Source organism: Thermobia domestica, chromosome 13, assembly GCF_964235325.1.
Source record: "Thermobia domestica chromosome 13, izTheDome1.hap1.1, whole genome shotgun sequence".
In the NCBI taxonomy this organism is placed as follows: Eukaryota; Metazoa; Arthropoda; class Insecta; order Zygentoma; family Lepismatidae; genus Thermobia; species Thermobia domestica.
This window is the reverse complement of record NC_137466.1, coordinates 104,393,350-104,465,438: the sequence shown is the minus strand read 5'-3', so window position 1 is coordinate 104,465,438 and position 72,089 is coordinate 104,393,350. Positions and strand designations below refer to the sequence as shown.

Sequence of the window (72,089 nt, the reverse complement as noted above, 5' to 3'; positions counted from 1 at the left end):
GAAGCCATGGCTAAAAATAATATACATTTCCTTTCCCCCGACTTCGATCCGACATTTTGTTCTCGAGTTACGTCTGTTTTGGGCATTTTTCCGACTGGTTTTTGGCTGGTCATAGCGCCAAAAGGAAGCATTGTGCACCCAGGTTGTCTTATCACGGTGTCAGGAATGAGCTCTCAAACGTTGTAAGTGTTGTTTTGAAACACCCTCTATATTTCTATCCTGTTTCTGATTAGCTTCTCTTTGCCAATCAATTTCCAGTATTCCCAAAATAAACCAAAATTGAACTAAGTTCACTAAATCGGCTTCCCCCTATGTTTTCTTCTTGTATAGTACTTATTATATATTTATATTGTAATTGACAGAGATTGCCAATATTGATTGAAATATCTGGTTAAAATTCTATTAGAGGAATTCCCTCTTCAGTACAGAAATTCCCTCCTTGCATCCTACCGCCATTTTAGGCGAGATGGGATTAAGTAAGATGGAAATTCCCATCTCGCCTAAAATGGTAGACATTCTTATTTTGGAGATATAAGGGGCTGATAAATCGTTAGGCGAGGTGGGATTAGGCTAGATGGGATGGAATCATCTGAAAAGGTAGGGGTACGGTAGGTAGCGGCATGACGTCACGCCGTCCCCCATGCCTATCTTTGCCCATTGTAATTGCTTAGGAAGTGGGAGGACGCCATACACAGTTTTTTGGAGGTTGGGATAGGGTCCCCCGCGTTCCCACGCACTTTAACCCCTGCTGCTAAGTATTAATTGCTGTGAGGACTAACGAAAAATATTATGTGATAATAATAATAATAATAATAATAATAATAATAATAATAATAATAATAATAAAGTATCTGAATGATACAGATATTTTTTCAACTTTTATTACAATTGCTGTGGGTTCCCATGAATCTGGTTATATTGTTTTTGAAAGGAATAAATATCCTTTCAACACAATATGATTTGTATAAAAGAAAAAAAGCCTTATCAGTTGCAAGAACTGACAAGTGGCCTTGTGTCTGTTTCTTTAAACACAATGTTACGAGGCACAGAAGCCACCACGCCTGCGGTGTGCTTGCTTTTTTGCCTCAGGCAGCTTCAGTACTAAAATTAAGTCTTTGCTTCAGGCAGACAGTACTAAAATTCTGTCAATTTATGTGTAGCTATCAGCAACCACACAGGTTCTTTGAAACGCTGAATTTTACAAGAAAGGTTTTGTCCATCGGATAGGAAGCGAACGAAGCCCATCGTACGTTGTAATCCCTCCCCTCTTTTGCACACTGTGTGAAATTTAACTTGTATACTGTAGTAAGTTACAGAAAAGAGAATGCTATTTTTTTTTTAAATGACATTATCGAATAAGATTGACCATTATTACAATATATTCAAGATGAAAAATATTCTTTTAACAGTCGTCGTACTTAGTTGTCTGCACTGAAATTCCCATAATGTGCTTTCTTCTTTTCTAATATGAGCTCCGAGCTTCTTCGTGTCTAAGTGGTTAGCGTACGTGCCTTTGGCGTGAGAGACCCGGGTTCGATTCCGGTGAGAGCTCATGTAGTTCGGGTTTGTCAATTAATCAGTAGGTCCCGTCTTATATAGCCTCGCTGCTGAAAGGGACGACAAAATCAATTCAACTCATATTGAGCACCATAGGAGATATAACTCCGAGGTGAATTTTGTCCCTGGAAAACCTCCCAAAATCATCAACGGTACGAAATATGTCTGCAATGCAACATGTCCATCATTTCCAACTCTATGCTCTGTGATCTAGTTTGCTTTTCATGTTTCCAGTAAACTAGACAGACAAAAGGAAGAATAGAGGCTTTCTTCCAGAAAATTGTGTTCGAGGGTAGGGGGTCACACAGGCTCGTATCCACGGGGAGTCTAGGGGGCCGGGCTCACCAAAACTTTTTACATTAGAATGATTTATGAGCATTAAAGTAGTCAGCCATTAGGATTTTTTTGTTTTAGGATGATACCAGAATCGACTCCTGGTGTAAGCTCAACTTTCAGTATTGTGTCATTTGCAGGTCTCGTCTCATACAGATTCGTTGAAAAACCTCTAAACATGTGCTATGACTAGTATGCGAACTAAAGTTTTTTTTAGCAAAAGAGAGAGAAATTTCTTGCTTTAGACTCTGCCCTGTAATCCAGTTTTTCTGGAGGCGAGATAGTATGGTTGGGAACGACCTATCAGATTCAAGTTCCGAACCCACATATAAAAGACCTTCCTTTATAACCTTGGTGTTGTATAAAGACGAAAAACAAAAATATACTGATAGCTCCAGTAATAGATATTATAGCAAAGAGATTTAAAAAATAGGTGGTTTTGAAATAGAGAAAGGACAGTACCTGAGCTTTATTAGTATTACTAGCATATATTACCCGCTTTGGTAAGTTAAAATGAAAATTTTAAAGCACAACTCCGTATTTCATGTGTTTAGTACCCGTGAAATATGCTGTTTTCGTTTTTAATGGCATCGATTTAAACAGCATCGGAAAGATCATTGATCAACTCGGCGACCCCAAAAATCATGGATTCGACACCAATAATGGTCATTTTCGGTCATTTATATATATATTTCCTCCTCCCCTATGTTGCGGTCCATGGCAACGAAAGTGTCACTGTTCATCTCAGCGACCCCCCACAAATGTGGATTCAACACTAATTAACGGTCATTTTCCATTATCTTTAAATATCTCTTCCTCCCTTTCCCCCAAGTTGTGGGGTTGAATTTGAATTTAAACATTATCGAAAGTACCATTGCTCATCTAAGCGACCCAGAAAACTATAAATTTGACACTGATAGTGGCCATTATCGATCATTTTATATATCACTTTCTCCCCTTCCCGCAAGTGGCGGAGCTGATTTTGCATTTAAACCGGATCGAAGATGTCACAGTTCATCAGAATGATCCCGAAAACTATGGATTAGGCACTAATATTGGTTATTTTCGATTATTATTATTATATATAGCTCCCCCTCCCCCGTGCTCCGGGACACGAAATCAGAATTGTCACTGTTAATCTCAGCTACTCCTAAAACTATTGATTCGACACTAATATTACTCAGTTTCGATCATTTTTAAACGTTTATCCCCCTCTGCTCCATTGTACCCTCCACCTTCCCAACTATTAGGGCTGAACTTGGATTGAAACAGCATCAGAAGTGTTACTGTTTGTCTCATCGGGCCCGAAAACTATGGATTCAACATTAATATCGGTCATTTTTGATCATTTTTAAATTTCTCTCCCTCTCGCCCTCCCCTAAGCTGTTTCGTGAAAGTAAATAGCCCAAAGTAATCCCTGCCCCTATACTCATGTATATTGAAAATTTGATTTAGATCGGTCGGATGGTTCAAGAGTGATGAAGTCACAGAGACAGGCATTTTTATTTTGGGGTGGTTCAAAAGTTATTAGGTTTTATTAGTTTCTATTTATACGTTCCCCCCTCCCCCCTAGGATGTACCGTTAAAGTAAAATTACAAAAATGTTTCCAGATCCAAACCTCATACATCTTGAAAATTTGATTGCGATCGGTCGGATATTCAAGATATAGTTCAAGAGTTATTAAGTTACAAAAATAGTGGCTTTCAGTCTTATATAAATTGATTTTTATATATATATCTCCTCCTTCTCCGCCCCCACGTTGCTTCGTCAAATTTAAATAACACGATCCCAGTACTGAGCCTCATCTATGTTGATAATTTGATCAAGATTGGCCGAGTGGTTCAGGAATTATTAAATTTTATTTATTTTTACACCCCCCCCCTAAGTTGTACCATCAAAGTGAATAGTCTAAAACCAGCCCAGCCGTAAAACTCATCCATGTTTCAAATTTGATTAAGATCAGTGGGGCGGTTCGGGAGATTTATAGTCACAAACATAGTGTTTCTCAATTATATAGTAGTGTCGAATCTAGATTTTTTCCTATGGGGGCAACGTAAAATTTTACGGCACATTCCACCAGCCCCCCTTCCAACAGAACGGCGAATATGCATCGTTTTTACCACTACCACTCTACATTGAGACTTTTCCCAAATAGGCAGTACTGGCTTCGATAGAAGGAAAAAAAAGTTTGAAGGGCCGGATCGGGACAGTGAAGAGAAGAGTGGCAGTGTTGGGCAAATTTCAATTGAATTGACAATTAACAATTAATCTGTAAATTTAATTGTTAATTGCAATTGACAACGGAAGTAAGTAATGGTTAATTGTTAATTGCAGTTGCCCATTAATAAAGGAGAATCAATTGCAATTAATCAATCGATTGAAAGTAATTGCAATTGAAATTAATTAGCAATTAATTCAATTGCAATTTTTGATTTCCACAGCAATTACTTTCAATTGATTGATCAATTGCAATTGATTTTCACTGATTAATTTTCAACACTGTAGTTCAGAGATACCTCATACACAGTAGTTCAGAGAGAGTGTGGGGCAATGAAAACTTTAGCCACGACCAACTGACCCACCACCCATCGTGACCCATGACCCACCGTGACCCACTCTGTCCCACCATCCACCATGAACCACTGTCACACACTGTGACCCAAGACCCACCGAAACCCATTGTCATCAACTCTAACCCATGAATCATGCCCTCTTCTATACTGACTAAAGAGTTTAAACTTGTAATAAAACAAGGCTATGAAATTATCACTCATTGGATTTTAAATTTCTACGATCAATCACTCAAGCACCGCTCTATTACAATAACGGTGGATCTGACCTTTCTAATATAAATAAAATAGAGTTTGCTTGAGTGTCTGTCTCTCTATCTGTGTGCGGCCCGTGGACCAGACTAGTGGACGAAAGTTTTTAAAAATTTGGTCGCGGGTAGCTTGGTCTAGGCCACAGATCAAGACGAAGAGTTTTTTTTTTTTTTTTCAACCGGGACCGGCCTGGGAACCAGACAAGTTAGCAGAGAGTTGCCAAATTTTGGACACGGATACCTTGGTTCAGGTCCCAGACTAAGGTGAAGCGTTTTTGACTAAATTCGAACCAGGGGGTCTCAGGAGGGCGTTAACCCAGACATGTAAAGTAGTAGAAAATGACCGATATTAGTGTCGATTTCATAGTTTTCGCGGTCGCTGGGATCAATGGTGATACTTTCATTAGCGATGATTTTCTAATTCAGCCACCATTGTATGTGGGTCGGGAGTCACCGGGGTGGAGAATTGCGAGACATGTAAAAATAATGGAAAATGACCGATATTAGTCTCAAATCAATAGTTTTCACTGTCGCTGAGATGAATGGTGATACTCACACAGGCGTTGACTTCCAAATACTGCCCCCTTCGGCTGCTGGCCAGAGGCATGGTTTTTTTCAAAATTGGAACCAGAGGATCATAGGGGCTTTTATCGGAATATGTAAAAGTAGTAGAAAATGGCAGATTTTAGTGTCACATTCATAGTTTTCGCGGTATCGGCTGGAGGCCAGAGGCGATTTTTTCACAATTCGAACCAAGGGGGTCTCAGGGGGCGTTTACCGGGACATGTGAAAGTAGTAGAAAATGACCAATATTTGTGTCGAATCCATATTTATCGGGATTGCTCAGATGTATAGTGAAAACCCCGATAGTGTTTACGTTCAAATTCAGCCCCCATCGGCCTTCCCAATGAAAACACATGTATATATATTATTTTGTTTTCCATGTAGTTAACATTAATGTCATAGTAGATTAAATGATAAAATTCGAATTAGTAATTCTGTTTTACATTGCTCCATACATACACTGGAGCAAATCCCGGGGGGATGAAGGGGACATGTCCCCTCCAATCTTGGAACTGGGGAGATTGTCCTCCCCAATAATCCGATTTGAAATGTGTTTTTTTTTTGGGAGAGAAATTTGATTATTTGTGTCCGATCGCTAGAAAGGAAAGTGAGATGAAATTAATGTCCACTCAGAATAAGCCTCGAATCTGCCCGCCTCCCAATGTTGAAGACAATTCTGCTCCCCTGATCCTCTACAGCATTGTTTCTCGGCTACAGAAATATTTTGAACATCGCTATATATGTATATATATAATATGGGAACGATCTTACCCGTCCCCCCCCTCCCCTAATGTTGAAGACAGATTTGCGCTGTTGCATACATACCTGTCGTTTCTCGTTTCTTTTTGTCCATGAACTCAAAATCCTGGACAAGGCTTGCATAAATTTCTCGCCGTGCTTTTTGCTTTTCAATCCTGTCCTTGAAAGAGTCTGTTATCTTATCCCATATGCAAAGTCTACATTCCACAAGTTCAATAACGGTTAAAATATCGAATGGAAAAATTCCTGCCATCTCTAAAAATCTAAGCAAAACTAGAAAGGTAACAATGCAATAACACACAACCTTTTGATCCAGTCACTGTAGCTAAAATGCAGAACTCTATCAGGGGGTCGATCCCGGTACAAAGGGGAGAGGGAAAACTTGGATACATAGCTTTGGTCTTTGTTTTCAATTGCCATTCTACACATTATTTTTTAAAATGGGAGATTTGGGATAGTTTTGGAAGTGAGAGAAAAAATCTGTAACAAGTGAAGCATGAAGTCACATCCCTATTGTTGAGATCACAATCAAGAAAATGCCAAGTGAGTAACTTGTCCTTGGAGCTTGGGAAAGAGTGTTTGATTGTGTTGGTTTCGTTTCAAAATAATAATTCTACTTTGACTTGTCAAAAAATATTGTATTCAATCACTGCTTATTGAGTGGAACCGGGAAAAGTAATCTGCACACAATTCTAATGAAAATAAAAGGAAGTAATAATAATCAGGATTTTTTTCCATATGCTTATGTTCACAGTGTATCAAAATTTGAAAATTACGCTTAAATTAATTTCCAGAATGTATTGAAATTTAAATGCATAAATAGATTAAAAAATAAACCATCAAAGAGTGTGTGTGTGTGTTAGAGAGAGAGAGAGACAGAGAGAGAAAGAACAAAAATTAAAAATTAGTGGAAAATAATCAAGAACTTGGTTATCTAAATTTTCTATATTCTATTTGGTAATAGCTATTTAGAGGGAAACCAGTACTCTTCAAACTTCCCACATTTTATACTTATTTAATAAAGGGAATTAGCTACTCCAAAACAGAGACTGTAAAAAAATAATAAGCTGTTCCGAAGTTGTTTATAGGACAAGATAATAATAATATTATTATACAATTATAATAGAAAAAAATGGAAACAACAAAATTCCAAAGACAAGAAACGAAACAAAAATATACAGCGCCTTGTCACTCACTCTCTTCATCTAACCCACTGGCCGGCCGACATTATCGGCCACATGTGCATCCAATCATAAGAAAACATTGCCACCGACAAAATCGGTGTCGGCGATACCGCCGACATTATCTGGGGCTTGGCCGACAGCATCTGCGTGTCGGAGGATCGGCCGATAATATCGGTGGCGTGTGTAAGCTACGATTTGAGTACATTGAACTCGATTTCACCGCCGACATTATCGATGCTTCCACCGATATTATCGTTGCCGTGTGCAAACGCACTAAGACTTCTCTTTGATCTGTATGTAAATTTTGTCAGTTGATGCAAAAAATAAGTGAGTTTGTTCTACGCTCTACATTTCGAAACTGATTTTATAAGATGAACAGACTCCCCACACTTGAAAACAACATAGACAGATTTTCTGAAACTTTCGTATGTTGTTAGCTGCAATATTCCTGTACAGGTAATTATTCGCGGAGATGTTTACATAGAATCAAGGAAATCTTTACGATCTATGAGGAGAAAGAAAACAGACTTTGTTCTTATTTGCTGTCAATCTGCATTCCATCGGTTTCTTTTTCTCCGCGGACAATCCTAAGTTCACGCACGTGACCTAGCGAGGGAAGAAAGAGAAAGAAATCTACCTGGTTAGATTCCTATCTGCTGTTCTGCACTGTTGCAAAATGCAGTCAATATCTTAAACAGCTTTTAAATGGAAGAAAATTAATTTTTAATTAGCGCGCTATAATATTACCTTAGCACGAAAAAGTAAAAGTGAACATGCAATATTAATACTAATAAACATTTGGCCGAATTTTGAACTCTATAAAATAAATAGTTTTTATAAAATTTTGGAAAGAAATATGCTATGTTATTATATATATTAGGGATGGCAAAAATTTTCGGATCCGGATATCCCGGATCCAGTGAGATCCGGATCTCGGATCCGAATCTCAGATCCGGATCTCGGATCTGGGTCCGGATCTCGGATCTGGATCCGAAATTCGAATCTCAGATCTTGATTCGTATCCAAACCTACATCTGAAATTGTGATCTTATAAAATTGAATATCTAAAATTCGTTAAAACTTTTTTCGGATTCACTGATACAGTATAGTAGGTTGCTGTGCTTTTAAATGTTTCCGTAACACGTTTGTGCTACCTTTGTTCTTTATTTTATTTTAACCTTGCAATATTTACATGTTGCACTTTCTGTCGAAGTCGCTTTAGTAAAATGTTTCCAAGTTTGATTTCTTCCCATTTCAGAGTATAGTGAACTGTCTGAAAACTGATGTAAATGGTAACAAATTCTCCTGTTTAGCTCCTCTTCGAAACTTAATGTTAGCTTCACATTGATAATATTTATTTTATTCTTAGAAAAGAAACTTTCTCCTTTTCTCAGACACAAATGAAATATATTTTAGATAAGGCCCTTTTAATCGCAGGAATACTAGACAAAACAAACTCTTTATTAATAGTAGTTTCTGACTCACTAGAGTCCAACCATCAACAAATGTAATAATGAATATCTTTCACTTCGAAGGTATATACAACAAAAAATATAGACTGGTTGGCGTGAGAATTTCAGGAGAGCGATATGGTTGTGTTCGTTGTATGACTTTATTACCTAACATATGGCTTGCCCTTCTGAGGTCGGTCGTTTGTTGAAGGAGTAAATATAAAAGAGATTTCTATTATTTTTTCTTCACCCTCCATGTTTCTTTAAACATACATTGCAGGAGGTAACCAAAACATATCCATGCGTCGTATCATTGAAGCGTTTTGTGTTTTGTATATTAAAGTGTTCAAAAATATTTAACATATTCGCATTTGTTCATGTGATCTCAGGTTCAATTCTCGGTGGGAACATACATGAGAAAATTGAAAGCTGAAACAATATGAAAATAGTATTTAAAAGTCAGGAAATTGATATTAAAACTTTAGCTATATATTGGGACTGTAAGGCTGTAGTTAAATTAACCCACACGTTTCGTGAAGATATATTACGTCGTTATTGTTTTTTTACTATAAGCTACCAGATACATCCTCAGAGGCTACTTTACACTGTAGTAATCAACAGATGAAAACATTGGAAAAGGAATGGAAGGAAAATCTCCAGAGCCTTAGATCAAGGTACTAACCTAGCATTTGCCCAGTATAACTGAGAAACAAGCCTGGAAAATCCTCAGTCAGGAATGCTGGTCTCCGAATTCGAATCTGGTATTATCCAATTGCGAAGCAAGAATCATAACAAGTAGCCTGAGCTCGCTCCGTATTATTATTATTATTATTATTTAATTAATGTAATGTTTTAAAATTAGTGCAAATTAAACCGTACTTTATTTATTGCTGATGTTATAGTTAATACGTCTACATGAGACATCAGTCCGCTATCAAGAAAGAATACTAGAACTGGAATTCAGGAAGCGGAGGTAAAGAGATTAATGAGGATGAGGAAACTATGTACGATGCAAAAACTGAGTAATTATGACTTCGTCACAGATCTATTCACTTACATACGTCAATTAATATTTCTCTGATACAGTGCACTCTTACTTTCTATAGTGGCAGGAAAATGGCCCGCTTTTGTAAACGAACACACTAAGCACGTGGGTATAGGTGCAATGTCCGTGCAAAGAAATATAGGTAAAACTAGAAAAAAATAGGGAAAGCGAGGAGAAATGATAAACCGCCCTTCAACTTTAAAAAAAACTAAAAATAACTAAACTTAGAGTTACGAAAGACGCGAGACGAATTTTATTGAAAAGATTGTTTTTCCTTAGTGATTAGTTCTTCTAACTATGAACATGAATTAAAAAGAAAACAAGTAGCTAGCTCCGAGTTTCGCAAACTAGTTGAAAAGAAAATATTGGATAAAATTTAATAATAAGGAAGGCATTTATGATAATTAAAACAAACTAAATTCTTGGCACGACAGTCCTTTGGTTCCTACCAGCGGCCTTACGTTCAAAGTGGGGATGTGTAGTCAACGCATCGACACCCGAAGTCCTTATGCCGGCTTTCTAGACTGGAGTCCGCTACCTCTTACTTAATATAACTCCCCCACGATGCTGGGTCAACATCGAAATTGTTGAGTGCCTCTCCGGAAATTGAACCCATGACCACGGGCACCGAAGGCAGGCTTTCAGTCTTCTATAGATGAAAAGCTATAGTTACACACATTATCTAATACAGAAATAAGTTCTGATTCTCTAATAGCTGCTGATGGTGATAGTCAAGGTTCACCGAAGCATGAACCCAAACCCAAACTGATATATTGATGTCACTACAACGCCTGAAAAGTCATTGTGGGTAAGTGAATTGCCCGGATGTCCGGAATTGTCAGGATGAAGGGCGATGGTGATGTGAAATGCGGAGCTGTCAGAGGTACTACTTATGATAATTGGATTTATAATCTATGTTGCCATAAACCCTCTTCAAGAACATAACTGTTAATCTTAGCTTTGAAAATGTTACATAAGGAGTTTTATTGCTATTATTAGGTTGCATTAGGAATTATCGGATTTATTTTAACGCTTAATTTTTACATCTCTTCTAATTTACGAATATTTAAATCGCAATTATACCCTTAAGGTCAATTAGTGATATTTTAAATCATGAATTGAAATGAAATCTTTAAGTTTAACGTCCCGCGAATATGCCGGTTAGGCTAAAGGAGACGGTGACAATGAGAAATGAGTGAAATGGTGGAATGAAAGAAGTGGGAGGAAACGGGAGAACCCCGAGAATACCCACGAGCACGATGTTTGTCCACCACAAAGTCCACACGACGCGTGCTGTGATCGAACCAGGAACCCCAATCAGCGGAGGTGAACGCTCTACCACGAAGCCACCGCACCCTTCATTTTAAATCATTTCGAACCAACTTTATATACGGTTAGTCTTACTATATTTGAATAATTGAGACCAGAAGCAGTCTACACGCTAAGTCCGAAAGAATCTTGGCCGACCTTCTGATAAACCACGTCTTTCAGAAAGGTGAATTGTGGCAATTCGATACCCACATGAGGAAATCTTCGGTTCAGTGTGAAAGCTTCCATAAGAACCAGCACTCTCATCAGTGAAATGTGCTTTGGTAATTTTTATTCAATGTGAAAGTACCTAACTTTATTGCTTAAAAAATGGCATTTATTTCAAACAAGTCGCCATTACAGTTTTCGTATTTAAACACAACACTCATGAAAAGTCATGTTAAAGCGCGACTTGCCCCTGAAAAAATATATATATGTTTTTAGTTTCTCGTGTTCCCCAAAGTACACCCGGACTTAGTGCAAGTGCCTTCCGCTCGCACTACCTAGGTACAAACGGCTACGATCTTGGTACTAGCACTTGTTTCTGTTTCCAGATCTCAAATATTTATCTTTCAGCCTGATTCTATGTATGAATCCGAAATTTCAAATCTAGATAAGGGGCACCAAAATTCATAGTTTATTCTCGGTGCTCATATTGTGATTTATTAAATAATTATTAAATCTAATTGTAAGTTATACATTTGATATTTTGAGCAGACTGAGCAAGATAAATATAGGTAAAAACTAGTCAATACTTATCTTAACTGTTTATGTTTTCTTAACTGTCAATGAAATAGGTGTATTGAGGAATTTTAAATATTCGTGTTTTGTATTCCGGTTTCAAATATAAATATGTATGTATTTCATCTCGGTCCTGCAACCGGGTGGACTTAGATTCGACATTCGAACTCTCATCCGGATCAAATCAGATTATTTTTTAGTTAGGCAAGCATTTAATCGTTAGTGTAGATTGAAGGAGACAAATAGACTTGCCAGTATTCTTCTTAATTTTCTGTTTTCTTCTTCACTGTCAGGACTTCGTGAAATTTCTTTCGGCGAATTTTTGATATTCAAGTTTATCACAATTTGGGTGGGATGTGGGTTTGGATAAGAATCAAGATCTGAGATCCGAATTTCGAACCCAGATCCGAATTTCGAATCCAGATCCGAGATTCGAGATCCGGACCCAGATCCGAGATCCGGATCTTCGAATCCGACCAGATCCGGATCCGGCCATCCCTAATATATATAACGTTACCCTCGCGTTCCCCCTCAGTTTTACCCCTACTATATATGAGAATTAACATTTCCCTTTATACTTATTATGGACATAACAAAATGGATACTCAGAACAGTTTTGGTTTTCAAACACTAATGCCAAGAAGCAAGCATATCTCCATGAAACAAGCATATCGTTTTGTTTATTTCTTTCTTTCTTGACTCTTCGATCTAGTCGATCGAATGAAGGCAAAACATCGCACAGCAAACAAGCTGCTTCGACACGTGCCAACGACAGAACGAAAGTCTTGATTTTAGTACTGAAACTACACTCAGGCAAAAAAAAGCAAAATGCCCGCACGCTTCTGTGCCTTGTAACATTGTGTTAAAAAAACAAACACAAGGTCAGCTGTCAGACACCTGATAAGACTTTTATACAAATCGTCGTTGTTTGAAACCTCTTTATTCCTCATAAAAACAATATATCCAGATTCGCGAAAGCCCACAGAGATTGTATTAGAAAGTTAAAAAAATATCTTTATCATTTAGATCATTTATTATTATTATTATTATTATTATTATTATTATTATTATTATTAGTAGTAGTAGTAGTAGTAGTAGTACTAGTAGTAGTAGAATTACCACATAATATTTTTCGTTAGTCCTTACAGCAATTAATACTTAGCAGCAGAGGTAAAAGTGCTTGGGAATGCAGGGGACGCCGTCCCCCACCTCCAAAAAATGTGTACGGCGTCCCCCAGTTCCTAAGAAATTACAATGGGCAAAGATAGGCATGGGGGACGGCGTGATGTCATGCCGCTACCTACCGTTCCCCTACCTTTTCAGATTCATTTTATCTTTGCTTAGCAGGAAATCGACACAAGAGTTAGTAGGACAGCCACTCTTTATTGATAAAAATCGTAATTTGGCGTTATTAAAAACAAAATTTCTGTGTCTAGAGGTAGAAGAGAGGGGACCATGGAAGTTACTATTGCCACGTACAAAAATAAAACCTGTATTCAACACTGACTACGTATAATTCAAGGATTTTTTTTAAAGCAAAATGCTTACACCTTTTCAAAAGTAAACTTAAAATAATTACTAAGAAATACATTCATTGAAAAACTCAGGGGTGGCAAGTCCACCGTTTTAAATCTGCTGCAGAGCGTTCGAGTCCAAATTTAAGTAAAGTTAACGCATGGAAGACCCAGGTTCGATTCCCGGTGGGAGTTCATGTGATTCAGATTCGACGTTAATTAGTAGGTCCACGTTTTATATACCTTCGCTGCTGAAAGGGACGTTAAGTTCAAAATCAACTCAAGAAAAGTTAAAACAATGAGAATGTTTTCTACTGTTTTGTCGTATGCAATTCTATGTTAAATAAAACTACATACACTATTTGATAATGGAAGCATCGTCAGAAATACAGTATCCAATAAATAAAACTTTTCACGGAGGGTTTATCTGAAGATACATACAAATATTGAAAATAGTTTAGAAAGGTGCATAATGCGGAAATACTATTTTATCGCGTATGAACTTAAGGCTTCTAGAACAGCAAGTTCTGACCAGATATTAACACCACAGAACCAGAATATGATCAAGGGATGGACTAAACCAGCGTTTCCCAACCGGTGTGCCGCGAATGGGTCGCTGGTGTGCCGCGAGGAAATCGGAACAAAATTATTAATTCTATAGCAATCAAATTGCAAGACATACAGAAAAAGGTATATTTGTATTTCAAATTACTACTATGAATCTAAAATTTAAAGTTTCATACTGTGTTACTTTTCTGTAGAACATTTTTCTGTACATTTCTAATTTTGAAAAAAAAGTATTTGTTATCATTGTTATGACCATTATTGCTTCTTTATTGTTGCAGACTATTTCGTAACTTGAAATTTTAAAATATTATTCAATCCTTCCGGCAAAGTAAACATGCATACGAATTACCTATATTTGTGTTTTAAAAGTAAAAGAGATTCGTTTGTTCGTTCGTTATTTAGTGATCCTCCTTCTTAATGAAAGGTTGGATACAGTTTTCGAAAAAAAAAATTTTTAACAACTTGAGCCCTATATCTGATTGTAATTGTTTTCTATTTTTAAATTAAAATGGAAAATAAGCATAATGATTTACCACGGGGAAAAAACAGTGGTCTAGCTTTCTTCTCTGTGAAAAGGATGTCAGTAATCAGAAAAAAATACTACAGTATTTTATATTTTCAAATAATAATAATAATAATAATAATAATAATAATAATAATAATAATAATAATAATAATAATAATAATAATAATATGTGTGCCGCGAGAATTCAAGTTACCCTGAAGTGTGCCGCAAGTTGAATAAGGTTGGGAAACGCTGGACTAAACCACAGTTTCCAACTTTACCCAGTGTAAATAAAGTAGGATTGAAACCCACTCTATCCAGTGTACACCTGAGCGTCATGGGGGGGGGGGAAGCTGTATCCCTATCCCCTATGAAATTCCTCTTGGATCCGCGCCTGTTGAAACCAATTCATATTTCACAACTTCATACACGGCACGATCAAGCACTGAATCTATTGAAATCTTACTACATAAAATAATTATCGAGTGTCTACACTTTTTCTATTAAAGCTCATAGTATATTCTATCATAATATAAATTGTCACTCATGTAGTGTGTGCTAATATAACTAGGGATGCGCACGAGACAAGATTTGTGGCTGTCTCGTCTCGAAAATGTGCTGTAAAAGTGATGTCTCGACTCGAAAAATGTATATTTCTCTATTGGAAGTGCCATGTCTCGACTCGAATTTTGTCAGGAAAATCCTGTCTCGATTCGTCTCGTGCGCATTCCTAAATGTAATCATGACAAAAATGTTTTGTTTTAAAACAAAATTAAACGGTTGAAGTGGACTCTGCCGAGTAGGAGACATCCAATTTATTAAACCGCCTCGCAACTCACTTGGCAGCACACTTAGGTTACACTCTTCACCTTTTTCCCATGCTATCTAAAGTATCGGCTAATCTTAAATTCGCATTGCCGATTCGGGTTTTCTAACAAGAATTATTATGTTGCAACTTAATTTGGATGTGAAATCCTGACTTAATTAGCATTTAAGAACTTCTAAGTCTGCATTAAAATCATGACAGAAATATAGTTAAATCTCAGTTCTAAATTTTATGTCTACCTTGCATCTAAATACTTGTGCTGTCATTTCTTTCAATGTTGGTAGGAGCCGAAGTTCCAATTGATCCCAATTTTTCGCTTTAATTCCCTCTATTTGTTCATAAAATTTTAGAGAAATATTATTATTAACAAGCAACACTTCTGAAGTGTAACACTCCGATCTTGATAAAATTTGGAAGGTAGATACTATACATGAAATAAACGAATACGTGTTTCTTATTTTCTGCGGAGAAAAGGGTTTTAAGGGGCAAGATACCCCACCCACAATTTTGAAAGTTCACGCCCCAAAGGCAAAAACCAAGGAAACCGAAGTAAACGAAATTTTACACACATATTGCAGATATAAAATGAGGGAACACGTGTTTCGTATTTTCCTGGAAAAAACGGTTAGGTGGGGACCGGATCCCTCCAAAACTTTCATCACGAAATATCGAAAGTGATAATAGCAATATGACAAATGTGTGTAAAGGACACAAAGAATTGCAACGAAACTTTGTGTATGAACAACATGCCAAAAAATAAAGGCACACGGTTTTTTTTATTTTGTGCTGAGAAACGATTTCAGGGGGCAAAAGCTATCACCCAAAATTTTGAAAGTTAAGGCCCGGAAGGCCAGAGGAAGTGAACCGAACTGAATGAAATTGTGCACAGATATTGTCGACATAAAATGAGGGAATACGTTTTTCTCATTTTCCTGAGAAAAAAAAGAAAACCCTTTTGGTGGGACACACACACCTCCAGAACTTTGATCATGAAATATCAAAACTGCTAATAACAGAAGTGTTTGAAGGACATGACGAATTGGAACGACACATTGTGCAGGGACAATACGCAAAAAATAAACGAATACGGTTTTTCTTTTATTTTCTGCGGAAAAACGGTTTTAAGGGGCAAAAGCCCCTATCCCAAATTTTGAAATTTGAGGCCAAAAATGCAAGAAGAATTGCACCGAATTAAATGAAATTGTGCGCAGATATTGTAGACGAGAAACGATATAATTGGGTTTCGTATTTTCCTGGGAAAAGCGGTTGAATGAGGCACGGACCTTCTAAACCGTTGATTACGGAATATCAAAAGTGCAAATAAGCATACGCAAAAGTTCCTAAAGAATATGGAGAATTGGAACGAAACTTCGTAAAGGGACTATTTGCAAAACAGTATATGAAACGTGTTTTAATTTTTGCGGAAAAACAGTGTTGGGGCCTACGTCCCATCCCCCCCCCCCAAAAAGGAAATATTACCGTAATAGCTCAGAAAGGAGTGGACCCAAGCAAATCAAATTGTGTGTAGACATTATATGTAAAATAAGGGCTCTCGTGTTTCTCAAGTGTTCCTATCCGTTTTGCTTCAAATTTGGCATACCAATAGCAAACTGGAAATAAATCGACACGTGATTTTCTTTATGCTGAAAATACATTGCAAGGGTTAAAGGTGCCTCCTGAAATACTATAAAATACGCTATACTGTTTGTGTTTGCTGTTACTTGATCTGCCAAATTTGAAGAAATCGGATGGAGACACGACACTTGTGAAACACGAGAGGCCATATTTTACATATCCAATATCTACATACAATTGCTTTCGCTTCGGTCCACTTCTCCCGCGACTCAACGCCTCGGTTCACTCACAATTTTTTTTCTTTCAGGAAAATACGAAACACCTCTACAATATTAGTGGACATTTCATTCACTTCGGTCCACTTCTTCTTCTTGTCTTTTGGGGTCAAATTCCAAAATTGTAGACGGGGGCTTTTGCCAACCAAAACCGTTTTTAACCAAAATTAAAAAATGTATTCGTTTATTTTTTGCGTATTGCCCATACTCGCAGAGCTCCTCCGTGGCTAAGCGGTTAGCGTACGCGCCTTTGGCGTGGAAGACCCGGGTTCGATCCCCGGCGGGAGCTCATGTGGTTCGGATTCCACGTTAATCAGTAGGTCCACGTCACATATAGCCTCGCTGCTGAAAGGGACGCTAAACTAAAATCAACTCAACTCAATCCATACACGCAGTTTGATGCAATTCTTAATGTCCGTTACACGCATCTGATATACTGTTACTAGATATTTTGATATTTCGTGATGAAGGGTTTGGAGGGATTCATGCTCCAACTGGCCGTTTTTTCAAGGAAGATAAGGAAACTTATTCCCTAATTTTGTGTCTACAATATCTGTCCAAATTTCATTCACTTCAGTTCACTTCTTCTTACCTTTCGCGCGTCAACTTTCAAAATTTTGGTTTTGGGTTCTTTTGCCCCTAAAACCGTCTTTCCGCAAAAAAGAAAAACATATTCTTTATTTTTTGTCCACACAGAAAGTTTTGTTGCAATTCTTCATGTCTTTTACACACATCTAACATATTGTTACTAGCATTTTTCATTTTTTGTGATCAAAGCTTTGGAAGGGTCGGTGCCCCACCCAACCGATTTCTAAAGGAAAATACGAAACCCGTATTTACTCACTTTATGTCTACAATATCTGTGCACAAATTCACTCCCTTCGGTTCACTTCTTTTTGCCTTTCGGGAGTCAACATTCAAAATTTTGTTTGGGAGGTTTTGCCCCCCAAAAACCCTTTTCCCGCAGAACATATCAAAACTCGTATTCATTTACTTTCTGCGTATGCCCATACACAAAGTTATGTTGCAATTCTTTATTTCCTTTACACACATCTGACATACTGTTATTTTTACTTTTGATTTTTCGGAATCAAAGGTTTGGAGGGGTCTGTGCACCACCCTACTGTTTTTCCCAGGAAAGTACGAAACGCGTACCCTCATTTCACGTCTGCAATATCTGTGCACAATTTCATTCACTTTGACTCACTTCTTCTTGCCTTTCGGACGTCAACTTTCAAAATTTCGGGTGGTGGCTTTTGCCTCTGAAACCGATTTTCCGCAGAACAAAAAAAAAGTATTCATTTTTCTGCGTATTGTTAATACACAAAGTTATGTTGGAATTCTTCAAGTTGTTTGCACACATCTGACATACTGTTGGTAGCACTTTTAATATTTCGTGATCACAGGTTTGGAGGGGTCCATGCAGCACCCAACCCTGTTTTCCAGGAAAATAGAAAACCGTATTCCCTCATTTTACGTCTACAATATCTGTGTAGAAATTCATTCACTTCGGTTCACTTCTTTTTGCCTTTCGGGCGTCAATTTTTAAAATTTTGTGTGGGAGCGTTTGCCCCCTAATACCATTTTTCAATAGAACATAAAAGAACCCGTATTGCTTTATTTCTGGCGTATTATCCATACAAAAAGTTTCATTGCAATTCTTCATGTCCCTTATACACTTTCTACATACTGTTATTAGCATTTTAATTTTTTGTGATCAAAGGTTTGGAGGGGTCCGTGCCCCACACGACTATTTTCTCCACGAAAATATGAAACCCGTATCCTTATTTTATGTCTACAATATATGTTCACATTTGCACTCACTTCGATTCACTTCTTGGGTCCGCGGTGGCTCAGTGGTAGAGCGTTCACCTCTGGTGCTTGGAATCCCGGGTTCGATCCCAGCCCCCGCCAAGAAGTGAACTTTGTGGTGGACAAACACCGTGTGCGTGGGTTTTCTCTGGGTTCTCCCGTTTCCTCCCACTTTCTTCATTCCACCATTTCATTCATTACTCATCATCACCGTCTCCTTTAGCCTAACCGGCATAACCGTGGGACGTAAAACTTAAAGATTTCATTTCATTTTTTTTCGATTCACTTCTGTTTGCCTTTCGAGTTCAACTTTCAAAATTTAGGGTGGGAGCTTTTGCCCCCTAAAACCGTTTTCCCGCAGAACTTAGAAAAACCCGTATTCGTTTACTTTTTGCGTATTGTCCATACACAAAGTTATGTTGCAATTTTTCATGTCCTTGACACACATCTGACATACTAGCACTTTTGATATTTTGTGATCAAACGTTAGGGAGGGTCCGTGCCGCACCCACTTCTTTTTTCCAGGAAAATAGCAAACCCATATTCCCTCATTGTATGTCTACAATGTCCGTGCACAATTTGATTCACTTCGGTTCACTTCTTTTTGCCTTCCCGGCGTCAACTTTCATAATTTTGTGTGAGAGCTTTTGCCCCTAAAACCGTTTTTCCGCAAAAAAAAAACCCTTCTCCATTTTTTTTTGCGTATTGCCCGTACATAAAGTTTCATTGGAATTCTTCATGTCCTTTACACAAATCTGATATACTGTTACTAGCACTTTTGATATTTCCTGAGCAAATGTTTGGAGTGGTCCGTGCCCCACCTAACAGTTTTTTCAGGAAATACGGAACTAGAATTCCCACATTTTATTTTCACAATATGTGTGAAAAATTTCATTCACTTCGGTTCACTTCTTCTTGCTTTTTCGGCGTCAAATTTCAAACTTTTGGGGTGGGTTCATTTGCCCTCCTAAAACCGTTTTCCTGCAGAACGTTAAGAAAACGTATTTTTTCACTTTTTGCCTATTGTTCATACACAAAGTTTCGTTGCAATTCTTCATGTTCTATACACACATTTGACATATTGTTACAAGAACTTTTATTTTTCGTGGTCAAATGTTTGGAAGGGTCCGTGCCCCACGCGGCCATTTTTTCCAGGGAAATACGACATTCGTATCCTCATTTTACGTATTCAATATCTGTGAAAACTTTTATTCACTTCGGTTTACTTCTGCTTTTCAGGGGCCGTCGTGGCTCAGTGTTAGAGCATTCACCTCTGGTGCTTGGGGTCCTGGGTTCGATCCCAGCCCCCGCCAAGTGAACTTTGTGGTGGACAAACACCGTGTGCGTGGGTTTTCTAGGGGTTCTCCGTTTCCTCCCACTTTCTTCATTCCACGATTTCATTCATTACTCATCATCAACGTCTGTCTCCTTTAGCCTAACCAGCATAACCGTGAGACGTAAAACTGAAAGATTTCATTTTTTCTTCTGCCTTTCGGGCGTCAACTTCCAAAATTTTGTGTGGGAATTTTTCCCTCTAAAACCGTTTTTCCGCGGAAAATAAAAAAAACAATATTCATTTATTTTTTTGTCCACACATAAAGTTTCATTGCAATTCTTCATGTCCTTTACACACATCTCAGATACGGTTACCAGCACTTTTGATATTTCGTGATCAAAGGTTTGTAGGGGTTAGTGCCCCACCGAACCGTTACTTCCAGAAAAATAATAAAACCGTATTCCCCCATTTTATATCTACAATATCCGTGCACAATTTCATTCACTTCGGTTCACTTCCTTTTGCCTTTCGGGCATCAACTTTCAAAATTTTGGGTTTGAGCTTTTTTCCCTTAAAACTGTTTTTTTCACAGAAAATTTAAATAAATGTTTTCCTTTATTTTTTGCGTATTGTTCAGAGACGCAGTTTGATTAAATTCTTCATGTCCTTTACATACATCTGACATGCTGTTACCAGCACATTTGATTTTCCGTGCCATGTTCCGTGCCCCACCTAACCGTTTTTTCGAGGAAAATACGAAACTCGTATTCTCATGTTACGTTTGCAATATCTGCGCTTAATTTCATTCACTTCGGTTCACTTCTTGCCTTTCGGACATCAAGTTTCAAAATTTTGGGTGGGAGCTTTTGCCCCTAAATCCGTTTTTCCGCAGAAAATTTAAAAACGCCGTATTCCTTTAGTTTTTGCGTATTTTCAATACAAAATGTTCCGTTGCAATTATTCATGTCTTTTACACACTTCTGACATACTGTTACTAGCAGTTTTGATATTTCGTGATAAAAGGTTTGGAGGGGTCCGTGCCCCACCCAACCGTTTTTTTCAGGAAAATACGAAACTCGTATTCCCTCCTTTTACGTCTACAATATCTGTGCACAATTTTATTGACTTTGGTTCAGTTGTTCTTGCCTTTCGGGTGTCAACTTTCACAATATAGAGTGGGGCTTTTATATTAAAACTTACGTAACTTATGTAACTTTTTCTTTTTTATGAGATTCTTTTTTTGGGAGGTGAGGAGATAAATGTTTTCCTCTGATATGTGTCTTTTGCCATTCATCTTTTTTGAACTGCTTAAGTAAGATCATTTTGTAACTTTTGATGTCATCCATTTGCGTCGTGATAATATTATTGTCATTTTTAACAATTTGTTTTATTCCCTCATTTGCAGTCTGCCACACTGATATATTTATTACAAAATTGAGGTTTGGTCCAGCGCCTTTCGAATTCGGAACCAACACAACCGCCGAGCTTTTTGGGTTGCCTGCTATTGCAGGAAAACGAGAATTGCAGGTGGTAATGCACTTTTGGAGTCGTGTATACATTTTCTGCCTCGTGCATGGTGGCCATCGTGGGATGTAAAACTGAAAGATAAAAAAAAAAGTTAACTTTTCCTTTAGAAACGAATAAAGCAAATTATTGTCCAGTTCTTAAGGAACTACTACTTTTCTTCTTATTCAAATTCTTTACCATTGTAGAAAATGCATAAGATTTTTAACCAACAACTTTCTTACTTTCAACAAAAACCAATATCGAATTTGATGTCCCTAATTTTAAGAAAAAATCCAAGTTATGGACTCATCTCTGTCTCTTTTCCGCTCCACCCTATTCTCATCTTTTCTTGATCAAGTATGAGAAAACGCTGAAACCAACATCTCATTACTTTAAACGAGAAGTCCATATACCGAATTTCATGTCTCTAACCTTAAGAGATTTCAAGACATGGATATCTTATAGTAATTTTAATCCCACCTCTTTTTTCTTCCAATCCCTTTTCTTCTCTTGTAGATCATATATCAAAGAATGCTGAAACACATGTCTAATTATTGTAAATGAGAAGTCCATATACTAATTTTCATATGGTATAAAAAATTCCCTCCCTTACTATTCAACCCATGAGAACAAAATTTGGTACAGTTGTTTAGTATACTAAGTAGTATTTTTTTTAAATGTCTCTTGTGCGTAGACCCATGTGGGGCCCAGATGGTCCCAAACATCTTTTTTTTTAATCAAAAATCCAGATTTTCCCTCAAATATTTCCGCTCCGGGGCATCATAGGGACATGTAAGTGGTACTGTTTGAAAGGGTGTTCCATTCTAAAAAAATAAATAAATAAATAAATAAATAAATAAATAAATAAATATATGAACCATGATCCTAGGGTAAATAGGGATGATACTGTCGCTGTTTATCTGAGATTCAAGAAATACCAGAAAAGGACAGAATTTAAAAGGGTTAAAGTATTTAATTTCCAGAAACTTTATTGATCTCCCAACATGCTCAATAACATTTCTCTCAGCAATGTACATGAAAATTGATATATGTCAATACATTATCAGTGATAACACTTTCTTATAGTTAATTAAATACTTATGGATACACATCTTATTATAACAATTACAACCTCATCCTCTTTGCGCTCTTATAGGACAAATAGAAAAATAATGTGTTTAATTACTTTAAATCAGAAGTTAGTATTCGAAATTTAATGCCCCTAACCCACAGGAATTTGGAGATATGGACATTTTAATACATTACTTACCATCCCTGTTTCCACCTTTCAAAAAAAAAAAAAAAAAAAAAAAGCCTTCCTTAGTGGTTCGTACCTTACGTGACAAATTCTGTGCACTGTATAAATTTCAGCTTTCTATCTTAAGTGCTTTATTCTGGGCATTGATATCAATCAGTCAGTCATTTACTCAGAACTTCCTTTATCTAGCCTTCGCCTAGCTGCTGACCTCACCTCCAAACTCTCGCACTTCTCGTATCCCTAATGTTTCTATAATTTTAAAGGAATTTCGAGATATAACCATCTTATTGCAACAATTGCAATCCCCCGCCCATTCTGTTATCTTACCACTTTTCTCTTCCCTTCTAAGGAAAACATTAAAAAAGAACGCTGAAACACGTCTTAAATTAGAATAATAAGTGACTTAATGGATTTCGAAATATGGACACTTTTTTTTTGTGACAACTACAATCCCCTCCCTGTTTATTCTCTTGTAAAGGAAACATCAAGAAACGGTGAAACACGTCTTTAATTATTTTAAATTAAAGCCTAAACACTAATTTTCATCCGCCTAACCTTAAGGGATTTCGGGATATGGCCATCCTATTTTAACAATTGCAACCACGACTCTTTTTTGCTTCTCGCTTTTCTCTTTCCTTGTCGGGGAAATATTAGAAAACGCTGTAACATCTTTAATTATTTTAAACGAAAAGAATAACTACCAAATTTAATGTCTTTAACCTTAACAGATTTCGAGATATGGCCATCTTAATTTAACAACTGTAACCGCATCCGTTTTCTTACCACCTTTTCTCTTCCCTTCTAGGACAAATAATATTTTTAAAAAGTGTGAAACACGAGTCTAACAATTTTAAATGAGAAGTCCAAATATCAAATTTTGTCTCTGACCTTGAGATGAACATTTAACAATAATTTAAAATGTCACTCCTTTTTTTTCTCTTGTAGGTCAAATATCAAAATACGCTGAAACGTGTCTCTAATTATTTTAAATGAGAAGTCCATATACCAACTTTCAAGTCTCTAACATTCAGAAATTCCGAGATATGGACATTATAAGATAATCGATACTACTTTCCACCCTAACCGTCGAATTAAAAAAAAAAAAAAGCTTCTTTATTAGAATCTTACATCACAAATTCTTCCCCCGTCCAAATTTCAAGTTACCTTAAACAGTTTGGCCTGGGCGTTGATCAACCTGTCAGGAATTCATCTTTTGTAATACGTATATAGACTTAGGTCTCATTGTAATATTTCGATAAAAATGTTCTCTACTGTAAAACTGCTCCTCTTCACGTAGAAACTTTATTCTTTTCTTCTGCAGTTTTTTTCAAAGTGTTGTTATCGTTTGGAAACAAATGACAATCGTAGAAAGAATCGTGTACTGGAATTCCTTTCCTCCCTATTCAAAACTGTTTCAGTATGTTTGGTGTTGCTAGTGAAGAGCCTTGTTTCATTTATCAGTGCCCAATCCTTATTCTTATAATACTCACTTATCGTATATTACATTATTTTGAAACGTGCAATACAATCCATAATGAATTGAAAAAGAATATTAACTTTTAATTCTATTTGTAGAATTGTTTTTTATCACATGTGGGTAAATGGGCTTGTTTGTATACGTATGTGCCAAGGACAGTTTGCGGCTTGCGAGAAAGGAATTTCCGTTGTGGCCATCCCCATCGCTCCTAATGTGGTTGTTAGATCTCTCCTTCTGCCAACAGAGGGAAAATAAGTTTCGGTTCTAGTATGCTATTTACTACTAAAAACAGGGGCGGCGCGGAGAAAGGGGGAAAGCGAAGAGGAGAGGACTTAAGCGAAATATACCATCGTTTCTATCCGAGGCACGGCCACTCTTATGAGGCCATTGGGGATAAAAGCGCTTATATCTGCATCGCCATACTATTGGTCTGTCTCGATCTGGTAGAGGTCGTTAAGAAATTGACCGGAAACTAATGGGCGCTTCAGAGGTGGCGCTAGTGGGTTGTTCGCTAACTTCTACACTTTATCCTCGCTTGTGCTCCCTCATCACCGCAAGGCGTTTCTATCCTCTTTTAGGAAAATTGGAAAATAGGAAGCAGCACAAGACGAAGGAAAGACAGAAAGGAAGGAAGAGAAAGTAGAAAGAAGAAGATAAAACTGATACTGACCATCACTTAACTTTCTTTTTTTTTCAACTTCCTTACTGAACCTTTTTATCAGCTAGCTTCTAAGGAAATGAAAGGCTCTTGAACAACCTTGGAATTGGCGTTAAATTTCTAACAATTTTTAAAGTAATTTTTCATTAGATTGAACCCATTTCCTTCTTACAGCACTTCCTTGCCTTTTCCCCTTTTAACACCAGTGGGAATATAAAAATGTAATAGTACCAGTTAACATTCCATCAGAGATGGTTTATGTAAGAAGTCACACTGATAAAAAAATTAAATAATCGCTTCAGACTAAGAATAGAAAACCTACCTAATGTACTCGTTCTTGTATCAGGTAAGTTTGTAGCGAAAATTTAATTTTTATGGATGTGACTTCCCTCCAGAGCCGCCATTCTATTCTCTTTGTGAAAGTTCGAACTTACTACTCCATCATCACGAGTAATGTTGGATAGCCTAGGTAACGTTACCATAGGAGGCAAGTGAACATAGTTTGAGATCTCCTAGTTATGGTATGATTGATGTATGAAACAAATGAATGCTCGCTAGACCAGAGTTGAGGATGTCTCTCGTCTGGAAAATGTTTGATGATTGTGCCTCATGTCGAAAAATACATATGTTTATACTTACGTGTCTTTTCTCGAATCTCGTATCGTCTTCTGGGTAACCCTAATGACTCATCCATACACTTATGAGGAAAGACCAGAAACTTTCTATCCACACCATGATTGGGAGAAGCTAAGAATCTGCAATGGTCCACGAACACGTCTTTCTCTACATAGTCATATGGTTTTTCATCTGGTCCTGTTTTTGAAAAGGTGTGAATAATCGGGAAATTCAGTTTGTTGCCAATTTTCTTATACACAGAATGTCATGCAATATGGTGTGAATGAACTTCCTACTAATGTTCACCTTACTAGCTAAATAATTATTAGTGACACATCTAGCTTTAAGCATCAACTGCTCAACTTTTGCAAGTACGCTTTGCAAGTAATCACACCAGAGGAAACAAGTTCGAGATGAAAAAGCGCATGTCGCTGTAAATTAATTTGGTCGCAATTAACACTGGTAAGTAAAGATCACTTGAACCACACGGTTACTTCTTACACTAACAAGTAACACTTCCGAAATATAACACTCCGATTTTGATAACATTTGGCAGGTAGATACTATACATGAAATAAACGAATACGGTTTTTTCATATTTTCTGCGGAAAACGGTTTTAGGGGGCAAAAGTCCCCACCCACAATTTTGAAATTTGAGGCCCAAAAGACAAGAAGAACTGCACCGAGTTGAATGACATTGTGCACAGATATTGTAGTCGTAAAATGAGATAATTGGGATTGGTATTTTTCTGGAAGAAAGCGGTTGAGTGAGGCACAGACCTTCTAAACCGTTAATTACGAAATATCAAAAGTACAAATAAGCATATGTCAGAAGTTCCTAAAGGATATGGAGAATTGCAACGAAACTTCGTATAGGAACAATTTGCAAAACAATGAATGAAACTTGTTTTAATTTGTGCGGAAAAACAGTGTTGGGGCCTAGGCCCCATCCAAAAAAAAAAAAAAAGTAAATATTACCGTAATAGCGTAGGAAGGAGTGGACCGAAGCAAATGAAATTGTGTGTAGATATTATATAGATTCTACGTAAAATAAGGCCTCTCGTAATTCTCAAGTGTCCCTATTCTTTCTGCTTCAAATTTGGCACATCAACAGTAAACAGGAAATAAATCGACACGTGTTTTTCTTTATGCGGAAAAACATTGCAATGGTTAAAGGTACGTCTGTGAAGTTGTCCCGCCCACCTAACGAATTTTTCTTTTTCTTATCTACATCATTAGTTTACGTTAGTTTTGCTAAAACTATCGTTAGTTTCGAAAAAATAAAATTTTTATTCAACAAATAAATGGGCAGGCCAACTTCACGGTTCCCAACCCACAAACTAATTTCAAAAGTTTTTCATATCACATCGTTAGTTTATCGTTAGTTTACATTAGTTTTGCTAAAACTATCGTTAGTTTCGCAAAAATAACGATTTCATTCTAGAAATAAAGTTTCCCGCCAACTGTGAGATAGCACGCCCATATTGAATTCTCATAAAATTCCAACTCATATCGTTAGTTTATCGTTAGTTTACGTTAGTTTTGGTAAAACTATCATTAGTTTCGCAAAAATAACGATTTTATTCTAGATATAAAGTTTCCCGCTAACTGTGAATTAGCCCGCCCATACTTAATTCTCATAAAATTCCAACTCATATCGTTAGTTTATCGTTAGTTTACGTTAGTTTTGCTAAAATTATTATTAGTTTTGCAAAAATAACGATTTAATTATAGATATAAAGTTTCTCGCCAACCGTGAATTAGCCCGCCCATACTGAATTCTCATAAAATTCCAACTCTTATCGTTAGTTTATCGTTAGTTTACGTTAGTTTTGCTAAAACTATCATTAGTTTCGCAAAAATAACGATTTTATTCTACATATAAAGTTTCCCGGTAACTGTGAATTAGCCCGCCCATATTGAATTCTCATAAAATTCCAAGTCATATCGTTAGGTTATCGTTAGTTTACGTTAGTTTTGTTAAAACTATCATTAGTTTCGCAAAAATAACGATTTAATTCTAGATATAAAGTTTCCCGCCAACTGTGAATTAGCCCGCCCATATTGAATTCTCATAAAATTCCAACTCATATCGTTAGTTTATCCTTAGTTTAGGTTAGTTTTGTTAAAATTAAGTTTTGTTTTACAAAAACAACGATTTTGGGCTAATTCACAGTTGGCGGGAAACTTTATTTCAAGAATAAAATCGTTATTTTTGCGAAACTAACGATAGTTTTAACAAAACTAACGTAAACTAACGATAAGCTAACGATATGAGTTGGAGTTTTATGAAAATTCAATATGGGCGGGGTAATTCACAGTTGGTTGGAAATCTTATTTCCCGAATTAAATCGTTATTTTTGCAAAACGCACGTTAATTTTAGCAAAACTAAACTAACGATATGAGTTGGAATTTTATAAGAATTCAATATGGGCGGGCTAATTCACAGTTGGCGGGAATCTTTATTTCTAGAATAAAGTCGTTATTTTTGCGAAACTAATGATAGTTTTAGCAAAACTAACGTAAACTAACGATAAACTAACGATGTGATATAAAAAACTTTTGAAATTCGTTTGTGGCCGGGGAACCGTGAAGTTGGCCTCTCCATTTATTTCTCGAATAAAATCGAATTTTTTGCGAAATTAACGATAGTTTTAGTAAAACTAACGTAAACTAACGATAAACTAACGATATGAGTTGGAATTTTATGAAAATTCAATATAGGTGGGCTAACTCACAGTTGGCGGGAAACTTTATTTCTAGAATAAAATCGTTATTTTTGCGAAACTAACGATAGTTTTAGCAAACCTAACGTAAACTAACGATAAACTAACGATGTGATATGAAAAACTTTTGAAATTAGTTTGTGGGTGGGGAACCGTGAAGTTGGCCTGCCCATTTATTTGTTGAATAAAAATTTTATTTTTACGAAACTAACGATAATTTTAGCAAAACTAACGTAAACTAACGATAAACTAACGATGTAGATAAGAAAAAGAAAAATTCGTTAGGTGGGCGGGACAACTTCACAGACGTGATTGTCAGAGGTGTAGCGGTTTACGTTGAATATGCCAACACTTTATCAACTAAGTCGTCCTAAATTTTTCTCCAATCCCAAAAAGCGGGTGGTTTTTCGTGATTAAGATATGTTTAAGTGGGGGATGAATGTAGAACCTGAAAAGCGGGTTGTACCCGCCAAAATCGGGTAATATGGCAACCCTAAGCTAAATGGAAAATAAGGTAGAGATTTTGATCAGAAAAATGGAAACACCTGAACGAAATTGCAACTTACCAGATTAATATGGTGTCGGGCCATCTTTCGCCTTCAGAACAGCCTTGATGCGACGTGGGATGGAGGCATAGAGGTCGCGAATGGTAGCAAATGGAATTTTACACCATTCCAAGTGCAGGGCATCGGCCAGTTCTGTGAGAGAGGATGGAGGTGGAAATCGTCGCCGGAGTCGTGTTTCCAAGACGGACCACAGATGTTTAATTATGTTGAGATCTGGGGATTGGGCGGGCCAGGGGAGGTGTTGAACTTCATCCCGATGTTCCTCAAACCACGCTGCAACAACGCCAGCTGTGTGAATGGGTGCATTATCATCCTGGAAGATGGCGTCATTGTCCGGGAACAACATCCGGACCATAGGATGCAAGTGGATTCCTAAAATTGCGACATAATCGTTGGCAGTGATTCGTCCGCTAAGTGTGACCACAGGACCCAATGAAAACCATGATATGGCGGCTCACAGCATCACCGAGCCGCCGCCATGTTTCACAGTTGGACGGAGACACTGCAGATCATAAGCTTCTTTGGGCGTTCTCCATACATAAACACGGCCCGTGGTTGGGAATAGGGTGAAGGATGACTCATCCTACCATATCACACGTTTCCAGTCCTCAACGGTCCAAGTTGCATGGTCGCGGCACCATTTGCGGCGTGCGAAAGCTTTATGGTCCCTGATGAGCGGTTTGGCCCTTGCAACACGACCCCGTAAGTTCATGTCATGTAATTCGCGGCGGACTGTGATCGTCAAAACAGGGTGGGGGAGGTGCTGATTGAGATCCTCCGTCACTTGCTCCGCAGTGGCACGACGGTTCTGCGTGACAATGCGCTTTAATACCCGGCGTGACCTGTCACTCATGATTTTCTTCCGCCCACTGTTCCGCTTACCCGATGTGGTTATCCGGTGTGTTGTGTAGGCCGTCATCACCTTCGACACTGTCCCACGCAACACACCTAACACAGTAGCCACTGCCGTCACACTCACTCCACATAACCGCGCACCAACAATTTGCCCTCTTTGAAAATCTGAGGAGTCTCCCATTTTACACTACCTCCGTCTGCTGCAGCCACTGGACACTGCTGTTCCATTGTGCCTGACGTAGTATGGAGACCGACCTAACACACCACCACCAGCGGTCCGGCGCTGCGGGCGCCACGATACCACTGCCAACCCACACATCTGATGTGTTGCCAACTACAGGTGTTTCCATTTTTCTGTTCACCATCTGTATATCCCTATTTAAGGTTACTACACATACAACTCATGAAAATCAATTTGAAATCTCATCCACTTAGACTGAGATCATATATTATTATTACTCTTTCCCCTTGTTTTTAAAAATAGTACTGTCACTCTTTCTTTTGTTAACAAAAAAGCACCACTTCCCTTTCTTAAAAAAAAGAAAGAAAGAAAGAATGAAAGAAACTCTAGATGGCAATACACAATTTTATTGTTGATTTGTTGCCAGTCCGATAAATGTGAATGTTGTGGTTTTGCATGTGTTGACTGGTTTCTTATCGCAAATCCCAGACACCTGCAATAGTTTATACGTGAAGGAAACACCGATCATGTTTTATTCTGTATCTTTTTACTCCGATAACGATAGCCGTGCCTCTTTGTGAGAAATTGCAACTTATTTTCTTTTTATTCTGCCAATTGTATACTCAACAAGTATTTCCCTACACTTTAAAAGACATTTTAAGAAAAAATACCTTCTTTCCCCTCTGCAAATTTTGAGCATTTTTTCCGTACGTCGAGGGATATTTCCCTCCATCTGGCAAGTGTGAGCCCAAGTGGGGAAAGATTCTTTGCTGTTTTCTAGCCGTTACTTGATATTAGTGCTGTCGAATTTTTGTGACATTTGTGGTTTTCGGTTTTTGACAAAACCGATTTTCTGAAAACCGAACATCGCAAATACGGTTTTAAAAACCGATATTTTGGTTTTATGAAATTTCACTTTTTTCAAAAATCGTTTTTTTCAAAAATCGATTTCGACAGCACTATTCACAAATGAAAGAACTACCTCAATCTGCGAATGCACGATACTCAATAGAAGAGGAGCACTCCATACAATCTTTCTTCAGCTTCCCTAACGTAACGGGAGCAGAAGTACCATCCACGGGAGTTTTACGCGTTTAACAGAGCTTTGGAATTAAATTAGTTTTAGAAGTAAAATCAATTTTGTGAATAACGATAAAGAACAGTTATTTGTGCAACGAATGTATTGTATATGTTATCGATAAAGACCAGTAGTTGTGGCAAAATGCCACATTTCTCCATTTGAAAATAAATAGTAAAAAATGCCATTTATTGAAATTATTATTCGTATTTCTAACTTTATGGTTGCTTGTCCACCTTTCTCCGAAAAACATAGTCAAATTGTTTGACGTTATCGTTGAATGTTGTAGGGATGGACAGAAAATGTTGAATACTGGTTATTTGGTTCCAAAAATACCCAGTTCCGGATCCAGTGGGAATCAAGTACCCAATCCCAGAACAGAGTACCCGATTGCAGATACCAGAATCGGGTACCTGGTTCCAGAATCGAGAATCGCTACCCAGATCCAGAACCCAGTATTGAGTATCCAGCTCAAGAACCGAGAATTGGAAAGAAAATATTTTAAATATACTAATATAGACAGAGATCTTTACTTAAATTTAATATCTTTGTAGAACAAAATTGACATTTAAAGGGCTTACTGAATAAATGAGCTTAGGAAAAGGTATTAAGTAATTGAACTAAGTTTGTAGCAAACTAAGTTTGACTGTGTTATTCTCGTGATTTGTAATTAATTTCTAGGAGATAAAACTACTCATTTACTTCCAGCATATAATAAAATGATACTTTTACACAAATGAACATCCTGTATTTCTTATACGTATTTGAATACCGTGAGTGAAAAGAAAACTTGTTACTCAATTTTCTCTATTAATATTAAAGTAAAATTACGATAGCAACAAGGTATCTTTTGTGTGTAAATTTGATTACATTTAAGTCGTAATTCGTGTATTCTGTGAGCTAATAATAACATATACTACTTCTAACTACAAAAATGAATTTCTCATTATAGAATTGTAGCGTAAGAAGTGTTCTTAGTTGAGTAGACATTCGTTCCAAACAAGGATTTATGTACCGTACGAAATTTCGTAGTATCATATGCTTTAAAAACATATATAGCTTGAAGTCCGATAATCAACGAAAATTCTTGCTGAAACTATCTGAACAGGACGTTCTTTAAGGAGTGCCCATCTGTGAACAATCTGACTTTTATCAAAGATTATTTGCAGTGCAAGCGGTTCCGGGTCCGATTCCCAGTGAGGCCACTCGGTCGAAAAAGTGTAAAACGCTTTTTCAGGCCAGCCACCCTGAATGAGGTTTTCCTGGGTTTTTCTTATTCACACCAGGAAAATCCCGGGATGGTACCTAAATTATAGGTCCCAGGCCGCTTCCTTCCTTCCTCAATCCTTCCTTCCTTTCCTTTCCCCGGATAGTGTGCTCGCCGACGGACGTCATCCCTCAAAACGTAACGGGCTAAATGGCCTAGTTGCCGAAAGCCCAGAAATCTAAATCCTAAATCCTAAGACTATTTACAATATCCTTCTCAGTACACAGGACCATAAGGTAATTTTGTCTATTGGCGTCGTTATTATACCTATTTAATTTATAACTTGTTTAAATTTGGTGTATACTCTTTCATTAGATGCAACTAACACTAGGGCTGTAAGAGTAAGACGATAAACACTATTTGCCAGTGGTAGCCTAGTACATTTTTCTTATTTTGAACTTTATTCATTACACCTGACAATGACACAATGACACATCACTCACGCACTGGTCACTGTATATTCACAAATCCGATAGCACTGTAAAGTATCAAACTTTAAAGCTGTTGATATATATATATATATATATATATATATATATGATAGATAGATAGATAGATAGATAGATAGATATAGATAGATAGATAGATAGATAGATAGATAGATAGATAGATAGATAGATAGATAGATAGATAGATAGATAGATAGATAGATAGATAGATAGATAGATAGATAGATAGATAGATGGATATAGATATACACAGTGATTTATTTGTGGATTTTGTAGAAGGGGGGAATATTTATGAAAGATTGTGTTCCGTATAACAGAGCAGCTATAAAGTCAGGTTGGGACAACGTTATTAAACCTATATATTTCGAAATTATGGTACTAGTTTCATAGCCAGTTTGCAAGTTCGTAATTTTTTTTCATTAAAAAAACAATTTTATGATAAATATTGGTAGGGACGTTAGATAAAATTTGGTTAGGTAGATGAGATCACATTCGTTAATTGCCTTGCTACTTTTCATCCTACTGCTGAGAACAAGTGTGCAGCATCCAGCAAAAGTCCTATACTTACATTGCAACCTGCATAACTTGTCATAACAAGTGTCACACTCCTACGTAAAACTGTTTTGTTATGACAAGTATTTCATTAGTCCATTCTTATTAGGTATTTGAAGACGAAATTCATTGCCTGAACAATAAATACTACAAAAGTTAAGAGTTTACTTTTTGCATAACAGTGATAAGTGCACATACACTTGAATCTAATTTTATTAAATAGAAGGGGAAAGACAGTGCTAAATTTAATTCTTCATACCATAAATAAGTTTTAGTACCAGTAGAATTAATAGTAGTCACACCGTACCTCACTTTAGAATAGTGAAGCAATAGGAGATTGGTTTCAATCGGACACCGTCTTTTTTTTTTTTTTTTTAACAGATAAAGGGTTTCTAGCGTCAGTGTGCTGTAAGTTTAAGCTGGAAAAGCCTCTCCCAAAATATGTATGCAGAAGAAACAAGAAGAATAATGATTTCATGTAAAGATTTTGTAGATTTCGTCCAATATTAGGAGGTTCCCTCGGAATGCTGCAGAATTTTGGCTGTATTATCAGAGGAAAATTTTATTTTATTTTAATTTCCATTACTTCTTTGTCGCCGTATAACATTCTTGCAGACAATTCTTCTGACCACTTGGATTGTAGCAAAACCTCGACCCTACTGAACGTTTCGTTAGGAAAGCAAGACCGTATGTTATCTGCTAGACCCTGACAGAATTGCAATATGTTTTGCTGGTACTTCTCAAGAGACCTGTCTAAGGGTTTTGCAAGTGGGGCTCCACAAAACTGACCAGTTTCTTCAAACTGACGTTGTAATTCTTCCATGAACATGCCATCCTTTTCTTGCAACGCTTCCAGTACACGTACAGTTGTTTCAATTTTGTTTATTGCCTGTACAGTACAAGAGATGCTGACCTTTCTTGTAGAAACAGGCTAAGGACATCTAGAAGTTCCAGCACATCTCGGATCATGGACATTTCATAAACAAAATTCCACTTAGTGAAATTTTGCAGGCCCAAAAATATTGCACGCTGTTCAAAACTTCTCTGCAAATTTGTAGAAGCTTCTCGAAAGTGTTCCACTAGCGTAGGGTAGGACTTCCACAATGCTTCTACTGAACGAAATGAACAACCTCACCACGTACATCAAAAACTTTAGTAATACGTATTATAGAAGCGAATACTTAGTTCTTCTGATATTATTTCGATTTCTCGTGTTCTACGGAAATATTGAGTAGGACACCGTGTAATCGTTCTACAAAGTTTTGAAAATGAACCATATCTGAAACCGTATTAACAGCGTTGTGAACAACCAGTTCCATCTTCTGACTCATGTAGTAAAACCAGGTACGTCATTTACGGGGGCAGGGAGGGGCAATTGCCCCCCTCCCTGAGTTTGAGGTTTATATAGATTTTATCAATAGAATAGTAGAAAATCAGTGAAAAATGCAAAATTTTACTTATATCAAGGGAAATCTGAAATGACGCTCCTGAGTAAAACACGAGTAAATTGGTGTTTAATTCTCGCTGCAGTAAAGAGACAGCATCATTTATTCTGCTTTGCGTGTTACTGGCGCTCTCAGACAAACTGCCATAAGTCTTTCCCATAAAATCGTTTTGGAAAGATTCATACGGGTTTACATAATCACGGAATCACAAACTTCTCTGCCTGTATTGCCTGTAACTAAAAAAATCCAAAAATTATATTGATACATACGTGATTAACTACAGTACGGATATACACAATGAGAACTGGTTTATGAGACACAGTGGAGGATTCATCCACCATTAGCTCGAAGGATTCAACGGAATGCGCAAGGTATTCGGCCAGTTTGCCTTCATTTCTGTAGCTAAAAGTCAATAGTATTTGCACATGTAACATAGCAGTAAAGAACTTGTCCGAGGTCCATTAAATTTATTTCTTGTAATTTAATAAGATGGGGGAGCATCGTAAACGATAGACGATTTTGGACAATAACGTAGGCAGTCCTAAATATCGTAGCTGTGTTTTTAACACGAATTTCATTCACAATTTTCCACCTGTCTTCTGCATTTGCCATTGAAACCTATATTTCTTCCCTATCCCTTTGTTCACATATTGATATATGAACATTTTTTGTGTGCAATAGACTTTTCGTGGTAAAAATTTTATAAAAACGTTTCTTTGATGCTTTTGCAATAATATCGTTGCACCATACACTTTGTACATTTATTCTTCTTTCTGTATGAGTACCGAAATAAAATTAAATCTTCAAGTTTTACGTCCCACGTTTATGCCGGTTCGGCTAAAGGAGACGGTGATGATGAAAAATGAACGAAATGGTGGAATGAAGAAAGTGGAAGGAAACAGAAGAACCCCGAGAAAACTCACGCACTGTATCAATACCGAGTTTACGAACGGAAGCACATATAATACACACAACGCGAATGCCATTAGTATTTTGTTTAACACCTAGCCACGTCGTTTAATTTTCCAGCTTGCAAATTGTTTTTGATCACATATTGAAGAGAACAAGCCACTGGGGCTAGAAATAACCTTACCATTATTAACACTAGGTCCCGAATCATTTTCATTTTTTCTGATGAGATATCTCTAATGTGATTTCGGACGTTGCACTATCTTCAAAGCATCTTACTTTGTGTGCTGGAATTACTTGCCTCATCGTCAGGAGCTTTTCTTTTGTTAAAATATAGTCTAATATCCATTTCCTTTTGTTCTTTTTAACGTGCTTGTCAACGAAAAAGATACCAATTCACAACTGCTATGACTGCTCACTGATTACTGAAAACGTTTTATTATTATTATTATTATTATTATTATTATTATTATTATTATTATTATTATTATTATTATTATTATTACTGTGCTACTCAGATTAAGAATGATAAGTAGTGATGCCAGTTGAAAGAATTTTTCTTCGGGAAGCAATTCTATAAACAAGACCAACACAGCTCGCCTTAGAAAGGGGGAAAATATCTTCCCAGGCTGGGAAGACTGAATTAAATTTAGAGACAGGGAAGTCAAACTTAGAAGGGGGGAAATTCCCAGGCTTCCCTGGCTACAAATAAATCCCTGGATATACATATAGATAGATAGATATAGATATATAAACTACTCCTTCAACACGGCTAATACTAATATTTTCTTTCTTCATGGGTATATTGAAAACCGAGGAAGGAGGCAGGAATATGTTGTATTATCATTAGCATGTATGGTTTCAATAAGTAGTAATTTTTTTTATTTATTTACTGCTTTAAAGCAATGGTATTCAACCCATTTTTCGCGTACCTCTAACGATACCCTTATCACGTGTATACCCAACATGTATTCCCAAAGTTAGCCTACTCGTAATACAAATTATAAGTAGCTATAGCATAAATAAATTATAGCTAGAATTTATTACTTATTTATTAAATAAATCAGATTTACGATGAAGAGGAGAATCATGTTATGAATTTAATAAAACAATGTTTTCACAACTAAGTTTTATGTACTCCTGGCTATACGCGTAGCTCAGGTTCAATATCACTACCTTAAAGTACGAAAGTAAATCTAAACCGTTCAACGATAAACAAGAATTCTTTTTATATATTTCTATTGAAATATATAAACACCGTGTTAAATTACAAAATAAAATTCACTTTCCAAAGAAACAAATAAATACCGTAGACAAAATTTAAAGACAAATCAACTTGCATATAATTGCTTCAGCGAGAATAGAATATTTTTCGTGCTTGATTAAAGTTAAGAAGTAAATACCATTACGTCTATATAGCGCAGTCGTTCAATAAGAGAGAAAAAAAGAAAGAAATACAAAATAAACTTCTTAGGCCTTATGCAGAGTCATTTTGACATATGATTAGCGTCATACTAAAGGCCTGACTACTGCAGGCAACATATGTTTGTCGAACGCTTTAGCATTGCACTAATCACACGTCAGAATGACTCTGCATAAGGCCCTTTGTTTCTTATATTGAACAGTGTTTGTTCTTGAAACAAATCGTTTTTGTACAACGTTTAGAAATTTTGGAAGAAAGAAAAAAACTATGAAATTTTTACAAACTCATCCATCTTTTGTGGGTCTTTTCTTCCCTTTGTTTCTTTCTTTTCTTTCATTTTTTTTTTTTTTTTTTTTTTTTTTTGAAATAAAAGAACCTTTTTCTCTAGCATGACCTGTTATACGCAACATTTACTCTCGTCAATAGAATAGAATTCAATATAGCAACTTCGAAAGGTTATGATATGTCGCGTTTGCCAGAAAGATAGCACGATGGAAAACTTCTACACACACACACACACACACATACACAAGGTATATTTCAAAATATTGACAGTTTCCTGTTTTTTTCCGTGATGTAAATGGTTTGGTGGCGATGATGGAAGAAATATTTTATTTTCTTCATTCTTTCAAAAGAAAGAAAAAGAGAAACAATAATGGATCTTTCTTTTTGGCTTTTCGAATATCATGCAACATTAGAGAATTTATATATATATATATATATATATATATATATATATATATATATATATATATATATATATATATATATATATATATATATATATTGTTAACACCTTCTTTGTATTTAGTTTTTATGTATAAAATAAGAAGTACGTTTTTGTTTTATTCTTTCAAGGTGACCTATATAACAATAATAATATGAACATATTTTGTTCTTTTTTTAACCTCCAGATCGGTTTAATTCTGCTTTGCAATATTTTATAATATGTTTCTTTTCTTGTCCATATTCACTTGCCTTGTCGTCATTGGAAGGTGTTTTCTCTGTGTTTCCTCATTCTCTCTCTCGTAATGTAAAAAGTATGGGTAACAGAAGAAAACAGTGAATAGTAGGTAGAAAGTATACGTTCGGTAATGAGCTTATTTGGAAATCTCATGATTACAGAATTAAGCATGCCCTATCTGGCCCAAAAATGTAGGGGGGAGGGGCGATCCAACCAGTTCTTTTGCAAGCCTAACATGAAAAGTTTAGGAGAGCAGTGAAAATTTAGGAAATTTAAGGCGTGTTCGATACGGAAGCATTTTAAAGGAAATCTTCATTAAGGGAATGTTCTCGTCCATTAACGAACTCTTCTCGTGAAGTTATTAATGGATTGACTCCACTAAGGAACTTGACACGCCTCTCTTTCGTCACCACCACTGCGATATAGTCACATCTATTATCATTACAGAACGGACTTTCTTCAACGTAGCAGAAGACGAAGAGTGGGGTAAGTAGTCGAATCAACGTAACGGAAAAAATAGGACACGTCACACTGTGCGAACGCGATATCACTCACGATAGGCGGCGTGAACGGCTCAAGTCGCCAACTTAGGATAACCCTAAGCAAGAAATCACAAACAAACACTTCCAGATACGGAATGGGGAGAGTCTGTACCCAAGGAATCGAACATATAAAAATGAAATTACAATTACATATAACAGAAAATCAAAATTATCAAAACTTGAATTAATAGCACCTGCAATAAAATTGATTAACACAATAGGTACATATACAAATATAGACATACGAATCAGGAGGGCTGGAAAGAAAAAAGTGGCAACACTGTCCCATCCACAGGGAACTTTCAGCCAGTTGCAGTTGGCAACATTGTAGCGGGTGGGTGGAGCTATACAACGCAGGTGGTGGCGCTAGCGTAGGTGCGGCAGTGATCGTAGTGAAGTGTGTTGAATTCAGGTTGGCAAAGCACACCGGTCTAATGGTGATGTTTTCCAAGTTAAAACAACGTTCATGGATAAAGATCGAGCGGCCCGTGGTAAAAACGCCACGGAATGTCAATGCGGACTACGTGAAGCATACAGGAATGACGCATTGCCGTATCGGACTGCAGAACGTTGGGTAGCACCGTTTCGTGCAGGACGTGGCAGTGTGTAACAGGAACTAGGTGGATGACGCCATGCGGTCAACAACCGAGTCATTGAATTGATGCAATCGTTGCTGCATGTGGACAGGAGATGGACTGCGAGGGAATTGGCGAAGGAGGTAGGAACATCTCATACCACAGTGTTGAATGTGTTGCACAATGTCCTTGGGTACTGAAAAATTGCATCCCAGTGGTTACGCACCACCTTACTAGACGTTCAGAAATGGCTGAGATACGCCCTCGCAGGTGATCATTTGGCACGGTACAGACGGGAAGGTCGCGCGTTCCTGAACAGGATTATCTCCCCGGACGAAACATGGGCGCGCTTGTATGAACCAGAACTGAAGCGCCAATCAAATGAATGACACCACCTATCATCTCTCCGACCCAGAAAGCTGCATCAGGAACCTGGGAATGTGACGGTAATGTTGATAGTGGCAAACAATGTACAGGGTGTCATTTTACGGCATGCAGTTCCTCCGAACCAGACCGTCAATGCAGTGTACTACCGCAGGTTTCTGGAAGAACATCTTTGTCCTGCACTCTGCAGGAAACGACTCAACTTCATCAGGGATCCACCCATTGTTTTGCATGACAACGCCCGTTATTACAACGCAGGTGTTGTGAGGGACCTGTTTGCACGATGGGGGTGGGAGGTTCTAGAGCACCCACCCTATTCATCGGACATGAGTCCATGTGACTTTCATCTGTTCCCTTTAATGAAAGAACCCCTGCGAGGGATGCGTTTCCGCAGCAGAGATGCCATACTTCGAGGTATAGGGCACTCTCTTGCAGACATAAAAAAAGAGGGCTCCACATCTGGCAACGGGTGCAACATGCTGCAGGGACTTACATTGAAGGGCTGTACAAGTTTCATGATTGTCCAATAAAGGGTTCGTGAATGATTTTGTCAGTTGCCACTTATTTCTTTCCAGCCCTCGTAAATCATATTATCTGTACATGACATATTAATACTAATAATATCAACCTACTTCTTTGCAGATGGCAGCTCAATTCCATAATTTGTCCAAAGAATGAATAGATTTTATGATCATATTATGTATAACTTTGTATGTATTTACAAATAAACGTACTGTACTTAGGTATATGCTACCGTGTTGTTAGATTGTTTTGTTCCATTATTGTTTATTTTGTTTGCAGCTTATTGTTATTATACGTTGATCATACTTAAGTTTAATTAGCAATAGCGCTTAGTAAGTCCGGTTATGAGTAGTACTGTTTAAGTTTCGTAGAGGTTTCATTACCCCTTTATTCATAACTTTGTCTCATTATTTTTTATCTTTATAATTATATTCATTAAACGTATAATATTTTAGTTTCGTAGTACTTTTGTCGACAATATCAATAAAATTGTAATTAATTCTTTGACTATTTCTTCCATATTATTTGTGTTTTATTATTATTTGTAGTATTTTTCACTTTATTTTAATCAACAGTACACTCAAACACATCATATGGATTTCTAATAAGTATGATATTATTACAAAGTATATGCAGCATATCCTGGTAGAATACAGGCCCGTATCCACGGGTGGACAAGAGTTGGCCCCCCCTAAAATTTTCATGGAAGGCTTGCAAAAAAAAAAAAACTCGATGAATTCTATGCGTAAACACTAAGAATAAAATTCAATATAACAGAGATTATTCCAAGAATTTTTCCATTTTAACTATTTGATGAACACTTCTAAACATATTTTAAAGGAGTTAAAGTAAAGTTTATCAGTCTTCTCGAATCTCGATATGAAATGACACAATACATATTGAAGCAAGTTTTTACGAAAAGAAGGAATATGTTCATAATACTTCATGCCACAGTTGTAATAGCGATCTGGAAGGTAGGGGACGAAGTGTGAAGTGCTTGCTCCAAGCCAAATCATAAAAACAGGAGCAGGAACAAAGCGTTTATCCTTTGTCGATTGCAGTAACGGCGGTAGGTTATTGTTATTCTATTGTGTAGTTGTAGTACATACATGCATTGCAAAATCCTCGTCAACAGCAAACCTTAGATTAACTGTGGAACAATTAGTTGCGAATTGAATTAAGAGCTCCGAGTTCCGTTAAAGGCAATTGATTCTGATAGGATCCAAATTATTGTGGTGTGATATGTAAAACAAGAACTGTGGTGCAGCAAAAAAACGCGACCGACGACCAAAACGACGTTCGCGCGGACAGCGATCCTTTCTCAACCGCTGCTCGCAGCGCACTGGGTCAAGTTCCGCTTGAAAGAGGAAGGTCCCGCGCACATTTCCCCCCACCCCGAACCTTTTTCGAACGCCAGGGAGCCGCGCGGCGGGAAAAGTTCCGGTACTTTTCAATCACATCCTGTAGATCAGCGTTTCCCAACCGGTGTGCCGCGGCACAGTGGTGTGCCGCGAATGGGTCGCTGGTGTGCCGCGAGGAAATCGGAACAAAATTATTAATTCTATAGCAATCAAATTGCAAGACATACAGAAAAAGGTATATTTGTATTTCAAATTACTACTATGAATCTAAAATTTAAAGTTTCATACTGTGTTACTTTTCTGTAGAACATTTTTCAGTACATTTCTAATTTTGAAACAAAAGTATTTGTTATCATTGTTATGACCATTATTGCTTCTTTATTGTTGCAGACTATTTCGTAACTTGAAATTTTAAAATATTATTCAATCCTTCGGGCAAAGTAAACATGCATACGAATTACCTATATTTGTGTTTTAAAAGTAAAAGAGATTCGTTTGTTCGTTCGTTATTTAGTGATCCTCCTTCTTAATGAAAGGTTGGATACAGTTTTCGAAAAAAATAAGTGTATTTTTAACAACTTGAGCTCTATATCTGATTGTAATTGTTTTCTATTTTTAAATTAAAATGAAAAATAAGCATAATGATTTACCACGGGGAAAAAACAGTGGTCTAGCTTTCTTCTCTGTGAGAAGGATGTCAGTAATCAGAAAAAAATACTTCAGTATTTTATATTTTCAAATAATAATAATAATAATAATAATAATAATAATAATAATAATAATAATAATAATAATAATAATAATAATAATAATAATAATAATAATAATAATAATAATAATATGTGTGCCGCGAGAATTCAAGTTACCCTGAAGTGTGCCGCAAGTTGAAAAAGGTTGGGAAACGCTGCTGTAGATCCTTGTTCTTTATAATTTTGTTGGTCCTAGAAACATCTATAAATCTACCTTTTTCGTTTTTCGAAGTATATTTACTTTCTTCTTTTGTATGTTAAAATTTTAAGCTGCAGAATTATACACTTTTTGCCAATACACGGAACGAATGCAGTTTTGACAACGTTATTTTAAATTTTAGAAAAATTAAAAATGGATAATTTCATTATCATTATTCTGAACAAATAAAAACATATTAAATAATCGTACTGCCATCTAGGAGTTTGTAATGCCATCATGGAAAATGGGGCATTACTAACTCTTCCCGTGAAGCTATTAACAGATTGACTCAGCCGAGATAGTCGCTGTAGCTATCTATTTAAAGATAAAAGAATTCAAAAATTCGCTTTCGTTCAAGAGTTATTGTGTGGAGTGCCAGACGAACGTAAGGCAGCGTTACCCGGTAAGATATTAATGGACTGACTCCATTAACGAATTGAGCCGAAACAATCTCCTGAATATTACTATCCCTGAAATTGCAAATATTGATAATCTCGAAACGTATTACAATTCTGACAATGATTTATTTACACTTCTCTCTGCATATGGAATTATTTATCAACAATGATGAAAATTACGTACTACCAAGTTTGTTAAATATTTGGAAACAGAGGCTCTAATTATAATTGTGTGATGATTCAATTAGCTATGATTAAAGCATATAAAAAATAATAAATGTTAAAAAGAGCTTACGTTAACATAGTGTCTTATTTAACACTAAATCTGGACTAGAACCGAATAATGTTTGAAGTAGTTATTATTATTGTTATTTTCTATCGCAAAGGATTAGTAACTTTGATTGATAATAGTTTGATTGCCTAGTTCTATTGAATTCCCCTTCAAAGCTTGTACATCTCCCAGCAAAAATTTCTGGGTGTGTACTTGGACTGTGCTAACTATACTGCAAATGATATTGTTAGTCCTTTCTGATGCTCACTACGCACATACGGTGCTCAATGCTGTGTTGGCAGCTTTTAAGTCGGATATTGAAACATAAAATTATTCACTGCAAGTAAATCTTAGTTTTATAAAATTAAGTGAAACAAAAGATAAATAAAAAGAATGTTCTCAATAACCAGCAAGTCCACCTACTCAATTTGACATTAGACTAAAACAATCTGCATTTATTTGTTTATATTCAAATTGGCAACGTGCTGAAAGAGTGGAATGTTTACTATTGTAAAGCGAGAGGAATAAGCCACTGTAATTGGCTGAACGTGCTGTTGCCATAGAAACAGTTCTTCTTGCCTGATTATTATGACCACATGCAGGAAGAATGAAACAGAGCTCAAGTTTACTAAATGGTTGTAAAGATCAGATTTAAGCAAATCGAGAGATTTTGCAATCGGTGATCAAGGGGACGCACGAGGGCTCAAGCTTACTATCGTCAAAGAAGTTGTGCCAGGTGCGCACTCAGAATTTTTTGGAGAAAGTTCCAAAGTTTTGATGGAGGTCTGACACTACAAGACAGTATGTCTATAAAGTATCGAACTGGTGTTATTCTATAAAAATTATGTTCTAAATAATTTTTAAGTACGACCACCTACATTCTCAGAAAAACATGATAAAACTAGATTTTTTTAATAACAGAACAATGAGTACAGATGATACGTAGGGTCAAATCTTTAGGCTATGTTAATCATTTCTCTGCCAAACAAGTATAGTTCTATTAAGAAAAAATGTATGACGAGTTACAAAGTATTTTGGGTGGGTTCAGACTCGCTGGACCCTCCGCGTGGGTGTACGCCTGGGCTGGACTCACTAGTTCCAATGGCATTCACGAGCTCAGGTTTGCTATCCTCATGACGATTCCGCTAGTTCCATATTACGCCCATTTATCTTATTGTTTGTTCTCACTAAAGGTTTGTGCTCTTCTATGGAGTTCGCGTATCATTCGTAGTCAGCTCTGGCTGGCTATTCCCTAATAACGCTCGTGCTCATATGTGTTCGCCCTCAAGTATTGATCCCGTGAGCCTAATTGGAGAGTTCGACAATCTTCCTTGAGAGAAGTAAATAATTTCCAATTCTGGCCCCGGGCCGCTAACTGGAGTTAAAGAATACCTCAATAAAGCAAACATGACTGGAAGAAAGCGAAAGAAGAAAATTTAGAAACAAAAATGGTGAACAAAAGCATGGAGATTGTAATTAAAAAGTGTCACCTATTATTAATAGAAATGTCAACATAGCGACAGATGAATGTATTAATTATTTTTCGCATTACCTATGTTTATTCTATTCTCTCCTCTCTCTCTGTCTTCGGTTTTGTTCTTTCCCTTCTTTTGTCTCTGATATTTGCTTTCGTCAAGTTCTTTTGTTCTAACCCCTTCTGTACAAAGCTCTCGTAACGATTTCTTTCTTTTTCTCCTGTACCATACGACAATACGCTTTTGACTCTCGACGGTGCGCCATATGGTAATAAGATAGACGGGTATGCTGGATGGGTTGGTTGGTGCAACGAACCACCTTGTTCATACACACGTAGGGGGAGAGTAAATCCCTCAAATTCCACTCAATACAACCACTCGCACTCTTATAATTGATGAAAAAGTGGAGATGAAATGAGTAGTACTTCAACCTCAAGGGTGTAGAGTGTGAATATTTTATAATTCTCCTTTTATTCCTTTCATATATATATATATATATATATATATATATATATATATATATATATATATATATATAGTTGTGTTTCTTCACATTTTCTCCTACCTTTATATTTCTTCTTTATATTTCTTTTGTGCGTATTACGAATTTCTTCTCTTATGTAACCCCACCCTCAATTTTTTTCTTTATTTTCTTCCTCTGTCCCTATTTTCTCTGTTGCGAAATATTTTGAAGAGCTAAAGCAGGATTTGGCGTAGTGTGTACTTCTGCGTAGGGTACAATATTCTAGAGAAAAGTAGAGTAATGATAAAATATTTTTTAAAAAGTAACAACAAAGAAAAAGCACCAGCGCTTACGAAAATGAATTCCTTTTTTTTTTATTTGCGTAATCGATCGTTTCATTACGCCACTGAAGAGCGTCACGTTAGGAAAGTTTTCGTGAGATTTGATTTGCTTTCCTTTGCTTCTTCTTCTTCTTCTTCTTCTTCTTCTTCTTCTTCCTTTCTAAGCCAAATAGGTGAAGTGTTTCATAATATGACATTGAGTGTGCGGAAGAACAGGAAACAGTAACATTAAAAAACACGTCTTGTGTTTGTCAATGTCATATTTTTATATATGTGTATATATACAGAAAGTAACACACATTTAGATCATAATGATCTCGTTAAAATCATAAATAAAAGACTATTAACTAGTTGGGGATGGAGTAAACTGTTGCGTAATCACCTTGTAATCTAGTAGTTAGTGCTGTGTTTGATGCAACACAAGGTCCAATAAAGGATACGATATATATCTAATACCGTACTGTACATTCAGGGGCGTCATTTCAGACTTTGCTTGAGGGGGGTCAAGAGCACCAGCGACATAAGACTTTCACGCCTTTACTAGTATATAAGTAGACAATCGATTAAAGTATATGTATTCCTCAAACTCTTGGGGGGGGTGCACCGACATTGCGCAAATTTTCCCACGCTTATCTGTTGACACAGATAAAGCCTTAATGAGCAGGCAACAAAATTGGAAATTGCGAAAAAAATCTTGTGCAACGTTGCCATCATTACCATAAGTATATCGACTAATAAAAACAGTCACCAAAATGCAAGTCGTTTTAACAAAAAAAAAAAAAAATACAAAGTAATGGATAACAATAGCATTTTCAGTCATCTATATTATATGTGTGCAATGGCGTCGTTAGAGAGGGTGACTGGGGAATGTGTCCCAGTCATTCATTTTCCGTATCATATCTAACTGTAAGATTAAAACTGTAAGAATATAGTTATTGAAAGCAAATAGTTTTGAAATACTGTAAGGAAAACAAACATATATAAAATAAACAATATATATAAATATTTCTAGAAGTTCTCTTGAAATATCGTGAACAGACGTTCGACCAATCAGAAATAAAGATTTGTCTATATCTTCCAGTTTTGGCCAATCAGAAACAAGCACTTGTATACATATTTCAGGTGTGTCTACCACATATCTTAATAACTATCCTTTCACCTTTCTATAAATGATACTTAGATTTGCATTTGCGTCTTAGTTGTTCTTAGGTGCTGTGAGAAACATTTGTTATATATTACCTAGGTATTATCGTATAAATTGTTACAAGAATGAGTGGTCAGTGTATTAGAGATAAATAGGGCCCCTTGGCAAGAAAGCTCGCCCCCTTGAGTGATGCAGCAACTTATATCTACGTGTACCTCCTACATGCAGTTAGAATTCTAAAGCAGCATGTCGAATGTTGTGTCTCGCCGCGGTTTTCAACGAACTTAAAGAGTTCTGGTTTGGCCAATGGCCACCAATTAATATTGCTACCAAAGTGTTTACCATCCTCTTAGGTATTGATTAAGACCAATATCGTCTCTCTATGAATTACCGTTCCCATGATATTGGCCAAAAATGGCCGAAAATATATCGTAACATAGCATTTCACCTAACGATATGACACTACAGTCTTGTTTACTATTTTCTTTTCTGACACTAATCTTATTTTCTTTTCAGTTTTCTGTGTGAGTTCAGCGGGTTAGAAGTATTTGCAGATGGAACTTTCACTTATGCTCCTAAGCATTTCACACAGTTATATACAATACATGCATATAAAAATGGATATTATCTACCTCTATGTTTTGCATTTTTGCCGAAGAAAGACAAGAATACGTATGTGGCCATGTGGAAGATGATAAGAAACTTAGACAGTAGATTCGACTTGAAAATCATTTACGTTGATTTTGAAACAGCTGCTCACGAAGCCATCAAGAATGTGTTTCCAAATTGTGACATTCGTGGCTGCAGATTCCATTTGGGACAAACATGGTGGCGGAGGATTCAAGCCGACAATGATCTGCGACAAGCATATATGGATCCAAAATCTGAACTAGGTATTATTGATATTATTATGGTCTATTATTCTTTATTATTAATTTAATAATACCATGTGGACTTTGTTTTGTTATATATTAATACAGAATACAGTTGAAAATAGAATCTTATTCTGTTTGACTGAAGAATCTTAATTCAGTCACCATTCTTAAAAGCAAATAAACTGCTGTTCTAATAATGTACGAAATGAAGAAATTATAAAGCCAACAGTAAGATCCATCAATTTCACTACTTTCCCAATGCTTGCTTATTCTAACAAATTATTATTATTATTATTATTATTATTATTATTATTATTATTATTATTATTATTATTATTATTATTATTATTATTATTATTATTATTATTATTATTATTATTATTATTATTGCTTTTCTTACAGGTTCATGGATAAAGGCATTTTTTGGGTTGCCATATTTACATCCAACAGAAGTATCAGATGCCTTTACTCAACTAATATCAATGACGCCGGATGATACAGGGCATAAATTTTCCGATTACGTCCTAGAAAACTACATAGAAGACGGTTGCAAGTAAGTAGCTTCCTTTTGAATTTCATCTATAGTAGCACATGCTTCAATAACTCTTAATACTGCAAAAACTGTTGTCCTAGTTTGAACACAACATTAATGGTTGTGCTGATATGGTATTTTCTCTCAATGCAACTTAATTATAGTGAAATTTTCTTCTGTCTTCATGTAAGACGTAGATTAAAATGCAGGTTTTGATAGTTGTAAACAAATTACGGACCAAGACTATAAATATTTCTTGAATCTAGTGTTATAAATGTTTTAGTGTTTTATATAAATTGTCAATAATTGTGTGCATGAACTAAGGATCTTTTTATTTTATTAATTTTAGGTATCCACCTGTCATGTGGGCGTCTATACCATCCACGATGCGTCGGACGACAAATGGACCAGAAGCTTTTCACAGACATTATAATAGTCAATTTTACTTCCCTGCTCCTGATATTCATACGGTGATTTCTGCTTTGTTAGAGATCCAAACGGAAACTGCCATGAAAATAACGTCCATATTAAAAGGAATTTCAAAGGCCCAAAGACCAGCAGAAGTCAAAAGGAGCGAGTTTGTCATGAGGAAGTATGCTGAGTTCAGGAATTCGCAGAGAAACTATGAGAAGGCACGTATGACATTTTTAAAAGCTGTAGGATTTAAATTTCAAGCATTCAAACTGTAAAATGAAATTTTCTGTAAATAAGTATGTTGCTTTGTAAATATTAGAATGCAATAAAATATATCTCATAAAGGAATAGCTTTATACATTTCATTTCGATGCAAAATTTCACACAATTCCTTAAATCCTGTTGTTGGCAACGTCGCGGCGGAAATTTGCGCAATTTCAGCACTTTCTGCTCCTCGTTAATAAGACATAAATTACTTAGATTATCAACGATCTAATCTTTAGAAAAATTTGCGCAATGTCGTTGCACCGCTTGGGGGCAATTGCCTTTTCTGCTCTCCCTAAATGACCTCTCTCTCTATCTCGCGATATATATATATATATATATATATATATATATATATATATATATATATATATATATATATATATCTTAAATCAAAGTCATAGACAGGAAGTATGAACTATACCATCTGCGAATTCGATTGCTCAAAAGATCATTCAGAAAATTTAAGGCTCAAAATAAGATACCTAAACTTTTGTGCAATTGGATTACTCTATATCTATGAAAAGATAGAGCTATTAACTCACTCGCTTTCTTATCACTAAAACTAGGAATTTTCGGTGTTGCGCTTTATTTTTTGTTTTTATTTATTTATTTATTTATTTACTTTGCTATTGAAATGCCCAAATTAGCTTTCTTGCGAAAAAATTTTGTATAAATACTACTTCTAATTTATATTTTGATTGCACTTTTTTGTAATTTGTTCAATGCAAGCACCTTTCTGCACCTTTTCTCAAACGTCATCACGTTGTTTCACTTTTTAAAACTTTTTTTGGCTTCTTTCCCACCGTTTATTCCTCTAATAATTACATAAAGAAACTGTGCCTGTGTGAGATCACATTACTTTCGCTTCAGTGCAGTCCCGTTACACAAATACTATTGAATAAAACTAAAGGGAGGTGGCAAAAACAAACTGATCAATCACGGCAATCGCCAATCGGTATTGTTGAGTGCTTTTCTACATATAAATAATTACTTAAGTGACTGGCTAAGTTGATTCATCGGTTGGTTTGGAATTTTACATCCCATTCAGCACCGAAGCCATATAAAACGTGGACATACAGCTAATGTGGGATCTAAACCACGTGAGGTTCAACCAGGAATCGAACCTACGCCTCCCGCATTTAATGTACGTACGCTAACTGGTATTGTTTTGGTACTGTCTATATGAATATTTACATTTGTACATTTTTAACCAAACTTTTGCATATTTTAAAAATATATTTCAGCAAAAATTTGCACCTAAAATTCCTAGCTCTACTCCCATAAAATGTTCGAAAGCTTAAGCCTAGAAACTTGAAATTTTATACAGATATTCTTTTAACACTAGACTCAGGGCAAGGAGTTCTACAAAATTTTTTATTTATTTTTATACAGAAATATCGTATCTAGATTCTCGCAGTTATTGTTGGCAAAAAAAAATTCCACAATAATAGAGTCCGTGATAATCGGGATAAATAATACATGTAAAACAGATTATCATTATCAAAAATTTTTCAAAATCTAGTAAATTGTTTATGAGATAAACGTCTTAGTAAAAAAATAAAGTTCATTTAGAAATACAAAATTGAAAATTTGAATACTTTATATATATAATTTCAATTTCAATTTCACTCTTAACTGCTGTTCGTCCGATAAAAACCAAGTGAATCAGAGTAAATGGACATTGTACGAGTAATCCTAACGCGTTCTCCAATCGAATATGGAATAGCCAATAAAGAACGCTGTAAGAGATGATTATCCAATCAAGATTTCCGAAGCAATTCCTAATACCCAAAAAATGGCTGCTACCTCATTACGCGTATATCGTCCATTTTTTCTGAAGTGCTACTGGAGCGCTATCTGGAGACTTAAGACCCGAACTAAATGTAACTCTGGTTGCAAATGCAAGTGTGACAATTTGAATTTTATGCGCAGTGATTGGAATTTTGGTATTAAATTATAAACAATGGTAAACCTACAATCGTAATCATCGAGGCATTTCCTTGATTATAAACATACACTCTAAATACAGTACCCACTGTTTCAGAGTACCCATGAATTTAGCAGGTACATGGTACCCAAGAGGTAGCAGGTACAATGTACCTGTAATTTCTTAGGTACAAATATTTTTTATGGGTACTAAAGCTCCTAATTTCATGGGTACATGTACAGTCAGAAACAATATTAAGTATAGGTTGGAGCTATAATTTAATATACTTTCAACCTATACTTAAGTTAATATTGTTTATGACTTTGCCTATTACATGGAGCTGCAGTGGCCCAGTGGTAGAGTGTTCACCTCTGGTGCATGGGGTCCCTGGTTCGACTCCAGCTCGAGCCAAGTGAACTTTGTGGTGGACAAACACCGTGTGTGTGTGGGTTTCCTCGGGGTTCTCCCATTTCCTCCCACTTTCTTCATTCTACCATTTCATTCATTTATTATCATCGCCGTCTTCTTTAGCCTAGCTAGCATAACCGTGGAACATAAAACTCAAAGATTTCATTTCACTTTGTACCTGTTTTATTGATAAACACAAGGTGACTCAGTCAATATCTAGATTACAACACTTAACAACATTTGCTATTACAGGTTGTAATCTAAGCATTTTCCAGTCAACATTAAAAGTCACAATCACTCTGATTAACGTAAATATGCTAAAAAAAAATGGATTGGTTCTGTATAAAACTTAGGTGGGCGCGGGAAAACTTTCGTAATGTGAGTCTGTTGCCCATTTCACAAGTAGAAATATTGGTTTAATCTATTTAAAAAAAAACTTAATGGAAACAAGGGTCATGTGATGCATCACCTTTAAGACTAGATTTCAATAGAAATTCAAAGGCAAAGTCAGATTTTCAGTATTTGTACCCTGCTACTTTTCAACGATGACTTTATAAATGATACTGAAATTAGGAACAATATGAAAATGGTTACATAAACAGTAATAATGAAAAACTCATTTTTTTCAATGAAGTTCTCATGAAATACTTGCACAAAATGAGGTCTATAAACACATTAAATATTTTAGACTCCACAAACATTATCATATTTTCTTCCCAACAGACTTTCTAACCTTGGTTTAATACTGCAATTCAAAATACCAAATTTATAGATTACTTGTTGTAGAACCAATAGTAGCGTACACATAATTGAAAGCTAATGCTAGTTTTGATATGTAGATAATGCTAGTTTGAGGAAATATAAGTATAAAGGTGGATATTCGGACCAGTTACTCTTAACTTGAAACTGTAAATATGTTGTTGTAGTACCAATACTACAGAGGAAACTAAATATTAGTGAACTAGACACTTATAAAAATAACTTAAAATAAATAAATATATAAATGTTTCTAGTAGACCTATGTCCAATACAACGGTTAGATATGACAATGTATCGACCGCAATTGTTTCCTGGGTTATTAAGTAGAAGGCAATCTGGATCGCTGTTTACAATTCAGCAAAGTGGTTTCGAATGAAGAAAAACAATATAGACTTAATGCCTTCCATAAATAGTAAAATTACATTGCTCGACGAAGTTAGATTCAAACTTTGACAATAATTGCGCTATTGCCATTGCGATGTTCTTTTGAGTCAATAAAGATTTTGTGAAATCCTACCTGTACGCCCTTTTCCACAGGAATAACAATAAACCTTCTTAAATCTCAAGCTGAAAAATATAATTGAAAGATCTTGATAAGTCCCCCATGTAATGTTTCTAAAGATATGATACTAAATACTGTTAGAATGCAGCAGAAAAACAAAAAACAATATAAGTCTTAATTTTGTAAACAATTCGTTAGGACTCTGAATTCTTCATATCGCAAGAAAGAATTAGTATCATGCATTTTTAATGATTCTACATGAAAGAAGGTAAATTTCACAGAAATATCAAACAGAACATGAAATCATCAAAATTTTCCTTCATTTCCTACTTTCCATTTAATTATTTTTGTTTTTCTAAACAAAATTTTGATTTTTTTTTAAAAAAAATTCTAAATAATGGCTAAATGACTAGTTTTGCCTTTGATGCAAATGACATGGGTTCCATTTCTAGTTGTAATAAATGTTGGATTTCATATTAAACTGTAGGGGTACTTTCGCATGATTATGGTACTAAAATATTCTAATAGCAAATCTATCTAAAAAATATATATATATGTAGGAAGAAAAGCACAAAAACTTTTAGAGAAATGCAAGTTTATTTCAATTTGGTAATATAAATTTCATCCAATAGATCTTGATCCTCAAATTATCTCCTCAATTGAACTTGGCAGAAATAGTCAGTCAAAAAATGCAATTTTAGTCCAGAATACAATTCAGAAAAATGCAACTTTATTTAAATTTTGTAATATAAATTTCACTCCTTCAACCCTCAACTCTTCAATTTATTTATGCCGTAATAATAATAGTAATAGACACATTTTGGAAATGGTAAAATGGAACTTTTCAATGACACAAAATACCCTTTTAGACACACTTCACACACAAAACATATTTGCAACACAAATAAAAAACATTAACATCACGAAGGTTATATTGTAGAAAAATATTTATACAGTATATTCAAATTTAAATATGCATCTAGGAAATTTTATTCAACATTTATTTTGTAGGTAAGAACTCGCCCTGATTCACGACACTTAAGTTATATAATATTGAAATTGTTTCTTTAAATAAATCTATCTTTCTATAGGAAAAAATTAAAAATACAGGATCCTTTCTCTTTTTCTAGACTGTTTTCTTAAAAAGTTCTACATTTCATAAGAATACTTCTTTTTTTTTTTCGCTTATAGATATTTTTACCAAATCGAAGGAGGAAGGGAGGAAAATGTCGCAATGAGAGGATGCTCCGAACTAGAGGAAGTAAGAAGATTGAATTCTCCACCATCTTTAATAAAGTTTCGTTTTATTCCGGAAGTGACGTCAGACATGAAGGAAATTAGGTTACTCATATCATTTTTATTGATTATGCCTTCAGCAAAGAAAGAATACGAATTGCACTTTTAAAACAAGCTACTACGGTTTTTCTTTCAAGTAACTACATTAAGAACAACTGATCAGTTTCAAATAAAATCTCATCTATTTTATTTATACGAGAAAGAAATTTCTTCTACTGACAGTAATCTCAATCATTCAATTTATCCTAATAGTACATATGCATAGGTATTAAATACATTAAAATACAGGGTAATCAATAAACCTTCCACAGTGTAAAGTCTACAATGAGAAAAATCAGTTATCCGGACAGTGGTACATTGCATAAATATACGGAATCCTTATGTTTACAATGGAAATCTTTACGAATCATCCATATGCTACACACGTACTGCTCTTTCCCCGCTCAGCTGTTACATCATGCCACTGTAGTATATCTGTCATGCAAGTCTTCCATGTATTACATACTTATATGTATGTCACATATGTCAGCTATATGTTATATACGTCCATCTGTATGTGATATCCTAACTGCTTACTTTCCTTCAACGAATCACCTAAATGTTCCTGGCAGCAAACCACGAAAATTTTATAACGTAACTCGTTATACACAGGTCCTCAGTCATAATTATAGCTAGATTAAATTACAAAAATAACTTAAAACAGTTTATGCTGCGTATAGCCTTCCTGGCTTTTATTGTGGCACACACTTATTGAAATAAATACACACCTTTATGATTATGCATACATCCCTTTTTATGATAGTTTCTGAATTATATCGTTTATTTTACAAAACGTTGTTATGACAACGTAAAGACAAAAACTCATCACAAATCATCATATAAGAATCAATCCATTTTTGATTATCTTTTCTTTTCGTATTTCCTTCTTCTTCTTCAAACTGGTTAGTGCATATTTTAAAACCATACATTGCCCGGAAATATAAGAAAAGATATTTAGAATTACACTGAAAATACAAGATGTCGAAATACAAGATGTCGTTACAATAACTCATTATGTGTTGTTTTTTTCTATTTTTGTCCAGTACTTCAATAAAACTGTAGGAGCAAGACCGTCAGTTACTTTAGAATTTTCGAAACGCGTATCGAAAGGGAAGGAGAGGTTCAAAATTTATGGCAAATATTGTGTACCTCTAGAGACCTTCAAGTTAGGGATATGAAAGTCGGTACATAAACTCCTCGTTTAAAAGAAAAAAAATAGTTGACACATGTTTTCGAAAATTTCTCAGTGGGAGAGAGGGTAATTTCTACATTACGCTGAAAGCTCTAAGTAACTGACACAAATTATACATAATTATTTGACCGTAACTGACAAGTGTCCATTACAGAGAGGCTACATAAATTGGGATTACTCGCACGGTATGTATGTGGTATAACGGTATGTGGTATAAAGAAAATCCATAAGTTACAAATGTAAAAGTAGGCTAATATCAACTCAGGGTTAGAAATACTAAGGGATAAAGGAGAAATTCCACTGTGTAAGGAAACAAAGCTATCGTTGAGGGTGTTTATATGGTGGTTAAACGAGTAGACGCAAACTGTAAGAAAAGAGGAATGAAATTGCTTTTATTCATTGCTTTTATTCATTGAATGTATTCTCAGATTTCCACTAGAATACAATTTCTTGTGGACAGAAAAAATAATAATTTCAAGCCCAACTTGCAACTCTTCTGTATGGCAAATTCACAAGGTCACTGACGTATTTTAAAGACACATTGTGGGGAAAGAATTTTCCATTTACGGCTTTGTATCACATATTTATTTTCAAACGTGTTTAGCTAAAAATATTTTCTATGCTAAGCAAGTATGAACTGAAAATAATTTGATGTCCGAGATGAAGAGGTTAGTAAACCATTGAGGGAATGAAAAGATTGTCTATGTCAGTGTTTGAGAGTGTCCGTGAAAACAAGGGTTCCGTCCTATAACCATACATATATATTTTCCTATAATAATACATATATGTTAGATGACCAAAAAAAAAAAAAAAAATCTGTCCTTATTGTGGATATGTCCGTTATTGAGAGGTGCCTCTTATTGAGAAAGACTCGTTAATGGGGGATTTCATTGTATTTTTTTTTCATTTTGTATTTACAAAGCGGCAAAAAATAATGAAATGGAAGAACGTTTAAAATACATTTTGGAATATAATACTTGAGTTCAGGAGCGCACCTCCGGACCCCTCCCCAAAGTTCCTAACCTAACATACATTTGTGCGCTTTCTCAATAAAACTATACTTGTTTAACAGACAAATTATTAATGAAGCACGAAAATTTGATCTCACATTTCATCTTGTACTCGTTCTCTTACAAAACAATCTAGTTTTAGTTCTATCATTTTTTTTTTTGAAAATATAGGTTGAACTATTTTACAACTATTTATCGTCTTTTTGGGTGCAGAATAATAGTCGTTCAATACTACATAAAGTAGTAGCTTATAATATTGGACCCCTTCCCCCACATAGCTTGAACCCCTTCCAACCCAAATTTCTGGGTGTGCGTGTGCTTGAGTTGACATGAGTTTTTATCGTTACACTTTGATTGAATTGTATATCCTAAGAGAGGAAAAATTTATGTTTAAATTTTTCACAAAGAACAGGGGCTGCAACAGTTGAAATGCATTTTTGAACTTAGCAACTTGGGTCAGAGCAGAATTTTTGTCGTGTTATTTCCATTTAAAACGCATTCTAGGAAAAAGAAAAGGGGTACAAATAAACTTAAATATTTTACATAAATCTATCCTTCTGTGTGAAAAACGAATACTAAACGCGTCTTTCCAAATGTAGTACAAAAAAATGCAAAAGTATTTTCAATACATTAAATTGGGGCACTAGAATCATTAGAAATCACCTCGTGAAAGTATTGAGTTGAGTATATATATTTCAGGCTGGCAAGGCTCTAAAGATACTAGAGCAACCTTGAGAATAGTTAACAACACTAATACATCTTGCTCTAGAAGGTATTTTGCGTACTTTTGAATAATGGACTGGCCACAAAATGTCGTAGGTAGTTGTTTCCCCACGTTCTAGCTCAATAGACACTTATATAGAGACGGGTGTGTAAACGCTGTTGTGCAGCCACACGCAGCCCAAAAAGTAATATAGCCGTAAAAAGTAGTTTTATTTCTTGTAATCAAAATTATTTTTGTTACAGTAGAAATATGCATTTCAACAATCAAAACAACTACTTTATTGATTGCAATGATACTTCTAGTGTTTGATATTATTTACACTATTATGGATAAAAATTCAAAATGAATTTGTTTTATTATTGCACTAGTGCATATCGTAAAACTAAAACTAATCATTCTCCATAACTTTATTTTTTTAAATGTAAATTAGTAATAATTTACTGTACACTCAAAATTAAAATTCATTAAAATTTCAATAAAAGTATTCATAAAATAAGTTTATTATTTTATTTCATACTTGCGCCTAGCATCATGTGTTATTCCAGGTAATATTTTTAATGTCTTCCTCTCTCTGCGTTTCATTCCTATTCGTCTTCAATATTAAATGGAAGTAAATAATACAAACACTCCAGAAATCTATTGTAGTCTCCATTTCCCTAAGGATATGTAGTTTCCGAAACTTTGCCTTATTTGCAGCTTACGGTGCAATGAGAACGTTTATATATATATATATATATATATATATATATATATATATATATATATATATATATATATATATATATATATATATATATATATATATATATATATATATATATATATGTATATATATATATAAATCTCCCATCACCCTTTAGGATATGCAATTCACAAAATTTCAAGGTTCTGTGTCTAATAGTTTCTCAGATCTGTGAACAGTAAAATATCACTCAAGCCTCTCCATCCCTCCTTAAAATGCATATTTCGCAAAAATCCCATCTTATCTACAGCTTAGGGTACAAGAGGCTCTTTTATATAAACTTTCAAGCTCCCACGCCTTATAATTTCGGAGATCTGAGGGACAAAATCTATTTTAGGCCCATCCCCCCTTAGGTTATGCAATTCCCAAAACTTCACCTTATTAGAAGCCCAAAGCTTAAGAAGAATATTTATAGAGAATTTCATCACTATACGTCTAATAATTTCGGAGATCTGGCGAACTGAAAAAAAAAATATTCAAGCCTTTCCCAACCCTCTTTAGAACATACATTTCGCAAAATCTCGTTTTGCCTACAGCCTAGGCTGCAAGAACAACATTTCCACAAAATTTCTGAGGTATGTGAATGGGTGAATCAGTGAATTTACTCTTTTATACTTAAGTATACAGGATGTACCATTTATATTGACATGCCCTTGGAACTTTGAAAATATTCAAGCCTCTCCCAAATAGACAAAAAAGATGAAATTTTGTAACGTGCCAATATTGACAGGAGGGACATTGTTTGATACACTATTCAATACCGCCAGATGAAAGAGTTGCGAACCTAACTTAAAGTTGTAATTTTTCAAATGATAACATGTCCAGTTATTACATGCTTCAAACTTACATGTAAAACAAAAACTCACAATTTAATACTAATTTTGTACTGTTGAAAATTAAATAATTACACTACAGTATCACAAACATCGAAAAAGAATCACATTTTGGAGGGTTCTACAATAGTAATTGTACCCTAGTGTTGAATATTACGATCATCACATGGCGTATTTCGGTTAGTAGAAACAAAGTTAAAAGGAATTAAAAAGTTAGATGTTAAATGTCTAGATAAGTATCATCAAATAAGATATATACGGTTTCCAATACACGAAGATAATACACATGTCCCCGTAAGATCATTCATTAAAGGGGCCGCGGTGGCTCAGTGGTATAGCATTCACCTCTGGTGTTTGGGGTCCCGGGTTCGATCCCAGGTCCGCGGCCTGGGCCCGGACAAACACCGTGTGCGTGGGTTTTCTCAGGGTTCTCCCATTTCCTCCCACTTTCTTCATTCCACCATTTCATTCATTACTCATCATCACTGTCTCCTTTAGCCTAACCGGCATAACTGTGGGACGTAAAACTCAAAGATTTCATTTCATTTCACAATTCATTAAAGTAATTTGATATCACAAAACATTTCGCAGATATGAAAAAAAAGTTAAATTTGATACTTTACTTAACCCTTTACCGCATGCCGTGCCATATATGGCACACACCCTCTTTTCACTTTAGCTTTTTTGTGATTTATCAAAGACATCAAATGACTGTTTTGTCTGCTGTGTGAGATATTGACGTGCATGAATAAGAGATTTTGGTGTCATCTGGCATGTTCTTTGTGAGTTGTAAGAGTGGCATATATGGCACTTACTTATTTCTCGTCGGAATTAAGTGAAAAACCTAAAATTCAAGTTTTAATTCATTTTTCAAGTTCCCATATGAGGATTTCCAATACTGATTATTTTTTTCGCTAAAAGAAAAAAATCATGCAGAAAGGGGTTAAGTTGGGATATTTGTGGAATCTTTTTAAAACACTTTTTTTATTTATTTTACATCTATGATATTACAATCCTTTTTTGGTTGGTTTAATTACAGCAAGGTCTCGAAATTACATTAATAATTTTCTAGAATTTAAGCAGTGTTACAAACTTTACTAATATTTATCATATCTCCAGAACAGTTTGAGATGTCGCATTGCTTTAAGCAACATTGTGATCTTCACATCCATTGAAAGCTATCTTTGCAATTTAATGTGATGCTCATCTAAGCAGTTTTTCATAATAAAGGCTTTTTTAAATAAATCAAAAATTTAATCCCTTGTATGTTTGTTCCTGTTCATTCGTAATCTGTATTATCATGATCATACTATTCGATACTAAGGTATTTTGCTTGTCCCTTCTTTTTGTTGGGTTGGCAACACTATTGATCTTTTGGTATCGGAGAGTCCTCCCAATATTTGCGTGGTACAAACTTTCACTGCTTTTTGCCAATTAGTTTAAAAGTTACAAGATCGGATGAAGATGAATGGTCTATCCTGTATATATAAAAACTATATCATGTTAAAATTTTGTACGTAAAAACCTTTCGATCTAGGGGCAACAAAACATTAAATCCGACTCGGGGGACGACCTTTACTTTAGTTTTACTTAACTGCAATACCTTGACTCATAGAATCGAAAAAATGTGTTAATTTCAGAATATGCATTTTTGGACTATCCAGTTACTGCGATTTTTTAAAAATTATTGAATTTAACGCTCCACAATTATAATGCGAGGGTAATGAAGATGATTATGATAATGAATGATATGGTGGAGTGAAGAAATTGGCAGTAAACGGGAGAACTCTGAGAAAAAAACGCACACAATGTTTGTCAACCACAAAACATACTTGACGAGAGATGGGATCGAACCAAGGACCTTACCACAGGTGAGCTCTTACGAGACCCACTTACATATGTATATATAGGATAGGTCCTAGGGAGCCTGGGGAAAACGTTCCAACGAACAAATTCGCTGTCTCTTTAAATTATGCCAAACAGGTCCAAAATTGCAGTGTGTCCCTTAAAGATATATTTCTGCAAAAACAGCTTTAAAATTTGCTGGTAACTTTAGATTAGCAGCCTGCCAAACAACATAATTTTACACAATAATTTATAATAGTACAACGATAATTTCACACATAAGTCTAATTGTATAACCTTGATTCGTGCAATTAGAACATGTATTGATCTCAGAATATGCATTTTTGGATTATCCATTTACTGTGACAATCTGGAAAGGGTATCGGTACCTTAATATGATTAAGAATGTCTATCAAAATATCCTAAGAAATCTAGGAACTCCTACTAAAGGGACAGGTAGACGTCTTTCTGAAAATAATAATAATAATAATAATAATAATAATAATAATAATAATAATAATAATAATAATAATAATAATAATAATAATAATAACGATAAGTAAATAAACTGTTAAAAACAAACATAATTGTATGTAGAGAAAATATTATTTTTTCTGCCATTTCCTCTTTCATCCAAGGACTCTTTTTTGGGGTTTTACGCATTGGTTCTGACGACTCTCATTAGCAAAAGCTAACTGTTTACATTTCAAAATGTCAGATGCAAATCCTCACTCTTTTGGGAACGGAGAGTGAAGGGGGACAGAGGATGGTGGAAAGTAAAATTCTCTATTTGGGGGATTAAATTTAAATGGCAGCTCGGATGATGTAACAGCTGCAAATTAACCGGCTGTCAGAAACTTGCGATATCATTGCATCAGGGGTTTGATGCATTTTACGTGTGTGTGTGTGTGTGATCGAGAGGGGAGGGCGAAGTTTGGTATGTATGCGCTGACCTATGCACATCAAACTTCTGACCTATTCACCAAACGTCTTTGTGTTGTTATTCTAGTTTGCTTTACATCAAGTCAGTATTTCCGTGTTCGTGGGTTCTCTCGGGGTTCTCCCGTTTCCTTCCACTTTATTCATTCCAACATTGCATTCATTTCTCATCATCATCGTCTCTTTTAGCCTAACCGGCATAATCGAGGGACGTAAAACTCAAAGATTTCGTTTCATTTCAATACGTCAGTATTTCATACACTTATGCATGGCTTAATTACGAGGGGAGGCTGGAAAGTTCATGAAATCACCTGGAAGAACCATTTTAATACACTATTCAACGTATTTCCCCCCGCCTGAAGCTCAATACACTTTTCACAACCATGTTGCAACATGTCTAACCCTTGCAAATAGAAGGTCTTTTCCTGCTGTGCAAACCAGCCCTCCACCTCCGCAATGAGTGCCTCAGCGGATGGAAAATGTTTGCCTTTGAGATGAGGGAAGAGGTGATAGTCGGAGGGGCCAGATCAGATGAGTAGGGTGGGTGAGGTACACAGGTGAAGCCCAGATCTACCAGCAATTGCATGGTTTGATGAGCCTTGTGGGTGCATTGCCCTGAAGAAACTGAACAACACTGCTCACTTTTCCCCGACGTTTTTTCTTCAGAGCCTGCTTCAGCTCAATCAAATAGTTGGAATAAATCCCAGCATTGATGGTTTCATACTTTTTAAGGTATTTGATAAAGATGACACCGTCCTTATCCCAAAACACCGATGCAAGCACCTTCCCAGCTGATCTTTGGCTTTGGAACTTTTTCGGTCGAGGAGATCCACTGTGGTGCAACTCCATGGACTGCTGTTTAGTCTCTGGATCATAGTAGTGCAGCCATGTTTCATCTTCTGTCACCAGACTGCTCAAGAACTCACCAGCGTTTTGAGACTTTTGCAAAATTTCCTGTGACCTCTGCACCTGTGTTCTCTTCTAGCCAGCATTCAAACATTTTGGGATCCTTTTGGCACTGAGCTTCCGCATGTCCAAATATTCTGCTTATGTGACACCCACAAGGCTCACGCGATATCCTTACACACGCAGCAATGTTTTTTATCGATTTGCGCCTATCCCCCATGATCATGTCATGCACTTTGTCGATGTTTACCGTGGTCCCTGCACTTGAAGACCTGTCTGAGCAAGGTTCAGTATCACGATGACCAGTCTTAAAACGCCTCACCCACTTCGCTACTGTTGTATTGTATATCCAGGAGCGTGTCCCCCCAAAGTATCCTGCAAAGTTTTATGAATTTCCATAGCATTTGTCTTGCAGCACAAAATACTTGATGACACTGCGAAGCTCATTCTTCTCGAATTTTCTTTGATCCTTTGCCATCTTCTTACAGAACCTGTAACAAAGGAAATAACAATGATAAAATAATCATATACGGGGTAAGAGGTTCACAATATATTACTTTTATAATGACTACAATAATATGTTTCAACTTTATTTCTTCTTGGTGATTTCATGAATTTTCTAGCCCCCTCATACAATGAATTAATTGCCTGATTTTAAAGAAGTAACAGTAGTCGTTGAACATTGGAATAGTGCTCTTACAAAAGTAAGGATTACTTTGGCCCTTCATTTACAAGTAGTAGGCTATGCGTGTCTCTGTTAGGAGTTTGTGGATCACTGTTAGGAGATTGTATTTCACGACTAGACAAAAGACAAACAATAATACATACAGTCAGTTCCGGATCTAGAAGGTAAAAACTAGGGGGGACACCTAAAACCCAGACTATGATAGGAATGAGCGTACTACAGGGTATACAATATACAATGCAACCCGGAGTTTGGGATAGTAGAACTTTTGAACCTGAAGTGATACACGAATAATGGTTATACCAAAAGGAAGCCTAGTTCATGCATATATTTTTAAACTAGGAAGCAACGATTGAAGTACACTAGGAACCACACAGTGTTGCCAGATGTAACCGAAGGTGTAAATCAATATTTTTGCAAAACATGTAAATTGACTCATAATTCATACGTATGGATGTTCTGTTGTTAATTTTCAGTTTGTTTAGTTGGAGTGGCTTGGAAACTATGGAGCAGAAAAAAGAATTTTTCATTTCCACCGATAACTAATCGGATGAGGCCTCTGTAAGGATGAACTAGGGTAATCGTAGTTTTCATAAATTAACACTCTGACTTGACAACTATGCTGATGTTTCAGTGCATCAAAAGGTGTGTTAAGGATATGTCTACATTATGCAATTCCTGAAAAGAATGAAAAAAAAACTTTGAAATTATCATGATAAAACTTTTAGTTACATGCGCCCGGCAGTACTGCTACTATCAGAAATGAGTTACCAGCTCTACAGCGGATGCTGGGAGTGTAACACTGGCTCACACGTGTCATTAGGTTGGCAGCAACTTTACGAAGATTAGAAGTGTTAATGTTCTCAATGGCACTGCGAATGTTCGTTTCCAGGTCTTGAATAGTTCGAGAATTGTTCTTGTATAACTCTTGCTTTAAATAGCCCCATAGAAATGAATAACAGTGTTGCCGGGTGTATGTAAGTAAAAATTTTAAATGATAATTTCAAAGTTTGTTTTTCATTGTTTTCAGCAATTGTATAATGTAGACAGATCCTTAACACACCTTTTGATGCACTGAAACATTCACAGGGTTGCCAATTCAGAGTGTTAATTTATCAAAACTACGATTACCCTAGTTCCCCCTTACAGAGGTCTCATAGGATTAGTTATCGGTGGAAATGAAAAATTCTTTTTTCTGCTCCATAGTTTCCAAGCCACTCCAACCAAACAAACTGAAAATTAACGACAGAACATCCATACGTATGAGTTATGAGCAGTGGCGAAGGGTGGTAAGAGGCCCTGAGGCCCGGCCTACCCATTTACTTTCAGAAATTATAATTTATAATTAATTCATTTTCCTTGCACAGAATGCATAATATTTTCTAAGTTGAAAAAAAAGTTCGATAAAAAAATCGTGGTTGGCACCACTGCTGGGAGGCTTACCGAGCAGTGTCTCAGGCGCAGTAGAACTACCGCCAAGCTACTCAGAAAATCCCGCGAGAGAACGTGTTGGAAATGACGTTTTCTTCACCAGCGTATTATCCTTGGTATAACCTGCGAAAGAGACCGGCCTCAGCGCTTATCGACTTTCGTTTCTACCTACCAGTTTCTGTCGAGAACTTCGATTTCGATTCGATATATCAAACAAATAAAGAGCAAGATAACGTGGGCTCCATTCCGTTCCAACTTTGCTTAATTTTGCGGACTCAAACGCAACGCAAAAACTGGAGCAAGAAATTCTAAAGGCGCTTCGCCTATTATCGAAAAACTAATGCTTCTTTATTCCGTTGCGTTGGCGCAAACCTGTACGAAATCAGTCTCGTTGAGTTCATTAGAAAGAGTGTGTTTTTGAGATGTGAGTGATTTTTTTCTTACATTTGCAAAAGTGGATGAGAGAAAATGTTAGTATGTGGAGAATATGAATATACGTAATATAATTCCTATTAAAGAACCTTCTATATAAGTGGTCTTTTGGAAATTAATGTGTTATTAAGAAACGAAAACTAATGCCTGTGTTGAAAATAGAACAAACAGAGGGCAAGAGAGTTCTGCATGCTTTGGTACAATATATATAAGACTGATTATTTAAGTCTTATTCTGTTTTTAAAGGGGAATTAAGTGTACACAAAATATTTTGATTGAATGCTTGCCATGTGTTTTGAACAATATAATTAAAGACGAAATTTTACAAGCAGAGTTTGTTTCAGTACATGTAGACTAAACAACATATATTTCTTGTGAAGCGCAGATAATGTGATAGTCCATCTTCCCCACCCGATCACGCCAATTAAAACAATTAAATTGCATTGTGGCGAATTAAGATTATCTATGAGTTACATACGTCAATTTCATTATGAAAATTGAGGTCCGGATCGAATAAGCCTGTCGATGAACTACAATTGCATTACATTTATGTGAATTCGTCTTCTTGTATTTCTGTAGTAAAATATTTATGTCTAACCTGTTTCATTTTACTATTCTTCTCCTTCTTCTTCTTCTTCTTCTTCTTCTTCTTCTTATTATTATTATTATTATTATTATTATTATTATTATTATTATTATTATTATTATTATTATTATTATTACCATTATCGTTATTATTATTATTAGTAGTAGTAGAACATTGGGCCTACCCTCTTGAAACTATCACCCTTCGCCACTGGTTATGAGTTAATTTACATGTTTTGCAAAAAAAAAAAAAAAAAATATTTACACCTTCGGTTACATCTGGCAACACTGTGTGGTTCCCAGTGTACTTCAATCGTTGCTTCCTAGTTTAAAAATATATGCATGAACAAGGCTTCATTTTGGTACAACCATTATTTGTGTATCGCTTCAGGTTCAAAAGTTCTACTATCCCAAACTCCGGGTTGCGTTGTATATCGGACACCCTGCATCAACTTTCCAATATATACAAATAATAGCTTCAATTATTTTTGTCACTCAAAAATCTGAGGTGTCCTAGGACCCCCGGCCCCTTGCTAGATCCACCACTGGATACAATCTACTAGTTAACGGTATGTTTCTTATATATACATTAAATAAATAAATACATAAATATGAATTTTTAGAAACTTTTACAGAAAAAATGAAATTGATGGAAAATATAAAAACGGAAAGAAAACTTGTCAGTACTCTCAGTACGCAATACTGAGTCATATTTAATTTTCCTATTCAATTTTTCCACTTACCTTTCTGACAGCCGGTCATTTTTTCTTTCTGTATGTAATACGAGGATTGAATTCAATTTGCTTGGTGACTTGTAAACGTGTTACAGATTTTCTCTCTTGGAGACAAACCAAGGTTGAATAGAGACACAAATTGAATCAACAATCCATCGTCCAGAGATTGGTCTAAAGGATCGTTATCAAGCTCAGAAGCGTCTATTGCTTAATAAAACCATTCGACAGAGGAAAATGCGATGACAGAACTGTGTCTTTGAAATTGAGAGTTGCATCGGAAGGACCGCTCTGTTGTTCTGTTAATTCAAGTGATTATGCATTTCACTTTGTAAACACTTTTTCTGGACACAAACTTTTTTCAGAGTGAAGACAGAATGTCTGACATTTATATCGAAAGATAGCTCCGTCCTCCTATTCATCCGAGTGAATTTATGCTTGATTTTGTGAATCTTTTTCTTAATCGAAAATTGTTTTCAAGATGCGTTTTGTGTAATATTATACTGGAAAAATTGAGTTATCACCTTCGACGCCGAAACGACTTATTTTGACTGATTAAGATGGAATTAGAGACACCAGAGAGAAGATAACTTTAGGTTCGACGCTATCTCGCTTCCGGCTCTCCGTAGCGCTTTCTATATATAATCGTCGCCAGGTTTCGAACCAGCGGAATGTCGCAGAGACTGTCTTCATACTTCAGAGATTCGGAATTCACTCTCGTCCATTGAAACTAAGACAGTGGATCTTCCTCTACAGACACAAATAGACAGTAACCATATCCTTAATTTAATTGAAAATTCAAACTGAGTGAAGTGCGTGTATATATGTGCTCTTCGCTACGCTTGGAACGGAAACATTTTGATGGATTGTGTAACCAGATACATTTTTCTGTCTCTTTTCCAAAGCTAATTGCCTTGACGCAACTTATCACTTGAAAGCTTTAACATAGGCATAGGTGTTTGAAGATATAGCTTAGACTTGAAATGAAGCCACGCTTATTGTTGGAGCATAGGAACATTACCTCCTCAACTCAGGAACAGTGGAAGGAGAAAAGGCTATCAAAATTGTCTATTGGTACTCAAGGTCTAGGATATATAGTTTGAAATGAACCATAATCGTTTTCAACAACCATTCTTTCCCTTTTCTTCCCATTCAAAAAATATTGCATTAGTTCTGAGCCAAATAACGGAAATGAGCGTTCTTTTACCTGATACTTATGTATGTTAGTTGTATTTTTATTAGCAAATGACAATTGGGCAGTGTAATTTGAGTGTAATGTGTGGTATAGTAGAAGTGCTGTAACTAGATTCGATTCTCCGATAGTATGTCAATTCTATTGTCAAACAAGGAAAGGAAATAGTTTCCCCTTATAACTAATGTAGATATTGCAACCTATCTACACATTCCGTATTACGTATAGGCCATAGCATTTTCCAAAGTAGATTATAGTTGGGTATTTATCGTTAGGGTCGCTCGAGAAGATATCAAACTTTCAACAAGCAATTTTTGGAGAGAAATTTCCCTATTTATCCCAAACTTCCCTCTTTTGTACATTATGATCACATGGGCATGGTAATATTTAAAACCTTGTTTTATTCTGGAGAGAATGTGGTGATACTCGGATGAATAACACTGAAGCTGTAGCTATTTATAAAGATAAGAAAGTTCTGTCAGTCGAGGTCAGTGTTCAATTGGCACTCACACCGTGAGTTGAATGCGAATGGAGATAAGGCGAAAGACAACAGATGTACAAAATGAAGATCTTCAGGCAGCAATTGAGGCAAACAGTGGCCAGACATGTGAGAAACTGGGACTACAATTCAATGTGGCGTACACGCTTTTGGCATGGGAGACCCGGATTCGATTCCCGGCGGGAGGTCATGTGGTTCGAATTCCGTGTTATTTTGTAGGCCCCGTCTCATATAGCTTCGCTGCTGAAAGGGACGTTAAACTCAAAATCAACTGAATCCACTATAATTCAGTGTGAGTGAAGAAACCATTCGGCAGCATCTCAATCAACTTGGGAAGCACTACAAGTTGGGTCGATCGGTCCCACATGATCTGACTCCGGGTCAGAAGGCAACGCGAGCAGACACCTATGTTTCTTTGCTGTCTCGTCTGAGGAAGGAGACATTTCTGGACAGGGTGTTAACATGTGATAAGAAGTGGGACCTGTGCGAATGTCTACGGCGCAATGATCATTGGTTAGCATTTCATGAACCGGTTCCAAAATAGCCGAAACCAGCACTGCACCAGAAAAAGGTCCTCCAGTATTGTGGGAGGACTACTCGCGTCAACGAGCATCGGAAACTGTAACAGCTGGTCGTAGCATCAATGCAACTGTGTACTGTCAGCAGCTGATCCGTGTTCAAGAAAAACCGTGAAGCTATCACTTCTGAATCGCAAAGGGGTCCTCCTGTTACAAAACAAGGTTAAGCTTCACATGGCTAGGATGACCGGCACACCATTCTACCCGTTGGATGGGAAACACTATTGCATCCGCCATACTCCCCGGGCATTGCACCGTCCCATTATCACCTGTTTCATTCTTTGGACAATCACCTTATAGGATGCCAGTTCAAATCCCTAATAGAGGTACAAAATGCACTCGATACCTTCTTCGCTTCACGGTCCACCAAATTCTACCTCGATGAAATCCATGTCCTTCGAGAACGTTGGTAGAAGGTCGTCGATGCTGATGGATGGGGACTATTTTTTTTTTTATCTTTCAGGTACGCCTTAGGTGACATATCGATATCCGAAGGTGGTGGGTGAAAAAGCGACAGAAGTTTCTTGGTTACCTTTATAACTGAAAGTCAGCATTTTCCTTTTAAAAAAAATGCACGAGTTTAATAGGATTAAATATTTATTTCTCATTCATCACATTGAATAATACTATACTTCATCGTTCTTACAGTTTGAGATCACAGTTCAAATTCGAAGTGCTAGTATTGCCATACACTTACTTACTTAGAAGCAAGCGAATCTTTTCATTCAAGTTGGGCTTTTCAACGCCTCTCCTTGAAAATTTCATCACCAATCAATAATAAGCAATTCCTAAGTCATAAGAGAAGATGACTCATTTTAATGGAATTAGACTTACTCTTTGCGAAAGTTACCCCAAAAATTGTTCGCAAAGTTGGGGAATTGTCAGTCTTAATTGAAGTCAATCTCAGAGAAGATTGAGAAGATTCACAAAAAGCACAGGCCATGGTTCAGATAAAGTTAAAAATTTCTAAGGAAAATAAAAAGTACGTCCTAATAGTAAGTTCCATTTACAACTTATTCCTCTGCTACGCTGCAGTTACAAGAGAACGGATGTGAACCCGGTAGTTAGACCTATTGGCAGGTCAAGATAGTGCTAGGAAAGATAGAAGTGCAGACATTTTGTAGTGGGTTGCGACAATTTTCAGGAAAACCCAAACACTCGCCGCATGTGAAGTGTGCTTAACAAGTTGCTGCAAAACCATGACTACCTACACCTCTAGAGAAATTCTACAAAAATGCCGTCTTGCAATCCAAAACAAACGAAGTGATATGTTGAGTCATGTTGTAGTTTTCAATCAAGACAATGTTCGTTCTCATGTGGCCTCTGCTACGCAACCACTTAGTGATGTGAGGTAGAAAATTTTCCGCTATACTTTTTGGAAAATTTTCCGTTCTAAACAGATATAAGCGATCAAGTAATAATTCCTCATTAATCATAAAATTGATTGAATTCATGTATAGAAATGTTAAAAAGTGAAAGATCGTTCAGAGAATCTGAAAATTTTCATGGCTGACAATTTCAAGTACTATGTAGGAACAAGTGAAACAATTTTCCATGAATCGAAAAATTTTCTGTCCTGTATAGAAAATAGAAGAGCTTTTTATGAGTCAGAAAATGTTTATCATTTTGAAGCAAAAGTAAAACAACTACTTGAATCGGAAAGTTTTATTAGTCTGTAGAAACAAGCGAAAAGAAGTTCTATGCATCGGAAAATTTTCATTACGATGTAGAAACAAGTAGAAACACTTTTCATAAGAGGTATAATTTTGTATAATATGTATAGTGATGCTAGGTGGAAAATTTTCACTATATTTAACTGTACACTGAGCTATAAAATTGAATTCCTGTAGAGGAAAGTTAGACAGCAACAAATTATAATTTTCCAATTAGCTTCGGGGAACCGGAAAATTTTCGAATAATTCAAGTTAGCTCCTTCGTGGCTAAGCGGTTAGCAAAGGCGCCTTTTCCGTGGGAGACCTCGTCTTTTCCCGGCGGGAGCATTTATGGTTCGGATTCTACTTTATCAGTATGTCCCGTCTCATATAGCCTCGTTGCTGAAAGAGACGTTAAACTCCAAATCAACTCAACTCAATTCTCCGTGTGTGTGTGTGTGTGTGTGTGTGTGTGTGTGTGTGTGTGTGTGTGTGTGTGTGTGTGTGTGTGTGTGTGTGTAAAGCGCAGGGAACATACATCGAGTTCGTAGAGTACAAATATCCTATTCCATTATTTAAAATGTAACAAGAAAGCGAAAAGAAAACTTTGTGGCAAAGTTTATTACCAATAAATTTTACGGCTAAACAACAATGTAAGAATAAATGAAATATGTTTTTTATGAATCGGAAAATTTTGCAGAAAATTTTCAGCACTGATAATAAATATTATGTAAAAAAAAAGTTTCATGCAGTGAAAACCTAATGATTCTTCATTCACACAAAAATGTTTCAAAAACTAAAATGTTTTCTTCAGTCAGAACTCACCTTTGATCTCACACAATCATATTTCTTCAGTTTAATACGCGTAAGACGAGTTTTCTCATAGCTTTACTTCTATTCTGTATTTACATACTTGCAAGATATATAAATAAGTAGAGATAATATAAAGTGCCTACTGTAAATTTTTGACTACCCAAAATTCCAGTTAAATAGATCATGAAAACAAGTAATAATCATTTTCTTGAAATAAACATTTATGTATTCATATATTCATTCAGAAGAGAAAGTAAAACGTAAGTAATAAGCAAGCTGACTTGTGTAGTTGTTCTTCCAATAAAATAATAAGAGAAACGTAACAAGCTGCGCTACATAGCGCTGCATCCTAACAGCAACAAGTAATTTCATTTTAATTTACAAAATAAAAAAAATACTTTTTGTTATGTACTTGTTCTATCGAATAGTTATTATTTCTAATACATTTTATACATAATAATGGTAATTTTACAATACAAAATATCTTCTCAAAACTCAAATATTGTAGTTATAATCTACGAATGTTAAACACAATAACATCAAAGCATTCCTTCTTATTTTCTTATTTTCTCTTACAAAAATAATCTTCATAAGGAATTATATGTAGTTACTTCATTACATAGGCAAACCTACATGTGAGCTCCTTGGTGGCTAAGTGGTTAGCGTACGCGCCTTTGGCGTGGGAGCCCCGGGTTCGATTCCCGGAGGGAGCTCATGTGGTTCGGATTCCACGTTAATCAGTAGGTCCACGTCTCCTATAGCCTCGCTGCTGAAAGGGACGCTAAACTAAAATCAACAACAACAACAAGCCTACATGTGTAGAAATAATGGAATTTTCTGTTTTTGAAATAATTGATAAATTCACAAAGGTTTCTTTCCGCTTTCTTTTTACATTTTAAATAATGGAATGGTATATTTGTACTATACAAACTCGATGTATGTTCCCTGCGCTTTACATATACAAACACACACACACACACACACACACACACATATATATATATATATATATATACAGTGGCGTATTTACGATTTTGTTTCGGGGAGGGCTTTGCTAACTTTCGGGGGGGGGGATTTGCCTGAAAATGTGAAAATTCTGCAAGATATTTCATATACTTTACTATAGTAAGTAAGATTTCGGGGAGGGCTTAAGCCCGGAAGCCCCCCCCTAAATATATATATATTCACACACACACACATACGGAGAGTTGAGTTGATTTAGAGTTTAATATTCCTTTCAGCAGCGAGGCTGTATGAGACGGGACATACAGATTAACGTGGAATCCGAACCATTAGAGCTCCTGCCGGAAATCGAACCCAGGTCTCCCACGGCAAACACGCGTACGCTAACTGCTTAGCCACGAACGAGCTCGCGCAGAGAGAGAGAGACTATGTAAGATTTTACTTGCAACCTTGAATTATTAGAAAATTTTCCGGTTCCGGAAAGCTAATTGGAAGATTATAATTTGTTGCTGTCTAACTTTCCTTTACAGTAATTGCCTTTTATAGCTCAATGTATAGTTAAATATAGTGAAATTTTTCCACCTAACATCACTATACATAATATTCAAAATTGTAACGCTTATGAAAAGATTTTCCACTCTTTTCTACATCGTAATAAAAATTTTCCCATGCATGGAAATTCTTTTCGCTTGTTTCTACAGAGCAATAAAACTTTCCGATTCAAGTATTTGTTTCACTTTTTGCTTCAAAATGATGAAAAGTTTCCGACTCATAAAAAGTTTTTCAATTTTTCCATACAGGATAGAAAATTTTTCGATTCATGAAAAATTGTTTCTCTTGTTCCTACATT

General features: G+C 36.0%; 1 protein-coding gene across 1 annotated transcript; it reads left to right on the top strand.

Moving 5' to 3' along the window:
- Positions 1 to 47,537: 47,537 nt before the first annotated feature.
- On the top strand, positions 47,538 to 54,665 carry LOC145667707 (uncharacterized). Its single transcript, XM_081735167.1, has 3 exons — positions 47,538 to 47,896; positions 48,225 to 48,345; positions 54,531 to 54,665. Exons 1-3 carry the CDS (start codon positions 47,826 to 47,828, stop codon positions 54,663 to 54,665), a joined length of 327 nt encoding a protein of 108 aa, XP_081591293.1. The 5' UTR covers positions 47,538 to 47,825.
- Positions 54,666 to 72,089: the final 17,424 nt, after the last annotated feature.

What these genes read in the sequence shown, in the direction of transcription:
- LOC145667707 (XM_081735167.1), top strand. Translation starts at nt 47,826, where the DNA reads ATGACGCCGGATGATACAGGGCATAAATTTTCCGATTACGTCCTAGAA. An exon ending in TACATAGAAGACGGTTGCAA is followed by an intron (nt 47,897 to 48,224) that starts GTAAGTAGCTTC and finishes TATTAATTTTAG; the next exon opens with GTATCCACCTGTCATGTGGG. An exon ending in CTGCTCCTGATATTCATACG is followed by an intron (nt 48,346 to 54,530) that starts GTGATTTCTGCT and finishes ATTTTTGTCCAG; the next exon opens with TACTTCAATAAAACTGTAGG.